We start from the raw sequence: 72,089 nt of genomic DNA, 5'->3' as shown, positions 1-72,089 counted from the left end.
AGCTTCTCTGCGCCCAATGCCTTCGTGAATATATCAGCTACCTGATCCTCTGTGCTGACATAAACTAGATCAATAAGACCTAGTAAAACCCTCTCTCGCACATAGTGATAATGCACCTCAATGTGCTTTGTTCTAGCATGATAGACTGGGTTATTTGCCAAGTGTATACTACTCATGTTGTCACAATAAATGACAACTGGCCCATCTGTAGACTGATGCATATCATAAAGTAGCTTATGCAACCAAGCTACCTCACATGCAGCCATTGCTGCACCCCTGTACTCAGCCTCTGTGCTCGACAAGGCAACTGTAGGCTGTTTCTTGCTGCTCCAAGTGACTGCAACACTCCCAAAAGAGAACACATATCCACTGGTAGATCGTCTATCAGAAATACTACCAGCCCAATCAGCATCAGTGTATCCATGCAACTGTATCTGAACCCCAGTCTCATAAAATAGTCCATACTGCAATGTGGACTTCACATACCTGAGTATGCGTCTAGCTGCATCCAAATGCGATTTCCTTGGAGCCTGCATAAACTAACTTACCAGTCCAACAACATAGCTCAAATCTCGCCTGGTAATAGTCATATAAATCAAGCTTCCTACTATGCGTCTGTACATAGTAGGGTCTTCCAGAAGCTCACCTACATCTACACTCAGCTTCACATTCTGCTCCAAAGGAACTGAAATAGGCTTACAGCCTGTCATCCCATATTTGGACAGCATGTCCAATCCATACTGCCTCTGCAAGAGCTGTATCCCACTTGGTGATCTAATCACCTCAATGCCCAAGAAATAACGCAGCTCTCCCAAATCCTTCATCTCAAACTTTTGCTTCAATAGCATTTTCACATGAAGGATATCTTCATCACTGTCACCTGTCATAATCAAATCATCAACATAAATGACAAGTAGCATAATACCTTTCTCTGTTTTTCTCACATAAAGTGAGAAATCTGCCTTGGAGATCTGAAAGCCAATAGTGACAAGATACTGTCCTATCTTGTCAGACCATGCTCTAGGTGCTTGCTTCAAGCCATACAAGGCTTTCTTCAACCTGCAAACAAACTCAGGATGAACAGCATGCACATAACCTGGTGGCTACTCCATATAGACCTCTTCTTGCAAATCACCATGCAAGAAGGCATTCTTTACATCCATCTGATGTAAAGACCATCCCTTTGATGTAGCCATAGCAATGACTGCTCTTACGGTTGCCATTCTTGCAATCGGACTGAATGTTTCTTCATAGTCAATGCCATATGTTTGTGCATACCCCTTGACTACTAATCTTGCCTTATATCTGTTCACAGAACCATCTGCATTGTGCTTCACCTTATAAACCCACTTACAGCCAATTGCATTTTTACCTTTAGGCAAAGGTACCAATTCCCATGTAGCATTTGCTTCCAAGGCATCCATTTCTTCATCCATGGCTTTCTCCCATTTTTCTTTTCCCGTGGCTTCCTCAAAAGAAGTGGGTTCTGGTTCCTGTATCACTTTAACCATATATGCATAGTGAATGGATGTAAATCCATCATATTTCAGCCTATCCACAGGATACCTAGCTCTCGTAGACCTGCGCAAAGTAGGTTCACTCCCAGGTGCTCTCAAAACATCCCTGGTCTTCCTTACTCGAGGTGTAACAATAGAAGGAATACCCAACTCATCATCAATGCTCTGTTCTGAGCCACTGGATTCACCATCCACATAAGAGTGACCTGCATTCACATCAAACATGGGCTGATCAACCTTCTCTTTTCCTTTTCGTGATACCTGCATACCACTATCTGCATTACTTTGAGAAGATTCTCCTGATCTCAATCTGCCTGTCCATGGCAAAGAATGTGAACCACTACTAGAGGACGCTCCAGGTCCACTAATATTTTGTGACTGCTGCTGTGAATTTTGTGCAGCATTACCATTTTGTGCATCTACATCATCAATCACATTTATTGGTTTATACCAGCTACTCATCTCATCAAAAACAACATCTCTGCTCACTGTAAACTTATGAGTAGAAGGGTTATAGCATCTATACCCTTTTTGCTGCAGAGAATAACCAATAAAGATGCACTTCTCAGCTTTTGGATCCAACTTGGATCTCAACTCATCTGGCACATGTACATAGGCAATGCAACAAAAAATTTTCAAATGAGAAATATCTGGTTTCCTACCAGTATACCTCTCCTCTGGAGTCATTCCATGTATTGCTGCAGTGGGAGTCCTGTTCATTATGTAGACTGCTGTAGCAACTGCTTCAGCCCAATAAAAATCTGGCAAGTCTTTTTCATTGAGCATGGCACGAGATACCTCTCCAATATGCCTGTTTTTTCTTTCTGCAATTCCATTTTGTTGTGGGGTATGACTGCATGAATATTGTTGCTTTATGCCATGCTCCTGCAGGAACCTTGCAAACTCATTTGAGAGGTACTCTCCCCCTCCATCTGACCTTAGGCATTTTATCTGCATGCCTATTTCTTTTTCAACCATCGCTTTAAGAGTTTTGAAATGCCCAAAAACTTCACTTTTCTTTTTCATAAAATACACCCAAATTTTCTGCTATAGTCATCAATAAAACTGACAAAATAATGACAGCCTCCAAGAGATGCAGCTTTAGTAGTCCACACATCAGAGTGGATTAATTCCAATGGCTTCTCACTCTCTTGAACATGTCTAGGAAATGGTTTCCTTGCCTGTTTTCCAAACTGACAGGCTTCACATACCTTATGCATTTCTGCAACCTTGAATTTGGGCAATCCTGCAACAATATTTTGGGCCTGCATTGATTTAAGTCGCTGTACATTAACATGACCAATGCGTTTATGCCAGATATCAATATCTGCAACTACACCGGTCCCATGTGCAAACATTGCTGCACTCAATTCAGACATGTCTACATCCAACGTAAACATTCTGCCCTTCTTCTTTCCTTTTGCTATCAAGCGACCTTTATTTTTCATATCCTCAACAAAGCATCCATGAGGATTAAATCTGACCTGCAAGCCCTGTTCAACCATTTGACCAACAGAAACCAGATTCTTGGTGATATTCGGGACATGAAATACATCGGATAGGTATTTCTTTTTCCCATCCTGCATAGACAAAGGAAATTTTCCAATATGCACAATAGGATGTGCAGTATCGTCACCAGTCTCCACAAATCCTGGTTTTCCCATTTTCCTTGCATCCTCCATCCATTCTGCATGACCTGTCATGTGGTTTGATGCACCTGAGTCAACATACCATACATCATTGCTTTCTTCTGCACTTGTCATAGAATTGTTCATGTGCTGCACCATAAACAAATGCTCATTTCTGTCATCACCCTGTCTACTAGAAGATGCATAATTCCCTTGTTGCAGTTTTCCATTCATAATGTCATTCTGCTTTTTATAGCAGTCTTTAGCCATATGACCCATTTTACCACAGTAGTAGCATTCAACATTACTGTTTGCATTTTGGCCTCTTTGCCATCCACCACGACCTCTTTGGCTCCCCCTGCCTCTAGAGTTACCACGTCCTCCTCCATAGGACTGATTTTCTTGAGTTTGTTGCATATTCTGATTTCTACCACGGCCTCCAAATCGGCCTTCTCTACCTCTGCCTCTACCTCTTCCAGCATTTGAGTAGAAGACAGCTTCTTTTGAAGTTCCTCCTGAAGAAGATGCACCACCATTTCTCTGCTCCTCAGAAATTAGAAGAGCAATCAACTCCTCAAAGTCAGGAAATCTTTCACGAACGGAAATGGATGTTCGAAACTGTGCATAATACTTTCCTAGACCATTCAAGGTCACGGAAACTAAATCATCATCTTCCACTGGCGACCCAATGGAAGCAAGTGCATCTGCAATCTTCTTCACCTTCATGTGGTAGTCATTGATGCTCATATTTTCTCTTTGCACATTATGCAACTCTTGCTTGAGCTGCATTTTCCTGGCTTGTGTATTTGTGCTATACATTTTTGACAGAGTATCCCATGCCTCCTTTGGCGTACTTGCATCCTGAATATGCACAATCATAGAGTCTGAAATGCTGATAGACAGCCAGTACATAACTTTCCTGGCTCTCTCATGCCATGCTTTGAATGCCTGCATTTGCTGTTGATTGGGAACATCAGGAAGAACTGGTTCTTCTTCATTTCCTGCAACAAATTCCTAATATCCTTTTCCCATAAGGAAATTCGTCATTCTAAACTTCCATGCCTGGAAGTTGTTCTTGTCAAGCTTTTCAGTGACAATCTGTGAAAGAGAATCAGACGCCATTACAGAATACTGCAAGAAATTCTGTCACTGCAAAAAACACAGCTTCACCCTCACAAGGGCAAATCTGAAAACTGGCGAAAGTGGTATTTGACTACACAGTCACTTCCTAGTGACGATTTTGCATAAACAGGAACCAAGGATGATTCTGAAACTCCCAATGTCTCTGCGCACAAGCATACGATGCAATTTCTACAGTAACTTTTCACCGACCTGTAGAACTGTGGCTGCACAGCATAAAACTGAGCCTTTTCCTGAGTGCGTGCAGAAAACTTCCGTCTGCAAAACAGGCCCCAAAATGGCCTCAAATCAAAAAAACAAGGTCGCCAAGGGCTAAAGCCCTTGCCCGTAACATATACTGCCCTCTTGCTTCACCGCGAAGGGCGTCTCAACCTGAGACAATGCACTCTTGCACTTTCCGGCTGTGCTACCTGCAGAGACTTGCTCCCAAAACAGAAAATGAAAGCAACACTGCTCCTCTTACCAGAACACCACGAGCTTGGCTTGCTTTCTTGAGCTCCTTACCACGAACAAGGCTCTGATACCATGTCAAGATTGTGGGAGAGAAGGAAGGAGTCTCACTTGTAGCTTTCTTGCTTGCACAATGGGGGAATACACATAAGGGTGGAGGCTGAAAACAGTTTTTCCTCTTCTTAGTTGTGTAAGCCAAAAGAACTCAAGTACAAAGAAATAGAAGAACCCTCTATATGGGTCTCAAACCAAACTCAACTAACTACGGGGGCATACTAACTGAGCCACGAACTAGAGTAGATAAGGATAGCTATCATGTAGCTATTATTCATGGGCGGTGTACCAACCGCGTCTGCAACTGACAAGTCGGTGACATAAATACACAACGGTCACCCTGGCGTATCACGAGTAGAGCTCGATATCTCAACAATCAAGGGCTTCCAATCGCTTACCATCTCACGCGAAGGTGAAGCTCCTGGAATGAATGGGCTCTACACTCAGCCTCGCGGCAATTCATCAATACCAGCGCATTCCTGGTGGTGAAGAACCCCTTACTATGCAATCGGATCGCGAAGGACAAGCCTCTACGGATGACCACCTGGGAGGATCCTTTGGAAGTCTCTTAGTAAAAGAGAGAAAAAATGAGAACTTTATTAAGTTTGAGAGTTTAAGCTGTAACAAAAGCTTAAAATAAGCCTAAGCTTTACCAATTTGATGGACGGCGGCGGCAGGATGTACTGAACATCAACGAATTCAATGCTCACGTCCTCTTGTCCTGTCGAATTGATTTAGATAAGGTAAGTTTCTTTTATTAAGGATTAAGATTTTTAAGCTTACTAAAGCTTAAAGCGTAAAGACTACTAACTTTAAAATTTTCTTCTTAGCTGGCATTCACACTAGTTAATCCTGAACCGGTTTTTAACCTCTCTGCAAGCCCCTGTTCATGCTTGCACTCTCACAGAGCCAAATTCCAGCAAGCAGAGAATCACACGTAGACTATACAAAAGATGGACTACTTTTTTTGCAAACTTAGGAATAAAGATTGATTTTTTATCTGCATTTCATCCTAAAACAAATGGATAAACACAAGCTACAAACAGTACAATCTTGGATCTTTTACATGCGTACATAATTTCAAAACCACAAACATGGGATACACACTTGCATTTGCTATAGTTTGCATACAATAATACTCCACATAGAGCTACATAAAAAGCACCTTTTGAAATCATTTATGGATATAGATTGCCTACACCTATTACTTCATTGTCAAACAAAGTTAAAGCTGCTGATGATATTGCAAATATGCATGCTACTATTTTTTATGAAGTTAAATATATGATTGCAAAAGCCCAGCAATCATATACTAAACAAGCTAACAAGAAAAGAAAGGCTATGAATTTCAGAGTTGATGATTATATTTGGTTATGAATTGAAAAGCAAAGACTACAAAGTGTTGAGAAGCATCCTGTTGTTAAGTTAGCTCCTAGATTTTATGGACCTTTCAAAATCATTCACAAAATCAATGACAATGCCTTCAAATTAGAACTACCCCAACACTAGAAAATCCACAATACTTTTCATATCAGTTTGTTACGACCTTTCAAAGGCCAATTACATGTCCACCCTCTCTATGAAAATCTGCCTTTGTTAGAAGAAGAAACTGAAATCATTGAACCTGAGACTATTTTAGATATCGACTTTATGACCACTAGAACTAGTCGTAGATATTCTAGATATTTAATAAAATTTAAAAATCATTCTGTTGAAGAGGCCCAATGGATGCACACTTCTGACCTTAGTGCTTACCCTTGACTACTTGCTCCACATTGAGCTAATAGCAATTGAGGACAATTCCCATCCCACCCCGAGGGTATGATGCTAGGAGACATATTCCACAATGGATTTCGTGAGGTTTTGCGGTGGATTCCGTAAAATTATATTTATTTGTCGGGGCTCGTAGTTAGACAATGTGGATTCCTTGTGCGAAAAGTTGATGGGGACGCCTATCCTTTTCGGGCGTCATGTTAATTTAATGTGCAAGTGGGTGATTCCATAACGGGTGATTTTACAATATACATATTTAAATTAATGGACGTTTATGAGCTTAGAGTGTGCACTCGTATTAAATTAAGATTAGGACAGAGTTCCAACCTATTTATTTATTTTGTAGTTGAAGATTGCTAGGTATTCACTTTTATCGGTTTAATTTTATTATTTTCTAACAATTGTGAATGCTTCAGTTGATGTGTAGAGCAGGCGACGGTGGCGCTAGGAAGCATTGGGTGATAGTGTGTATTCAAGTCATTTAGAAGAAATTATCATTTTTGATAGGCACGCGTCTTAGGCATGGCACCAATATTTATTTTGACGAGCTTATTCATTGAAGCGCTTGCCATAAACACCATAGTGGGGAATATGGGAATTTCCCATAAGTTTGGGACACGTGGTCAAATCTTTGGTTTTGTCATAACTTGAACACTATAACTCCAAATCGAGCGCTCTATAGCTCAATAGATTCCATTTTTCAAGTGCTTTCCAATGATAGGTCACATCATATGGTTTTGAGAAACTTATGGATATGTTATCTGGGTACCACCTTTTTAGTATTCAAAAAATGAGAATTGGGAGATTCCCAAACTCACTAATATTGTGTTCATATATTTATTATTTTGTATGCGCATGGGCGTACGATTTTAATATTCATTATTGGTCATTGTATTTGGGCACAGAAACCTGACTCTTAGGGCGCCCAATCGCTTTGTTCTTTATTTAGACAAAAGCATGCTTTGTGAATTTGGGCTAGTTTTTAGCTTGGAGATGAATAAAATATTATACATGCTTTGTGGAGTGCTCACACAAGGCATGGGGGGAGATTGTACCGGATTGGTCTTTTTACTTCATGTTGTGCAAGTCTATTCTCTTGGATTTTGAGCAAAAAGTAGAGTTCTTTGTTCTTGGGGACCTTCTAGCGCTCGTTAGGTATGCATATAGCATCCGATTTACCCATTAAGTTTGCTAACTAGACTCCCTTGAGTCTATCCTGCATTGGAAGTTCTAGCCACTCCCATGATGATCGACTTGAGTTTTTTTGGTAAAAATTATTACTAGTGTCTAATTAATATTAGCAGATTCTAAAGTGATGTGAGTTAGTCTTTCTGGTTTCTAATGGTCCATCAAGTGCGATTTTTATTCCTTCTAAGGAATGCTCTTGGCTTACCGAGACCACCCAGCCATAGGTTTGGATCCGTCGGGGTCCATTCTCCCACTTCCCTCAAGAGAGTAGTTTTAGGTATTTAATTACCTACCACTTTAGGTTCAACACATAAAATCAGCTTCCTTGAATTATCTCCTTATATAAATTATTTACACACCCTTAGTTCAAGACACAAAAATAGAATAAATCAATTCCTTTTTAATAGTTCCTTTATAAAAAATGACATTTACAATGTTTTCTGTTCGAAGTATTATTCTCTCCAAGTTCCATTACTCAACTAGTATTGGAACTTCTAGAACACAATATGGAAATCAAAGAATAGTTGGTAGTTCGTAAGAGCCTAAGGAGGGTTGACTAGAGCCTGTTGGTATCCTTACCTCCTCTTGCCAAATAGAGTTCCCTACGACAAGACCTTTCACATCATGATTGGTTTAAACTCAGTAATGCAAAACAAAAAAAGAAAAACCCTTTCGAGTAGGTTTTATTTACACTGGTCTTGGGGAGGTCACCATCAAGAACATTGCCTTAGTTGGCATTCTATGTTCACCAGAATAGTGTCTCAGTTCGTAATATGTACTTACTCATCCATCTTTTAGTTTGATGATTTAAGGAAAGATTAGTACCTAGCTTACAATCACAAATATCTTATTTTGAATGCATTATACATAAACTTTTAACAAGTTTATTTTCAAGATAAAACTTTTCTTTCTGAAAAATAATAACATTAAAGAAAATTAGCATAAGTGGCAAAATAACTATAAGTGAATATTCGAGACAAATCAGCCTCAATGGCAAACTAACTTTGAGACAAATCAGCGTAAGCGGCAAAATAACTTCAAGACAAATCAACATAAGTGGAATACCTTCCAATAGTCTTCCTGGATTCCCTCTTCCTTGGGGATTAGTTTGGATTGAATTTAAGCAAGAATTTCATACTTGAGGATAACTCCCTTGGAGTTTTGTGGGTCTTTGCTCGCAATAAAAGAAAATCTTGATTAGTTTAATTACAAATAGTATCATTTGGCAATTGCAACTCAAGGTCTTTTATATATTGAGGATTAGCATTTGTGATTCAAAGGTTCTATTTAATCAACACAAAAATCAGAAATATTAAATCTTCTAAAGACCCAAGTTACCCCTTAAAATTAAAGTTTGAAATATTTTAAATTTTAAGGGGTAACTTGGGTCTTTACAAGATGGATCTTCTCGTGTCTCTTTGCTTGAGATCTTCTCTATTTAATGATTTTAGAGTTCTTAAAGTCCATTTTGTGAGAAGTTTGAAATATTTTAAATTAAAGTCATGGAGCTTATATCCCTCATCCTCTTCGAAGAACTTGTCATCGAATTCCATAGAGAAGGCTTGAGGTACAGCTTTAAGCCCCTTGCATACATTGAATTTTCTGCCATCAAGTCACTTATGAAGGTGGCTTGAGTTGAGCTTTAAGTCTCTTGCCTACTTTGAAGGTCGTCATCAAGTTCCATGGAGTGGCTTTTGAGTCGAAGGTATGAGCTCCTTGCCCTCTTCAAAGTTCTCATCGTCAAATTCTACGAGAGTGGCTTGAGTTTGAGCTTGGTGCTCCTCGCCTTCCTTGAAAATCTTTCCTCAAAATCTGACATTCCACCTTCTTCTCTTCTCTCTCAGTTTGAGATTTCGACCTTGTCTTCCCTAATTTGAAAGTGCTTGGAAAATGGAATCTATTGAGGTATAAAGTGTTTGATTTGGAGTTATAGTGTTCAAGTTATGACAGATCCAAAGATTTGACCACGTATCCCAAACTTATGGGGAATTTCCAAATTTCCCAATATGGTGTTATTATACATAAACTTTTAACAAGTTTATTTTCAAGACAAATCTTTTCTTTCGAAAAATAATAACATCAAGGCAAATTAGCCTATAAGTGACAAAATAACTTCAAGACAAATTAGCCTAAGTGGCAAAATAACTTCAAGACAAATTAGCATAAGTGGCAAAATAACTTTGAGATAAATCAGCATAAGTGGCAATACCTTCCAATAGTCTTCTTGGATTCCCTCTTCCTTGGGGATTAGTTTTTGGACTGGATTTAAGCAAGAATTTCATGCTTGAGGATAACTCCCTTGAAGTTTCGTGGATCTTTGTCCATAATAAAAGAAAATCTTGATTAGTTTAATTACAAACAGTATCATTTGTCAATTGCATCTCAATGTCTCTTATATACTGAGGATTAGTATTTGTGATTTAGAGATTTTATTTGATCAACAAAAAAATAAGAAGTATTAAATATTTTAGGGACATAGTACCTTCCTTATACTCGCATAGGTTCATCTTGTACAGACCCAAGTTACCCCTTCAAGTTCTTTCATAGCTTTATTATTCTTGGCCATGGTATTTAATCCTCGGGTAAGTTACTCATGAATATATGTATGCATCACATGGGTTCAAAATAATGTATTTTTAAAATACCATATTTATACATTTTTTATATATAGAAGGGTGTAATATAAAGGGGTTATTTACAGATTGAATGGAAAAGGGTTATGTTTTATTCAAAAAAATCACAGATAAGAATATTTATAAATAGGCCTTGAATGCACTTTGATGTAGAGGATATACATATAGTAACTTCACCGAGCTTTAATCACGAGACTACAAAAATGAAAATTTGGCGAAGGATCTTGGGGGTAATTAGATCGATCGAATTTTGATTGATGGGGAGGGGGAAAGAGATTACCAAGAATGTGAGAAATCGAAAAGGGTCTTGATTCCATAGGGGGAACAAGATAGAAGGGATGGAGGAATTGAATTTGAGAGCTCGCGGAGTATCCTTCTTATCTTCTTGATGAGAAATTCTCATGCTCACACTTCTCTTGCCTCACTCCCTCTTGTTCTATACTCCTAAGAAGACCCTCTCCCCTCTTACTCTAACTACTCTCAATTGCTCCCCATGCCTTTGATTTATAGCTAAACTAGAGAGGAAGGGCTGTGGCTAAGAAGAAGAGTTCTTTATGGAGGGGGTCTTGTCAAAATCAATAATTTGATGCTCAAACCACAAATAATATCTTGTTCTACATGACACCCTATTCTACATGACACCGTGTTCTAGAATTTTTTATAGCTTTTTAGAATATTTATAATAAATAATATCCAAAATATAAATAATATGCTAATTTTGTTTAAAAATCTAGTATTTTTGGATCATTAATGACTAATATGACCCATAACTCTCGTTCAAACACGGTAACTTCTTTAATGGATGGCTACAGTCCTTGTCAATCCAAAAAATATTGAATTACGATCCTCGGGTCTTTTTACTCAAGATATTCTCTATTTAATGATTTGAGAGTTCTTAAAGTCCATTTCGCGAGAAGTTGGAAATATTTTAAATTAAAGTTAGGATATCACATCATGTCGCACGGAATTTGCATGCGGTTTCGTGAAAGTCACTCGGCGCAGGGACGCTTTGTAGTGGGAGTACTCAATGTTAAATAATTTTCTAGAAGAATTTTAGATTCATGACTAATAAGAAAATGAATTCTTTGAATAAAGATATAGACAAGATACAAGTTTAAAAGAGTTTCGGATATGATCAAAAGATCTTGGGGAAGAGAAGGTCGAAATCTCAAACTCAGAGAGAAGAGAAGAAGGTGGAATATCAGGTTTTGAGGAAAGGTTTTCAAGGAAAGCAAGGAGCACCAAGCTCCAAATCAAGCCACTCTCATAGAATTTGATGATGAGAACTTTGAAGAGGGCAAGGAGCTCATAGCTTGACTCAAAATCTACTCCATGAAACTTGATGACAACCCTCAAAGTAGGCGAGAAGCTTAAAGCTCAACTCAAGCCACCTTCATAAGTGACTCGATGGTAGAAACTTCAATATAGGTGAGGAGCTTAAATCTTGACCTGAGACCTTCTCTCCTGAATTTGATGGCAAGTTCTTCGAAGAGGGCGAGGGATACAAGCTCCACCTCTAGCCTCTCTTACTTGATTTTGATGGCCAACCTCCTAAGCTCTCCTAGTCCTCCTTTTATAGTTTTTCCTCCACTTCCTCTCACGTTATGCTTTTTCTTTATCCACAAAAGCCCAAGGCTTTTTATCTTTTTAAAAAAGCATTAAGACTTATGTTTCTTTACACTGAACGCATCGTTTCTTCTCTTCGTTCAAAGCTTACGTGATAAGCTTTTTCACCAGCCCTCCTCAACCATGTCTGCGTAATGCTTTTCCACAGCCTTCTTATGAATGTAACGTTCCAAATATTCTCTAATTGCTTGGTTAACATTGAGCATAAGTTCTTGCCACTCTAAAGCTGAATTTTCTCAACAACCGTAACCCTTGAAGCACTCCTTCAACTGACTCAAACTCACAGAATCCAAATCCTTTAGGAGTTCCAATACTTGAGGCACGTTTCCAGCTGTTTAGAGGCCCGCAGAGTTCTAAATAGACCTTAGAAACTTATCATCCATGGTTGGAGCTATCTTCCCAACATATACTGTTGTCTCTAGCTTATCAAGTAGAATAAGAGGGCCGACACTCTTAGCACCCATTCACTCTAATTTCCTCCTTGACTGATGCTCATAGCTCCTCAATCTCAATCTTCAATTGCTTTGGAGGATAAATCTTCTCAAGGATAGCAGCAGCCTTCTCTCTTTTATCCTTTCTAAACAGCTAGTGTAGAGACTCTAATAAGAATAATATGAGGAAGCATAAGAGTATGGTAGGTACTGCTGCAATCCCAAGCATCCACCTCCAAGTGCCATGTACATTTGTAAAAGCCAAAATGATGCCATAAGAGCCCCCTATACTTGGCGAGGAAAGCCTCAACTATATAAAGAGGAGAGAGAGGAGTAGTCATTCATGCTGTCCCTACTCCGAGCCCCACAAAGACACAACCGACAATTAACATGTCAGGGTTGTGGGCAATCCCCCATGAGGGCTCACATTAAATCTCGGCCTACCTGGTGATGTGGCATCCGGTCACAGCCGATGACAATGCAAAGCCCTCTCTTTGGACCAAAAGGGTACGATTTTGTTTCTGCTAGGAGTTGAACACGCACCACCCACCTAATAGACAGTCTCCTTACCATCTCACGTGCGCGCGCAGTTGAAACACAATGGATTTCTTAAATTCATATATCATTAAAAAATATGTGACCCCTAAAAAGTGCCGAGTCACCAACACGTGGCTTGTCTATGGGCGATAGCCCATAGCAGGCCGATATATAACATCAGCCCCCCATGAGAATGATCCAAGTATAAACAGTAGGTCTGCAAATAGAATTGCACGTCTACGCCCAAACATGTCATTGATCCATCCACCAATAGCTGCTCCGACTATAGCATCTGCAATTGCCATGCTGACAATGGTCTCCTGCAAGAAGATTAGAGGATAACAATCTTGGAACCTTTTTAGATATTGTACTCTTTTTAGGTGATGTAGAAGTTTGAACTATTATCTTATGTAGTGATTATTTAATATTGTTGCTTCATCTATCTGAATAGTATATGTTTTGTTGGGAGCTCCCAAATGGTGATGCATTGGTAACATATCATATATCGTCATGTTAAAAAAGAGCAATAATATGTGGCATGACCTAAATTATGTAGTGAACTATAATAATGATATCATTTGTAAAAAAAATCTGAGGTTATTTCAAAAAGGTTGAAAAATGAGTCTTAATTACAAAAGCACAAAACCAAAATCTCACAAAAATAACACACTCAAGAGATTGTCAAGGTTTGCAGTTGCGACTAGCTTCAAAACAAATAGGCATGCCTTAGTGGTAATAGTGGAAGCCAACTCTATGACCCTGTCAGAGAGAGGATTGGGGAGAGAGAAAGAGAAGAGAGAAGACTGTAGAAGAGAGAGAAAGAGAGTGACGAGGAGAGAGAAATACTAGAAGAAGAGAGAGAAATACATAAAAGGAAGAAAGGAAGCCATGAAAGTTGGAGAGAGGGAGAGAAGATGAAGGGGACTTGTTCTTATAATCTGACTAAAAAATGTCAAGTCCCTCTTATATACCTGCCAGTGTAGCAGGTATTTTTGCTCCATTATGTATTCCCATATTTTGAATTGTATTCACCATCTCTTACATTCCATCCACACAAAGGTTTTTTCCCTAAAAAACAAAATGGATACTTATTATAAAATAGGGCAGTACTACTTTGCTGCATGATTACAAGGGGTTATTCAATAAATCATGTGGAGGTTATCTATGTATGTTAGGTTATGGATGATGTATGGGCATGATTGGGGATAAGAAAATTCCAATTTTGACCCTGATTTAGTGAAGAATTGAGTGATGCAGATAGTGGACAATATGCTATCTACTACATGACCTTGTTGTAGTAAATCTGTAATGACTTTTAATAGGTAACTTCAATTGGGGTGTTTGATACATAGAAACATAGCTTACTTTGAATACTTTTCAATCCACATATGACATTAAATGCTATCCTTAATTCATAATTAAATTTGGTTGAAAATAAAGAGTTGTTAGTAAAAGGTGTCTCAACTGGGACATTTTAGCCACTTTTAGCAAAACCAATTACCCTTCTTGGAACTCAATAACTTATCTTTTCTCATCAGCATAAAGCTTCATTTGATTTTGGGCTCTCTTTAAGTTTAGCTTACATTGCTGAACTAGGGTCTGCATCCTGTCCAATTCTTCCTTGCTTTGAGAGTTGATCTTGTCATTGAAGATGATCATGGGGAGAGGAACCTTATACCCATATAAAGCCTCAAAAGGTGAAACTCCAATACTAGCATGGGTGGAGTTATTGTAGGCAAACTTAGCCAAATGTAACCATGCATCCCAAGCATGCTGAACATCATGACAAAAGTGTCTTGGATAAGTTTCGAGCCATTTGTTGACTCTCTCTATTTGACCATCAATTGGGGGGTGGTAAGCTATAGAGGGAACCAACTTAATGCCCATAGAACCGAATACTACTTGCCAAAAATTACTCGTAAATTTTGTATCTCGATCATCCACGATGACCTACTATTAACCATGTAATTTGAACACATGTTCAATAAATTGGCTGGCTACTTGTGATGCAATAAATTGGGCCAAGCATTTCTTGATCATAAACATTCATTAAAATCTCATTTTTAGCAAGTTTTCGGCTTTCAAAAGCTATTATTCCATGTTCTGCAACAATATTGCACCAATACCTCACCCAACTGGCATCACACTAAATGGTAAATTCCTTGGAGAAACCAAGGCAAACTGAGGGGCCAAAGCAAGCAAACATTTTAGCTAATTAAAGCTTCTATATGAAACGGCATTCCAAAAAAATGATTCTTTCTTCAACTTATTAGTGAGAGGAGCTACAATAGTGGCATAATGTCGAATAAATCTATGGTAGAATGAAGAGAGACCCAAGAATCCTCTCAAAGAGGTGGTATTTGCAAATGTAGGCCAATCTCTAACACATTGCACTTTCTTTGGATAAGCTCTAATGCTTGCCTCACTAACAATGTGGCCCAAATACTCTACCTTAGTTTGCATGAATGAACATTTTGACTCAGCAAAGAGTCTATGCTATCTAAGTACATCAAATACTTGCCTCATGTGCAATAGATGAGCTTCCATTGACCACATATAGACGAGAATGTCATTAAAAAATACCAACAAAAATCTGAATAAAAATGACTGAAGTATTTTATTCATTAGGTTTTGAAAAGTGGCATATGCATTTGTCAAAGGAAAGGGCATAACCAAGATGTGATAAAGCCCATGATTAGTCCTGAATGGTATTTTAATCTCATCCCCTTCACATATGCATATCTGATGGAAGCCGGATCTCAAATCAATCTTTGTGAAATATTTAGCCCCTTTTAGCCCATCCAACAAGTCATCCACCCTGGGGATAGAGTATTTGTTCTTCATAGTGATCTTATTCAAATCTCTGTAGTCTATTGTCCCGAGACCCAACCACCCATGATCAAAATCATGCACATTTTAAATGAGCCATGATGCATAGGGAGATGAGCTACCTCTATGAAACCCATGTCCAATAAATCCTTGACCTGCTTGGCCACTTCTTCTCTTTCACATTTGGAGAACTTGTAAGGAGGCTTTTTAACCGACTTTGAGTGTGGTTCCAAATCAATCTTGAGCTATCAAGCCATGCTACTCTAAGTTGTACCACTGTCAGGAAAGCTTCTCTTTCTCTACGGGAGACACAAAAACTTGAACCATAAGTGCTTTAAATGCATCCAAGTATCAACTTGCTAATTTTCCCTCTTAATATACCGCCACCATGTATGAGCAAATCCTTCCAAGTGGATCATGGAAAAGTGGATCTTTTGGTCATCATTTCTTGGCAAAATATCAAAGTAGTTTTTAAGCTTTGAAAGCCATTCTTTCAATTCAGCCAAGGAAGAGGATTGACCATTCGATTTGGAGAAGATAATCTTATCTCTTAGATCTCCTTCATGAGAAGTGGCCTGTCCAACTTGTCCCAACTGAAATTGATCGTTTTGACTCCTAGAAATGGTACTATTGTGAGAGATATTCCTACCCAAAGACTATTGAAACCTTGCTAAAGGCATGGGGGCTGATAGAAGAAGCTGATAATTGTTGTGATGAATTTCCCAATGGGTCCTCTTACCTTTGACAAGGCAAGCCAAGCTCAAAGCTATTACTGGGAATGGCCATTCTTCCTAAAATGCCCTGAGAATTTGCATTAACTAATGGAAAGGTGCTTCTTTCAGCATGTACATATGACCCGATCTTCTTGCTCTTTTCCCTTCATTTGAACCTCCAACCACTTAGAGAATTTGGCATTAAGAATTTCCATGGTGGCTCTCATTTCCATTCGACGCATTTCCTTCATTGTCTCAACATGATTTTCTGTGTTTGTTACTATGCCTGCAAGTACAGCCTCTTGTCTTTCCAAAATAGCCTCATGTCTTTGATTATGCCTTGTCTCATGCCTACGTAGAGTGTCATTAAGAACACTGAGGCTTCCCATGTCATGAAGATTCTCCTTGTAAACTATTTTAGGGTTTTTTTTTTTAGTCCTTGGTTCTCGTGCATCCTTGATTTGTTGCTAAACATCTTCGTTGGCCTTGGTTTTTCCCTTATTCCTCTCTACCATGGTTAGGCATAGTCCCATTAGACCACCTATCACTGTTTTGCCCATAACTTGAGCTAGGAAGATCTGATTGACCTGCTTTTTTATTCATGTTGAAGCCAAGGATGCCTTCTTTAAATTGAGCATAAGCATGTGTGTTCCCAAGTTTTATACCAAAAAATTTGTAATAGGAAAAGTATTGCTACACTATGCAGTCCATACCACCCTATCTACACATGTAGGAGGCCTATTTTGACTTGTAAGTAACATGTAGGGTTCAACTAGAGCTCCAAAAATGATCAAGGCCCTTAGTAGGACATGTGGGCGCTTCATAAGACCAGCACCTCACTTCTTGGGAGTAGGTATACTTCTTTAAATGCAAGCAACAAATTGCTTACAACACCTTGCAGGTTAAGAAAGGGATTGCAAGGGATCAACTTATCAATGCTGTGAAATATGCAGGATATAGAGCATGGCTATGGCAGATGGAAGATGAAGATTAAGATCATGATAACATAGACTACGGACTTGACCAACTGTTACTCAAGTGAATTAGGTTCCAAGATGAAAGCTTGGACTCATTAATACAATCTTGAGTATGAGACTGCAATGACCAAGACACTAACTGAAATGGAAAAGCATCATGATATTATATTCATCATATATGAAGAAGTGGTAGTCAAGTACAATGCTTTATAGTTGTTGGATGGGTGGCATTTTTTCCTCCCTATTCATATGGGATTCTTGCAGCCTACATGTCTTCAACCCAAACTGCCTCATACAAAGAGGCCACAGTGGGTGTAATTGCAAATATCTCAACATCCCTCCTCAATTACAACTACAAAGTACAAAGTGTGTAGAGGCTTTAGTGAGAGCAACACCTATAAAGTGTGGGCACACCATAAACATGACAAAACACCAGAGGTTGTCGTAGAAAAGGCTAAGTGTGGGTACCACAAACATGATGGTCATCCAGAGGCTATAACAAGGGCCTCACAAAGTGTACAGAGGCTGTAGTATAAGGCTACATGAGGAGTTTAGTAGCTTATGTCAGAAGAATTTTGGGCTAGGCAATACAAGGCTAAAAAGTCAGTAAAAATTTGGGTCAAGGACCATGAGGTCCTTGCGGTTTTCAGTGTTTTTTTTTACATAGATCTTCAATTCATTGTAGGTCTTCTTGTTGGTGTAGTCTAGCTTGCTCTTTTTGATCTTGTACTTGTTCTTCACTTTGCTTGCAACTTCAATGTCCATCCCTTTGATCTTTTGGTCCTCTTCTTCTAGGTTCTCCTGGTCTCCTACTTTATTGACTTTGCTTGCATTAGTTGTATTAGTCTTCATATTCATGTCCCCCTCAAGAAAAGGTATCATCTTTAAAGAGTTTGCATGATGACCAAGGTAGTAGGAGTGTCTTCAAAATATTTATATGGGATCATTGATTGCACTTGAGTGCGAGCAACTCCATTTCCTCTTGTAGGTAGAGTAAAAACATATTCTATGTAATTGAAATGAGCAACAAGAGTAATGTTACTCTTCATTGGAAGTAGCCATATAAAAGTCTTCTAACATGACATTCCCATGATAGGGTATCAGCTCCAAATGGCTAGCAAGGAGTTGATCTTGAATGGCTTCAAATATATCTTCAATTGATTGAAGATGACCAACAACCAAGTTGACTTGCAGTGTGTTTAAAAAACACAAGCACTGATAGAATGAAATCTCACTATTCTTGATGCTTGTCCTTTAGATGAGTGCTTCAAATATTCAAGGTCTTCCAAATCTTCCTGATTAAATGCTCAAATATTTGTTGGCACTAAGTAGGACTTAGATCAGAGTGGTAGGCATATGATTTGAGTGGCTAGAGAGAGAAATTGAAGAATTTCAAGAGCCTGATGTTGAAGATGGCTATGGATTTAGGGTTTCATGAACAGGCTGAGTGTTTTTTCAATTTTTGTAGCTTGTAGACAAAGTCATTTGATAATCCCTTTGGTGAGAAATAAGATTATATAGCAAGCTTACTTTGGCTGAAGCCCACAGGTCAAATCATGGACTGTAGTGATGGCGGAAACAATACGACCTCTCACAAGTGCAATTTTGGTAGCGATGACAAAATCATGCAATGATGTCTTGAATGATCACCAATATCTAACTATGACGTACCATGGAGGAGTGCCTTGGGTTGAGGAAGATATCTCCAGAAGGATCCTTGCAAAGATATGGCTTCCATTAAGAGATCCAAGAGCTCAAAGGAGGCCCAGTGTGCACTGGCTATGGCTGCCACAAGGTGCAAGATGAAAATAAAGTTAAAAACAAAGTCACACACTTATCCTCAGTTTATTTGAGACTGTGAGGAGTTGGAGGAGCAGAGAGGAGAGTTGAGACATGCTAAGCCATGCTCAGCTGCACTCTAATACCATGTGAATGATGCAGGATCTAGAGCATGGCTATGGCAAATGGAAGATGAAGATTAAGATCATGATAACATAGACCGAGGACTTGACCAATTGTTACTCAAGTGAATTAGGATCCAAGATGAAAGCTTGGACTCATTAACACAATCTTGAGTATGAGACTAACAATGACCAAGACATTAACTAAAATGGAAAAGCATCATGATATTGTATTCATCATATATGAAGAAGTTGTAGTCAAGTACAATGCTTCATAGTTGTTGGATGGGTGCTCGGGTAAGTTACTATGTATAAAAATGTGCATCACGTGAGTTCAAAAGAAGGGATTTTTTAAAAAGATCGGCTTACAAATATACATTCACAGAAGGAAAAAATTTAAAACACATAAATTTATTCATAAAATGAGTATATATATTCCATGTGTGTATTTTGTACATAAGGGTATCATTAATTCATAAAACCCACCAAGATTTTCTTACAAAAAAGGGGGTCTCAAATAATGACTTCCACTTATGAGCATTCATGTGGTGATGGACTTGTCAGTTTTGTAGACTCTTTGTCGACAATAGAACTACTTAGATGTGATAGGAGCCAAGATTTTTAGGTAGGGGCCATTTGAGCTCTTGGAATGTTTGTGGAGGTTGCATAAGCAAGACATCCAAAAGCCTTGGGTGAGCCTTGGGTATGGACATGCTTAATGGCATGAGTATTGTAGTTGTGTAGCCAAATGGTGACCACATGAGACCACATGCTCTTCACTCACTCTTCAACACTCCAACATCTCCACAAGTTGATTTGACATGTGTATGAGATGGCTCCTAAGAGTTGCACCACCCCTAAATACATGACTTGAGCTAAGAATGCAAAACAACTACATGTAGGTAGAGTTGATAGTGGACGAGTAGTGGACCCGGAGCTTGATGTGCTACACAGATGAGAGAGAAACCACAATCGAAGGAGAGAGAGACAATCCAATGCTCAACAAACTTCCATGTTTGGAGAGTTAATAGAGTAAACCCACTAGATGAGGTTCCTTATTTTGTGGGGTTGAGGTGGGGTTAAAGTTTAGAGAGGTATTGGACACATGCAGGTCAATCGCTCATCAACGGCCACTTTTGCAACCTATGCATGTCAATTGACCTACGTGTGTCGAGTGTGTGTCTTGGCCCTAATACATTTTCCATTATTTTATCATTACAACATACTTTCTCAGAGCTTTCTCCTAATTAAAGTGATATTGAAACACGTGTATTTTCATGCTCATCTCTCTCTCAAACAGGAGTGTGTGCATGTGCACACACATACACATAGTCTCTCTCCCTCCTGTCATACTTGAAGCCTGAAGGAGGCCTGAACTCACCACTCGGGCAAGCTACTATGTACTCACTATGTATAAATCCTAGGCATTACGTGCATTCAAGGCATCTCTATCACTCTCCCACTAAACATGCACCAAACTACCTAAAGTTTCAGACCTCTATAAATAACGAAGCTTCAAGTTGCACACTATGGTCATACCCTTCAGCCATTCTCTCTCTCTCTCTCTCTCTCTCTCTCTCTCTCTCTCTCTCTCTCTCTCTCTCTCTCTCTCTCTCTCTCTCTCAAACGTGCATATCCTCCCTCCTCTGCATGGAGAAACCCTGAACATATTGTGCTTCATAAAATAGGTGAAATTCTTTCTTATGTTGATGCAAGTGCCTCAAAGTTTAGATAAAATTTTACCAGTTCTAAACTATTCTAAAGTTCTTTTTGTTAATTTCAGGTCTAGTTATTTACAGCAGAAGATGCTCCCTGGTAGACTGGCACAAAATTCCAATTGGATCTTTTACAGGAAATCTTTACAGCAAAAGGCCATGTCAGTGCAGACGACTCACCTCCAGGATTTGAAGGGATTATTGTTAAACATGCCAAAGTTAATGTACTTGCCTCTCACTTGCCTATGCACTAACAAAAACACACAAGCAACACACATACGAGAGACACATACCTTGGCATTGTATTGACAAGGTCATCTAATGAAGTAAGCTTAGATTTGGTTAAAAGCATTCACTTCTTTATTCTGTAATTCTTCTGCAGATAGCATCTTGACTATGCATATTCAATAAAACCAGTATCTTTGTCACATGACTGCATTGATAAAAATCTACATTTATGGATATTTTAGATTATTTATGACTCTCCCCACAAGTTGTTGTTGAATGTGAAAGTACTAAAGTGTCTAGTAGTAGCAGACAGAAGCGAGAGTATTGGAAGATATACTCAAGCTATACATCTATAGATTTCTATAATCTCTCATCAATCCCTCAAAGGCTCCTCAATGGTGTTCTTTCTTGTCACCTATGAAATTGCATGTGAAACATTAAATGTGATGTAGTGATACTGTGTTGTGCAGTCTTCCAGAACCCAAGGAAGTGCTAACAAATGTTGACGATAACTTGGTTCCTTTTATAGCTTTGATACATGTTGAAGATGATGATGGAGTTGAGGAAGAAAGTGTGCCAGATAAAGTGTGGCAATGCATCTTGGTATGAGATCTCTATGAGATATTGTATACTTTTTAGTGTGTATTTTTTATTGTCTTAATTGTTTTTCAGTAATAGAAAGTACAATTCTCGGTACACCTCTTCAGAGATTTAGTAGTGAAGTCAATGTTCAGTCAATGGACAAGTCTACACTCCTCTTAATCAATGCAACACAAAGGAAAATACAAGACAATCTACTTTGCTAAGCTGTCATGCATCCTCCTTGCATCTCCAATTATCTTCAATGCAAATGCCATTTGTTCAATGGATTCTTTAAGAATGTTTGGAGATCCAAAGATTGTAGTAGCATATGCAGGGATGAGGCAGTGCGAGGGCAATGCTTGAGGCAAGAGAGGGATGGATTTGATGCCCACAGCATGTCATGCAATTTTGGTGTAAGTGCATGATTAGATGATTTGAAAATCTAATGACTTGAAATGAAATGAAGAGGAGAGGCCTTTATCTCAAGCATTTTAGTGACTCATTAAATGTACTTGGATGGTTTAAGAAAAAAGTAGCTAAGATGAATAAGAGGTCATTCAACTAGCATAACAAGAGATCATTCTGGTATGCCTAGGTGCTAAAGAGGTGCTAAACAAGCTGAAGGCTAAGTGTGAGCATTGCCATTGATATCTCTCTTTGGAAATTTGAAACAATGGAGTACTATTGTGATGTTATTGATTCCCTTGGTTTACATGACTTCATCAAGCACATGATTATTGGGACCTCTCAGGTTGAGTGTGTAGGCCTTATCATCGACTCAAGTTCTAGGTTTTGAATCTTGTATTCTCCTTGTATTTCTAAAGATGGAAAGACTTGTGAGCATGCCCTCATTTCATTTACCTTGCATGTGAAGCAAATAATTGGCCATTATAATAAGATGGATGCAACAACTTTGAAACACTTAAAATCTCGATTACTTGTTTACACATTTCAAACACTATCTGCATATGGTGGAATGTGAGTTTCCTTACAAACCCAAGGCCATCCAAACTGATAATGGAGGCGAGTATGTCTCCAATGAGTTTATAGATTTTTGCCACACTGTGTGCATCATTCATCAGTTTACTATCTCTCATGCACCTCAAAAAAATGGTGTGTCCAAATGAAAGAACTGCACCGTAATGAACTCCGCTCATGCTATGCTTCGAGTTGCTAGTGTCCCCCTCTCTTATTGGGAAGAAGCTCTTGCTACGACATGCTATACAAAACTCCTTACCTAGTCACACCCTTCCCAATGTCACAGCCTCCTACGAGTGATGGTATGGTTTTAAACCTAATCTCTTTGACTTGAGGATTTATGACACCCCAAGCTACTCACTAATTCTATCTGAAAAGTGAAATAAAATCTCTTCATAAGTCGAAAGTGTACGTTTGTTGGTTACGGGGATTTCTTTGGTGTAAAAGGTTTTTGGTTATATAATCATGGCACTCTCACTTTTACCTTTTGTTGTCATTGTTATTTGCAATAATTGGGAGTTTGGAGACTGGGAAAATGTCACTAGTAGGAGGATGTGAAGGTGGGGCCAGGGTCACAGCCATTGGGGAAGCCCACCACTCAACACTTTAATAATTTGGAGGCTGATCTAGAATGGGTGCCTCAAGTAAAGAAGAGTTTTCTTGGGAAGGAGTGAGGTTTAATCCTCAGTGATTGCAAATTTTAGTGGTAGTACCACAGTACCTCAGCTCTCTTGTGCAACAGTCTCGTGAATGCTACCATTCCATGATGCAAACGTGTTCACCAATCTCCCTCTTCCTTTACGTGTCGAAGACTCATTTTCTGCTGATTTTGAGCACATGAGGCACAGTCTCATTCTTCACTGTTTACGAGTCGCTTCCTCTCCTAAGGTGCTTCCTCCTGATCAAGTGGCTCTACCTCTGATGAAGCCGTTGACTCATTTCTATCTCTTTCTCTCACCAAGGCGCCACCTCCATTGCACCAGAGAGGAAGTGCTTCCTTTGACCAAGTCGCTCTCCCTCTGACAAAGGAGTTGACTCATTTTTGTATCTTTCTCTCACCAAGGCGCCTCCTCCATTTCACCCCTTTCTCCATTGAAGCATCTCTGTATGCGACTAGATCAGCTGCTCATCAGATCAATGCTCATCAAATGCTCACTAGACCAGATGCTCATCAGATAAACGCTCATCAGATCAACGCTGAACTTCTACCAACCTTCGCCAAGTCCACTACTCCTTTGCCAATCCACTACTCTGGTCTACTATCTATCAGTAGTAGTGTTGGCTCTCCTACGGCCTCATCGGATGAGCCCACTTGTGCTTCTCCTACGGCCTCATCAGACAAGCCCACTCCTGTTGCAGAATCTCCTACGGCTCCTCTTCATTAACAAACTCCTTGCATCCACAGCATGAAAATAATCATGGCCCATAAATGGTACCCTCTTTTCCATCGTTTCTCCATCAAGTTGGCCGCCATCATTTCTCCATCAAGTTGGCCACTTGCCACCATCTCCTTCTTTGCATGTCTTTAGAATCCCCCCCCTTTAAAGAGATAGTACTTAGTGCTCCTTTCCTTTGTTTTTGCTAATCCTCACTAGTAATTGATCCTTAAACTTTGTTTGGAGGAAGATAATAGCTCGATAATAGGCATCACAATATTGGTTGATAAACTAATCATTTGGTTTTTGCATATTAGCTGATAGAACTCTTCATCATGCAAGGAGTTTCATTTTATTGTTGAATAGAACATGTTAAATGGAGCACTACAAACTTAGAACAATATTTACAACACTTGATTAGAAAACCTTTTGATGTTGTTGAACTTGATTATATTGCAAGGAAATGCAAGTAGATGAGGCACATTGTTTGGATACATAAAGAAGCTTATAGTGCATTGAGAAGAAGTTGCTGCAAATATAAGGGCATTCTATTCAATAGGTAAGCTTTCTCAATGCTTTAGCTCTGAAGTACTAACATTTTAAGAAAAAGGAGTGTACTTATGAGTTGAAGTAATACATTTTTTTAGCTTGTCTTTCTATAAGTTTTTGACTACATGCAAAAATTGTAAGGTTCTCCCAATATATGATTTTAGGATGGGGAGACCTAGAAAAGACAAATACCAATTATTGCTAGAGCAATGTAAAACCACCATCCCAACCTTGCATCATGCTAAAACTGAAATTGGAGATAATTGTGTTCTCAATGGAAAAAAACAACATATATGCCTAGCTATGTCTCCTCCTAGAAGCTACTATATCCATGATCATACTCTATTATTGTCTTCTATTTCATTATCTTCTCTTTAGAACAATGTTATTTAGGAACCTATGTTTGTGTGGCTCATAATAATTTGAAAAGGAAATGCCAATTATATAATAGAGGGCATATTCAAAATGTGGTTAACTAAAGGATTCTAGATTGAAAGGGTTTCTTGTTACCACACATTTTCTCCCCATGGCAGGTGCTGATTTACTCTCCATAAATATGTGTCCCCTCAAGCAATCAAGATTTGTGTGATGTTTAAAATCATTTTCCTTTCTTTAAGAATTGGTGTTGGTTCTTGAAGTAACGAAAGCAACTACGAATTGTGTTTTAGAGCATGGCAAAGCCGTAAAGACCCATCCACAAATTATATTAGTAGCTAGTGACTTAAATAAGCTTGTAGATAAAATAACATTTCTATATTATGACTAGTCCCATCTTTGTTATCTATGTATTTTGATATGCATGTTACTTATGTGTTTTGTATGGTTGATTCTATCTTTGTTATTGCAAGTTATCTACAAAAAGTATAAACTGTTATAGTTCAAAATGTGCATGGGAGTTTTCATGAGTGCGTGTATATGTATACCCTTCATGCATATATGCATGGTAAGGAAGAGGTTTTTGATTGGCATATATTATGTGTGTCATGAGGTGCTTCTTCCTTGTCGTTCTTTATTTGTATATTTGAGTTTTGCCGTACATGCAAGTTGTCTTGTTACTTGTGGGACACGTGGATTGGCATGTGTCGTGAACTCAACATATACATGTCATGATACCTCTGTCATCTTGTGATAAGTGTATGTAGGGCTGAAAGGTGCTTGCCAAATAGGCACTTAGCCGTGAATTCGGCAAGTGAGTATCTTTTGGTGGGCATGTCACAATTGACTTGGCACTGTGTCGTGAACTCGACACAGAGGTGTCATTTTAATTGTGACACCCTCCCTTCTCCCTTGGATATGTATGGGCACTTGGTCGTGAATTCGGCTAAATAGTGCCTTGGCATACATATGATAAATAAGTGATGGGCATTTGGTCGTATATTTGGCTGCACAATATCCTGACACGCTAGTTATCTGGTATTGTTTGATGAAATGGGCATTTAGGCCGTATACTCGACCAAAAAATGTCCTCACATGTGTAGTTGTTTAAAAAAGTGGTAATGTTTTAGCATTTTTTATATTGTTGAACTAAAACTTAATGTAGTTTGTGTAACATTTTCAATGTCTAAATGGTATCATGCAATTCTATAGTTTAATCAAGGTTTACATAGAATACCAGTATAACTTGAGATTGATGTTACACATTTTTGTTTTCAATCAAAGATTACATGTCACACTAATTTATTTGAATCAATCATAGGTGGCAATTATGTTCTTAATTGAAGATCTAACACAATCTATGTTGCATTTTCAATGTTTTTCATATACTACAATTGTGTATTTCAATGTTTTTCTTATACTGTAATCGTATATTTCTTTTAATTGTATAGTTTAATCAAGGTTTACATAGAATACCAGTATAACTTGAGATTGATGTTACACATTTTTGTTTTCAATCAAAGATTACATGTCACACTAACATATTTGAATCAATCATAGGTGGCAATTATGTTTTTAATTGAAGATCGAATCCAATCTATGTTCATTTTCAATGTTTTTCATATACTACAATCGTGTATCTCAATGTTTTTCATATACTGTAATCATATATTTATTTTAATTGTATAGTTTAATCAAGGTTTACATAGAATACCAGTATAACTTGAGATTGATGTTACACAATTTTGTTTTCAATCAAAGATCATATGTCACACTAATTTATTTGAATCAATCATAGGTGGCAATTATGTTTTTAATTGAAGATCTAGTGCAATCTATGTTGCATTTCCAATGTTTTTCATATATTGCAGTCACGTATTTCCTTTTTAAGATCATACTACAATCGTGTATTTCAATGTTTTCATATACTATAATCGTGTATTTCTTTTAATTGTGATTATAAGTTTTGCTAGGTTTTTGTCATGTCCATATGCAAGTGCATGGTTTATGTAACGTTTCAAATTTCTTTTTTTTCACGTGAATTACCCTTATAGGAAAGGGGGATATCGATATGGCAATTTATTGAGGATAATGCAATTTTTTTAAATTCCCCCCCAGCCGACAGTCGTGCTAGAAGGGGAGGGGAATAGAAACCATGGGGAAGCTCCTTGGTGGGAGCTCGCGGGAGTGTGAGTGCCATGCATATTGACACGATGGAGAGGGAGGATCCCCCCTCCCCTCCCCTATTTAACCAGAGAGAGTGCGCTGCCGTGAGGGTGGACGGAGGAGGAGTTCGGGTTGACGAGTACTGGCTGCCGTGACGCTGGGAAAATGAGAGGAGACCAGGAGCTGCTGTGGCAGCGTAGATAGGCGCCACCAAAGGTGTTCGCCCTGCCGTCGAGGTTCTATGCCAGCTCTAAGGGCTAGCTATTGGCTGTACCCCCCCTGCCACGTGAAGCATAGAAGCTTCTTAAAAGAAGCTTCTTAAGGGGGGGCTAATTAAGCCCCCTTTCTCCCCCCCTTGTATTCCCTTTTAACACTTCACCCCCCGCATTGTTTCTTAAATCCTCCTAAGGGCTTTTCACCCCCCCCCCCCCCTCTGTTAAAAATCATTAAGCCTTTTCCTTAGGCCTTAAAGACCCTTTTCCTCCCCGGATGTAACCCCCTATAAGCCGCTTTTATTTGGGCTTCAAAACTATTCACCCCCATTTTCCCCCCTTGTGTTGCCTTTCATCTTTTCCCCCCTGGGTTTTAAAACCCCTAAAGTCATTTTCACTCCCGTGTCTAAAGTTTTCCTAAGGCCTCTTCTTACGCCTTCTGGAACCACACACACACACACCCTTTTTCCTGTGTATATACCCCTATAGGGCCTTTTCGTTAGGCTTTGTAAACTTTTCCCTCCCAAAGAAACTAAGACCTTAAAGGTCTTATTACCCCTCCTCGTGGCTAGACCCTTAAATGTTCCGTGCCTTTCCAAAATACCCTTGGACTTGGTTTCTCCCCTACTAGAAAAAGAGAAGAAGAGTATTGACGTGCAAGGGAGCGCCGGTGGAATTCTGAAAAGGAGTGTAAAGCTGCTTCCATGTTCGAAGGACTACAACGGTGATGCCTCCTAAGAAAGTCCAAGGAGTAGCTGCGGGAGGGTCATCTCCCGGTATCCATGTGGATATCTCACCCCAAACCCAGGTTTTTCCTTCTTAATTTTATATCGGTTTTAATTCAATCGTGCAAGATGAATTGTTAGGAATAAGATGTATTTTGTCATAGTTATTTATGATGAAGTAATTTAGTTTAATTAAATATGCAAAATAAATAAAGTATAAACATAGTTTTCCTTCAAAAAGCATTATGCATTGAAACGAATTATGAGCAAGATTATTTACCCACTAAAGTAGTATACTTTGGTTAAGTCTAGAAGGTATAAAAATGCATCTTGCACTATTAATCCTCTATTCTTTTTACAACGAATCATCATGGAAGGTGCGAATCATGAAAGGTTTCTTACGATGCTTAAACTCTAGGAAGTTATCATTGCTAACTACATAACTTACCAAGGGAAAGATTGCTTATTTGGCATGAGTTTTGTTCGCAAGGAAAAAGGAAGATTAATTGAATTTGCCTAACCTCAAATCGATAAAGATTAGGATTGAAAAATCAATTGACACATAGATAACAAATCATGCGGAGGTGATCTCGATATTACCTTCTAAAAGTTAACCAAATTAATATAAACTTAGAAATACCTATGCTGCGAAATATTCATTGGGAATGATTTAAAATCCAAGAAACGTTTATACCTTAAATACTTGCCCACATTCCCTGATTTTAGGGTCAGTAAATCGTAAACGTAAAAGAACTAGGGTTTGTCCCTGAGTTTCTTAAAGAAAAATAATAAAAGCTAGGAAACCCTAGGTCTGACAAACGTCAACTTAAAGAAACTGAAACGGATTGTTTCGTAACTCCATTATCGCATAGTATGATGCAGGACCTGCGCGGCAAGTACGAAGTCATATGGTCTTGTGATGGATTGACAAGAAGAAAGGCTAAATTCCCGCAACAAGGATGGCGGATCCTTACGCAAGTTATCTTGCAATAGGATGTATACTTTGATATCCTTCTAAGTAAGGAAGGTTAAAAACCCAAAACTGAAGTATCCAATGAACTTTAGGGTTTGACCAAGTTGGGTTAATAGGGTATGCCCTAACCCAGAATATAAGGGATCTTGCCAAGTTGCAAGACACCCCGGATCAAGTGCTGGATGCATTCGAAAGGAAAGATTGCTTCCTTAGCAGTTTGCCAACATCCAAGATCGATCAATGGAAATGTTTGTGCTTGCTAGAGATTTTAGAGCACTGTTTGACTTGTTTGACCAATGAATTACAAAGTAAATAAGTATGTATACTTCAAGTTGAAGGCCTGAAGGGAGTGGCAGCTTCAGTTACCCCCGACTGCCTGCCTGACCCTAACCAAGGGGGTTGTTGACTGCACCGGGAACGTGGACCGAACCCGCCATGAGAGGTCTCTCCGTTGAGTGCTACTTGGAGTAGGAGGACGCTTGGGTGCCAGGGGGGCTTTGGCCGTAAATTCCTCGCCTTTCGGGTCGTGCACAAGAGGCTAACGTGACTCGGGATTGGATCTCAAGGCCCGCATACTAGTCTACGGGCGGAAACTTGGAATAGTGATCCTTGTGGATTGTTGGATAGTCTTCGGGCGAATTGTGGATAAGCCTACAGGCAGAACTTTTGTATTTCAAAGATAAATATGATGATATGTTAATAAAGAACTTGTCTGATATTGTTTTTCTATGTCACGTGATAAGATTATGTGAAGGAACCAGTGCTTAATGGATTAATTAAAGAAGCAAGTTGTTACATGTCCAACTAATGTGTTAGATAATTACATAACTAAAACAAACCGAGGAAAGTGCGGAGGATGGGCCATGGGTCCGTCCTACGGTTGGGTAGTCCCGGTTGGCCAGGAACTTTTCTCAAATCACGAAGAATAGCGGGATGATCGTCAAAGGATACGAACAACAAAAGCGTTGACCTAGAGTTATGTCTTACCCGATTTACGTTGTTTTAGGGGAACGGAACGGGACTATGCCTTATGGCAAAGAGGTTAAGCTTTGCATCCCTCTCGTTTCCCATTCTCCTTGAACCAAGTGCAGTGTGAATCCGCTTTGGACCTGGCATTTTTGCGTAAAGTAGTTCGCTCAGGTCTGACGCTAGTTGCCATTAGGAAATGACCAATCAGGAAAACCCTAAATTCCGGTCGATCCTAAGTGGGAACGGCCAGAATACTTCCACTACGTGGTGGACGCGGAAAGCCCTAGATTGCAAATCCCGTAACATTCCATGGGAGTGCCTGGTGGAGCTTTCTAGACATCCTTTCCAATGGACTGCTAAGACGTGTCCTGGATGATACTAATAGACACGTTACAGTTGGTATCAGAGCCGACCAACAATGGAATTGTTTTTATGAAATTATAATAAGATGAAGTAAAGCAAATGTTGTTGTCCAAACATTTCCTTACCTTCAATGCTGTCTTGCAGAATTACGAAGCGTGGAACAAGTTTTTGTTTTTTTGAGTCATGTTTATGACTGCAATGCATTCTCCGCTTTATAGACAAAGGATTGGGATGATGAACATCCTGGAGCAGATCCATAATCCATCACCTTTGTACATGGAACGAAGATGGACGGGTGCTTCAGGAATCTACTATATAGCCACCCACCGGTTTGCTTATCTACAGACCAACCTAAAGAGGATCAAGTGGTTGGAAGACCTGAAAGTCGTGAAGCTGTTCGTTTTTGTGGAAGCTCATGTAAATTCGACTTTACATATTCGAGGTTGGAGGGTTAAGATGAACTCATACGTATATGAGGAAGTAACCCATGTAATTCCCACTGACAGGATTAAAGTGTTGGGCCGCCATGAGAAGTATGGATTTCAACGGAAAGGATATCCTGAACTTCCAATGACTTATCAATTCCTGAAGATCCATGACCCAAAACCTTACTATTACACAGTTCCTGTAGATAAATGCAATACAACGCTGTTCTCCCCAAACTAAATGTAACAATTGGCTTATCATCGCATGAACCATTGTATTCAAAAGGGCTATGCCCATATAAATACAAATAAAGACTTCTTTTATCAATGTCTGACTGTGCATGAGAGTTAATAAAAAGTTAAGTAGCTACATTGTTTACGAGATAGATGAATTAAAATTATAATATAAGCTAATATCGATTATCGTATAATAACGTTAAGAAAACCTTTATTCAGGCACAACCCCAGATATAGGTTCCTAATTCGCCTCCTACATCAAGTACTGCTGTAATCGAGGAGAAGAAGTTCCTTCTCAAGCAGATTAAGCCACCCGAGTTTGACGGGAGAGGCAGATTCGTCCAAACTGATGCTGAAATTTGGATTGAATCCATGGAGGATTACTTCAAAGCAGTCGGTATTGCACCTGCGAAGCTAGACTTTGGTTAAAGCTCACCGGCGAAGCTAGACTTTGGTGGAAGCAATGGTGTAGGGATCAAGGGATCGCAGAAGGATCTGTTACCTGGGAGAAGCTGAAGAAAGCCGTGCAGGGAAGATACTTGCCACCTGCATAGCGCACTCAGAAGATGAATGAGTTCTATGAGCTAAAACATGTGGGACTCACTCTTGACGCATACTACTCTAACTTCGTCTCACTTTTAAAGTATGCGCCACAGATGGACATGACACAGCAGGTGTCCCAATTTTGTGCAGGTTTAAATCCACCAGTCAATACCCATCTTGAATCTATGCATCCATCAGATCTTCAGGATGCACTCATTCGAGCGGCACCTATAATTTAGGAGGTGCAGTCTAGACCAAGGGGTAACAAAGCTTGGTCTTACAATGACCTAAACAGAGGAGCATTCAGACCTCAAATTAAGAGAGTTCAAGGTCATAATCAGGGACAAAGAAAGAAAGCAAGGACGAATAATGTCAACAACTTTGTTCCTACTCAAAGTAATGGCCGAAACCTCCGTTGTTTCCACTGCAACGAACTCGGTCACTTCAAGAGGCAATGTCCCAAGCTTGGTGGAGGACATCGCCAAGCGCCTTTCCAAGGAACAAGTCGTGGTCAAGGAGCCGCTACCCGAAGAAGAGGAAGAACCGCCTACATTGCCAATAGGCAAATGTGCAAAGAAGGAGAAGAAGAAGATCCGACCATGGAAGCAGAATTCAAAAGAGCGACAAATCCATGCCGCTTTACACAAGAAAGGGCCGAATCGCCAATTCTCGATGATTCAGATACCGTCGGACCATCAAGATAAAAGTTTCAAGACCTTGATTGATTGTGGCAGTACACATTTCTTTATCTCACCGGCATGTGCAAAAAGATTAGAAAATAACCACAGTAGAAGCACCTACCCTGCTTGTGGAATTGGAAAATAGTCGTGAGGTTACTTGTATCAGGAAAACTGCTAAGGTGGAATTCTTTCTGGGAGGAAAGAAGACTTATGTCAAATTCAGAGTCATGAATTTAGGTATCCATGAGTGTCTACCCGGAATGGATTGGCTTAAGCCTAACGACGCCCACATTCACTATGGAAAGGGTCAAGTTTCCTTTCAAAACTCTGAAAGGGAATTAGTCACAACTCAAGGTGAGGCAGGAGTGCCAAGAATCCAATTGGCCAAAGTATCTCGAATCATAAAAGGAGTCAGGAAAGGATTACCTGTCTACTTGATCAAACTCAACAAATTAGATCAGAAGCAAGAATCTCATGGAGGACCTTCTTGGCTAAAGGAATACACCGATGTATTCCTTGAAGTGTTGACTGAACTTCCGCCTCAAAGAGAAGTGGATCATGAATTTAGGTTAGTACCAGGAGCTACGCCAATTGCAAAGAGACCTTATAGAATGTCCATACCAGAAGCAATTGAGCTGAAGGAACAACTCAAGCAATTGTTAGATCAGGGCTACATCCGGCCTAGCAATTCATCGTGGGGAGCTCCAGTACTATTCCAGAAAAAGAAAGATAGGACACTTCGACTATGTATTGATTACCGTGGATTGAATCAATCAACAGTCAAGAACAAGTATCCTATTCCTAGAATAGATGAGCTTCTTGATCGTCTTCAAGATGCGAAGATCTTCTCCAAGATTGATCTCAGGTCAGGTTACTATCAGATAAGGATCAAGGAAGAAGATATCCCAAAAACGGCCTTCAATACAAGATATGGGCACTTTGAGTTCCTAGTTATGTCATTTGGGCTTACGAATGCACCTGCCACCTTCAATAGGTTAATGCAGGACATCTTTAGGCCATATCTTGATGATTTCGTGCTTGTCTTCTTCGATGACACTTTAGTCTATTCTAAACAAGAAGAAGATCATGAACCTCAACTTTGGATTGTCCTTGAGACAATGAGGTCACATAAGCTGTATGCAAAAATGAAGAAATGTGCCTTCTTCAAGCGTTAGATTGAATATCTGGGATTCATAGTATTAGCAGAAGGAATCTCAGTGGACCCAGCCAAGGTCAGAGATGTACTTGAGTGACCAATACTAGTCTCCATCAAAGAGATACGTAGCTTTCTTGGATTGACAGGATGGTATAGGGTCTTCATCAAAAACTATGCTTTGATTGCAGCACCTCTGATGGACTTACTGAAGAAGCAAACTTCCATTGCATGGTCAACTCCCGAACAAAATAGTTTCGATATATTGAAGCAAAGTTTGGTATCAGCACGTATTCTAAAACTTCCAAACCTCAATAAGGAGTTCGAGGTAATAACTGATGCTAGCATTCTTGCCTTGGGGTGTGTACTTATGCAGGAAGGTCATCGAGTAGCGTACTCTTCAAGGAAATTGAAGAGTCATGAAAGGAATTATGCTACGCATGATTTGGAATTGCTAGCTATCATCCATGCTCTAAAGCTTTGGAGACATTACCTGTTGGGTAACAAGTTTACTCTAGTAACCAACCATAAGAGTCTCAAATGGATCTTTACCCAGAACAAGCTCAACATGAGGCAACGTCGGTGGATTGAAGTGTTGGAGGAATATGACTTTGAAATCAAGTACCGACCAGGGAAAGAGAATGCAATTGCTAATGCACTTAGTCGCAAGGCATTCCTAAATTCCCTAATCTTGCAGAATCCATCAACGGCCAGATCTCTAGCTACAAAAGTATCTATGCCAAACAACCCTATACTTGAGTTAGCTAGAGAGGAAGCATGCCATGATTTGGCCTACCGATCAATGCTAAAGGAGATCTCTATCAAGGAGCAGAATCAAAAGTTGCAGGCTAAGTATTAGGAATTTTCCATTAATAGTGGACTTATCTACTATAGAACAAGGCTGTGTATACCAGCAAGCCAGTCACTTAAGCAGAAGATAATGTGGGAAGCTCATGATTCTCCTTTCGCAGGATATCCTGGCTATGCTAAGACTCTTAATGCAGTTAGGAAGAGCTACCATTGGGAGAGGCTCAAAGGTGACGTTCTCAAATATGTCACTAAGTGTTTGTCTTGACAATGTATCAAAGCCGAACATGTCATGATGCCAGGGAAACTGCAACCGCTTGACATTCCCCAAATGAAATGGGAATTCATCAGTATGGATTTTGTTGTAGGCCTACCCCAAGTCAAGGGAGGATACAACTCCATCATGGTTGTGGTTGACATGCTTACTAAGGTTGCACACCTTATTCCAGTAAAGACAAGCTATAAAGCCTCAGACATTGCAAGATTGTTTATCAAGGAGATATTCAAGCTTTATGGGCTACCCAGAAGAATCATTAGTGATCGTGATTCTCTCTTCACATCACACTTCTGGAGAGCTATATTTGAAGCTATTGGGACTCAACTCTCTTTTAGCACCGCTTACCATCCCCAAACGGATGGCCAAACAGAACGAGTAAATCAAGTCATCGAGGATATACTTAGGGCATATTGCTGTCTTGAGCCGAGAAGGTGAATTCAATACTTGCCTTTGGTTGAATTTGCCTACAATGCTTCTTACCAGCAAAGCATTCAGATGACCCCTTTCCAAGCATTGTATGGACATGACTATCAAAGTCCCCTAAACTTTTCTAGAGAGAGTGCATTATCCTCTAGAGAAAAATTTCTTGAGGATAATGCAAATTTCTTGACGATGGAGAGGGAAGATCCCTCCCCTCCCCTATTTAACTAGAGAGAGTGCACTGCCATGAGGATGGATGGAGGAGGAGTTTGGGTTGACGAGTACTGGCTGCCGTGACGCCCGGCAAACGAGAGGAGACCTGGAGCTACTGTGCTAGCATAGATAGGCACCACCAAAGGTGTTCGCCCTGCCGTCGAGGTCCTACGCTAGCTCTCAGGGCGGGCTATCGACTGTACCCCCCCTACCACGTGAAGCATAGAAGCTTCTTAAAAGAATCTTCTTAAGGGGGGGATAATTAAGCCCCCCCTTTCACCCCCCCTTGTATTCCCTTTTAACACTTCACCCCCCGCGTTTTTTTTAAATCCTCCTAAGGCCTTTTCACCCCCCCCCCCCCTTGTGTTACGCTTCATCTTTCCCCCCGTGCTATAAGCCCCCTTTCACCCTTCACCTTTCCCCTTGGCTTGGAACTTACCCCCCCCCCCCCCCCCCATGTTAAAAATCATTAAGCCTTTTCCTTAGGCCTTAAAGACCCTTTTCTTCCCCGGATGTAACCCCTATAAGCCCCTTTTAATTGGGCTTCAAAACTATTCACCCCCTTTTTTCCCCCTTGTGTTGTCTTTCATCTTTTCCCCCCTGGGTTTTAAAACCCCTAAAGTCCTTTTCACTCTCGTGTCCAAAGTTTTCCCAAGGCCTCTTCTTACGCCTTCTGGAACCACACACACACTCCCTTTTTCCCGTGTATATATCCCTATAGGGCCTTTTCTTTAGGCTTTGTAAACCTTTCCCTCCCAAAGAAACTAAGACATTAAAGGTCTTATTACCCCTCCTCGTGGCTGGACCCTTAACTGTTCCGTGCCTTTCCAAAATACCCTTGGACTTGGTTTCTCCCCTACTCGAAAAAGAGAAGAAGAGTATTGACATGCAAGGGAGCGACGGTGGAATTCTGAAAAGGGTGTAAAGCTGCTTCCACGTTCGAAGGACTACAACGGCATTGCCTCCTAAGAAAGTCCAAGGAGTAGCTGCGGGAGGGTAATCTCCTGGTATCCATGTGGATATCTCACCCCAAACCCAGATTTTTCCTTCTTAATTTTATATTGGTATTAATTCAATCATGCAAGATGAATTGTTAGGGATAAGATATATTTTGTCCTAGTTATTTATGGCGAAGGAATTTAGTTTAATTAAACATGCAAAATAAATAAAGTATAAACATAGTTTTCCTTCAAAAAGCATTATGCATTGAAATGAATTATGAGCAAGATTATTTACCCACTAAAGTAGTATACTTCGGTTAAGTCTAGAAGGTATCAAATTGCATCTTGCACTATTAATCCTCTATTCTTTTTACAACGAATCATCATGGAAGGTGCGAATCATGAAAGGTTTCTTACGATGCTTAAACTCTAGGAAGTTATCATTGCTAACTACATAACTTAGCAAGGGAAAGATTTCTTATTTGGCATGAGTTTTGTTCGCAAGGAAAAATGAAGATTAATTGAATTTGCCTAACCTCAAATGAATAAAGTTTAGGATTGAAAAATCAATTGACACATAGATAACAAATCGTGCGGAGGTGATCTTGATATTACCTTCTAAAAGTTAACCAAATTAATATAAACTTAGAAATACCTTTGCTGCGAAATATTCATTGGGAATGATTTAAAATCCAAGAAACGTTTATACCTTAAATACTTGCCCACATTCCCTGATTTTAGGGTCAGTAAATCGTAAACGTAAAAGAACTAGGGTTTGTCCCTGAGTTTCTTAAAGAAAAATAATAAAAGCTAGGAAACCCTAGGTCTGACAAACGTCAGCTTAAAGAAACTAAAACGGATTGTTTCGTAACTCCATTATCACATAGTATGATGCAGGACCTGTGCGGCAAGTACGAAGTCATATGGTCTTGTGATTGATTCACAAGAAGAAAGGCTAAATTGCCGCAACAAGGATGGCGGATCCTTATGCAAGTTATCTTGCAAGAGGATGTATACTTTGATATCCTTCTAAGTAAGGAAGGTTAAAAACCCAAAACTGAAGTATCCAATGAACTTTAGGGTTTGACCAAGTTGGGTTAATAGGGTACGCCCTAACCCAGAATATAAGGGATCTTGCCAAGTTGCAAGACACCCCGGATCGAGTGCTGGATGCATTCGAAAGGAAAGATTCCTTCCTTAGCAGTTTGCCAACATTAAAGATCGATCAATGGAAATGTTTGTGCTTGCTAGAGATTTTAGAGCACTGTTTGACTTGTTTGACCAATGAATTACAAAGTAAATAAGTATGTATACTTCACGTTGAAGGCTTGAAGGGAGTGGCAGCTTCAGTTACCCCCGACTGCCTGCCTGACCCTAACCAAGGGGGTTGTTGACCACGCCGAGAACGTGGACCGAACCCACCATGAGAGTTCTCTCTGTTGAGTGCTACTTGGAGCACGAGGACGCTTGGGTGCTAGGGGGGCTCTCGCCGTAAATTCCTCGCCTTCCAGGTCCTTCACAGGAGGCTAACGTGACTCCGGATTGGATCTTGAGGCCCACATACTAGTCTACGGGCAGAAACTTGGAATATTGATCCTTGTGGTTTGCTGGATAGCCTTCGGGCGGATTGTGGATAAGCCTACGGGCAGAACTTTTGTATTTCAAAGATAAATGTGATGATATGTTAATAAATAACTTGTCTGATATTGTTTTTCTGTGTCACGTGATAAGATTACGTGAAGGAACCAGTGCTTAACGGATTAATTAAAGAAGCTGGTTGTTACATGTCCAACTAATGTGTTAGATAATTACATAACTAAAACAAACCAAGGAAAGTACGAAGGATGGGGCATGGGTCCATCCTACGGTTGGGTGGTCCCGGTTGGCCGAGGACTTTTCTCAAATCACGAAGAATAGCGGGATGATCGTCAAAGGACATGAACAACAAAAGCGTTGACCTAGAGTTATGTCTTACCCGATTTACGTTGTTTTAGGGGAACGGAATGGGACTATGCCTTATGGCAGAGAGGTTGAGCTTTGCATCCCTCTCTTTTCCCATTCTCCTTGAACCAAGTGCAACGTGAATCCGCTTCGGACCTGGCGTTTTTGCGTAAAGTAGTTCGCTTGGGTCTGACGCTAGTTGCCGTTAGGAAATGACTAATCACGAAAACCCTAAATTCTGGTCGATCCTAAGTGGGAATGGCCAGAATACTTCCGCTACGTGGCAGACGCGGAAAGCCCTAGATTGCAAATCCTATAACATTCCATGGGAGTGCTGGGCGGAGCTTTCTAGACATCCTTTCCGATGGACTGTTAAGACGTGTCCTGGATGATACTAGTGGACACGTTACAGTTTAAGCCTTTGTTATCATGCTTATATGCTTGCCTTTCTTTATTGTGCACAGTTTATGATTTACGATGGCCCTCAACATTGTCAAAGCTCTTCGTATTTGCTTGATAGAGGCCATATCATCTTTCACAGAACATCAACTATCCTTTGTTAATAGTAATGATGTTGCTTTTGTCATCTTTTGCAATCAGGCATGTGCAGCCATGCGTACAATGTTGCAACAACAAGGGCTTTCAAACTTAGTCACTGATGTGCTTTGGGATTTAGAGAAAATTTTACATCTTTGTTGCACACTACTTGGAAATGCAGCCAAGATTCTAGAAGATCTTAAAGAATTAGCACCAACGTCTGCATCAAAGGAGAAGCTAGCCTTATGGAACACAAAGTGGAGAGAGGAGGTAGTGCACTCAAAGAGGGCCAAGAACTTGTCTAGTGCAATTTCTTTGTCAAAGCGTCTTAAGACCACCATAGGTGCAAGTCCTAGTTTTGATCCCACCAGGCAACAAGGTGATTTGTTAGGGGCAAGAACTATATTGCGCACATTGAGGAATCACCAATGTGCACCAACAATTGGCATTCCCCTTGATGCTATCAAACCAGGGAGAGTTATTGGCCAAGGTGCCTTCGGAAGTGTGTTGAAGCTACCATAAACAATATTAGCCATTTTCCTTCAAATTTAGCATATTGCACTAAAATGTACAAGGGCTCCAACAACACTAAACTACAACAATTTCAAGTGGAGCGTGGGATGCAAGAAGTTAATGCATCAATTGTACGATGCATTGCCTTTACTTTTGAGCCCCCTTGGGTTACAGTCTTTCCCTTCTTCAATGGTGGTACATTGAATAATATATTGATGTGGGGTCATTTTCAAGAATGTAAATACAAAAGAATAACCAAGCATCTACACAAGCCGTCAATGGGATTCACACCTGGTCCTGACATGGTGCCTAGTGTAGAGGAGATGACCAGAATTGTGGGTGCCATAAAAAACATGCCAAATATTATTCATGCATTGGTAGATGGGATGAAGACCATGCATAATGCTGGTGTCATCCATTCAGATTTTCATGCTAACAATATGGTATTGGACTTTACTAGAGATAGCACCCCAAGAATTGGTATCATAGATTAGGGTCTAATGCTTATTTTTGGTGTGACAAGACCAGCCCTCAACTGGAAATGTGGGGGGGGGGGGGGGGGTAGATGATCCCATGCACATTATAGATGAGCATAGATGAAAATGAGCATTGGAGAGAAAAATAAGTCCATGGATTGCACCTGAGATCTATGGCCCACTATGCCAGTCTGCAGATGGTAAGGAATCAGATGTGTATGCAATTGGATGGCTCATCATCTACCTCATTGAGTTTTGGTGCTTAGGTCAATGCTTGCGGTTACATAGGGAGTCAAGAGATGCTCCAGATAAAGAGATCATGCACCTAATAGAGTTCAAGGCAAGGAACCACATGTTGGCAAATGATAGGGCCATGTGAGTATCATTGCAGATCTTGATGACTTTTTGAGGACAAAGTGTGGCACTGATCCTACAAAGGCACAAAGACTGCTCGTAGAGCTTGGCCCTATCCTAGCTCACCCTTACTAAATAATCCACATCTTGCAATCTCTGGCCATATTTTGTAAAACATCTAATCTAGTTTTACTAGTCTCTATGACTCATGGATCCAAAGATGGCTCGAAACAAATCATAATTTTTTGTAAAACTCTATGGAATACAATCTGTGATTTGTACTATATAATACCATCTCATGAGCATCATACTCCATCTCCATGCCATCACATAGAATGTAAATGCTTTAAATGCTTGAGTAATATTTGTATGGGTTTCTTCAAGATATTTGACTCATATATGAAGTTTAATATTATCAATCACATCTTGATAATAAGATTTTAGATCCACGATCTTTCCAGAATGATTTTCACTTTATAATCTATAAAGATAACACTTAAAAATATCGTATTTTCTTGTTCAATTAAGATATGCTTCAGGAAGAATATTTTAATGTTGAACACTAGCTTTACAATTGAATAAGTGATTTTTCATTTGGATTTCATGGGAGATTTTTACAAGATTCAAGTAATTTTCGATGATACTCAAGAAAATCTAGGTCTTGTGAGACTAAGAAAAGATGGATCCGAACCTACCTTTTCTCAAATTCGTGAAAAAATTGAAGGTGATGAGCTCATAGATGGGTCTTTTAACCTCAATGAGGACAATTATGTTATTAAGGAGCAATAAGAGGAGCGGTGGACTCTTAGTTATAATCTTCAAGTTTGCATCAAGAGGTGTGCTAGTGTGACGAATGAACCACATTCTCCAAATAAGCGACAATTTTTAGAACAAGCTCTAGAGGATCAAAATGAATCTTTAAGCAACCTCACTTCAAAGCTAGAAAGAAAATTGTTAAGTCCAAGCACTCTGGAGACTTGGAAACATGAATGCAATAGAATAAGGCTAAAGTTAAAACATTCAACAATCTCAAGGGATGATAGGTTTGAATTACGCAGCGAAGATATCAATGGAGAATCTCGAGTTCGTGTTTGGTGTAACGAATGTAACTTGTTGTATGGGAAGGGCTCGGTGGAAGAGAAGCATGTCGCATATACTTGTATTTCTAACTTCATGAGGACACACATCATGCAAAATAAATGTCATGAGAAAAAATATCTTATGTTTCGAGGGCTTACAAAAGTGGATATACAACATACTGTAGTTGATCAAGAACTAGATGATAAGAAAGAAATGGAGATGTCCATAGAGAAGTTACATTCTTACATGGAGAAACATAAAGGTATTATCTTTTTTCTTTGTTTGAGTTTATATATGCAATTTTTTTAATTGAAAAATAGGTTGTGCATTAGATTAGGCTTTTTAATATCAAACTCGTTATATAATATAAGGCTACATCATGTTGATTGGGATTTGAGGTCGTCGAAGCTACCTACATGACTTCAAAGACAAAAGCTTTGCTCGTGTAAGGTGCAAGTACGATGACACGTGGCTACATTTGTGTCCTTCAAGGTTTGACCTATATACAATTTTGATAGAGCATACAAAATCAATATTGCACACAAAGGAATTTTTGAAGGAGGAGGAAAAATCCAAGCCATTGCTCACAAGATTGCGTGGACGTCCTCGAAAGGGTATAGTGGATGATCCAAAACAAACATGTCTTAGCAAGTTCATGGTCTCTACAAAGTCTAGAAATTCAACTCAGGGTGATCCATTGGCCTCATCTCTAAATCACCATAAAGATTATGAAAATTCATTGGAAAGTTTAAACTTGTTATGTTGGGGTTTATGGAGTCACATAATTGAGGTCAGCAAGAAGAGCATCAATGTGAAATCTTTATTAGATGATCAATGTAGTGGCAAACTTTGGTTTTAATAGCCTTTTACTAGGGAAAATCTGAATTATGGAAATACATGCTTTCAAATAGATGGTTGTTTTCATCACGTTGATTGTCCACGTATTTCAAATAGTGGGCAACCATTCACAGACTTCTCTTGTGCTCATTGCAAAGGTATACCTAAGCTTTCTGACTTTAGGATGAGAGTATATAGGGAGAAGTTAGCCCAAGATAAGAGAGGGGATAGGGGAACTAGATTTGGAAGAAGATTAGATTATCTCACTAGACATGAGCTCAAACAAACAACACTTGTTTCCAAAAAGCATATAAGAGAACTCACTTTTAAACTATGCAAGTATAAGCTTCGGCTTGCAGCTGTTTCAATGAGAATAAGGAGCTTACATGAAGCCAACATGGAGTCTCTTAATAGAAGAGATGTAAAAAGATTCTGTAACAATATAATAGAAGCCCATAGATTGGGAAAGTTTGGTGGAAGGGACTTCTTGCAAGACATAGCTACAAATACGTTACGATCAAAGGGAGGCCAGTGATATAATGCAAATACCAAAGCTTTGTTTGAGGTTGCAAATATGTGGGGTGGACCAAGGTTGCATGATTCCCTCACTACTAACCTCAATGGCCCTTCACTCTCAACGACAAAGAGATCCCATAGACAAGCCACCTACTTCATACCTGGTATACATAGATATATTTTTGACGCCTTGCTGAAATATATCGGAAGGAGAAAGAAAAACATGGCATTGCAAGAAAGATTCCCTTTATTTTGGTGGAAGATGAGACTACCATAAAGAAGTCAATAAGGTAAACATATTGCAAAAATTGTTTTTTGGGATCATAAAAAATATTCTCGATCAACTTTTAAATTTTATGACATTTTTTGTTTTGATTGTAGGTGGAACCCTAAAGATGATATGCTTATTGGGTTTGATGGATACAAGTCTTTAGACCATGAGTGTGGGACTGCGTCCATGATTAAAGTTGGAGAAGGAAAAGTAGGCTATGATGTAGTTGTTGATGCTTTTGAGACTCGTATCATTGGTGGTTATGCAAGAGTCTTTGTTGCAAATCCACTTCATGAAGCACTTCCGCGCTTAGTTGTGGTTGCTCATTGCACATGCAATCGGTTTAATGCAAGTGTTGTCCAAAGGCAATGGAGTGAAATCTCAACATTGTGGGATGAGAAGCTTGCCTCGACAATAGGTCCTATTATTGGACATGCATCAGATGGAGATAGTCGAGAAAGAAAATTAATGTTAGCTGATTATGTTCACAAACATGACACCAGATACAAGATTGAATGGGATGGATTGCCTCTCTCAGCCAAATTATCAAATGGAGAGGTTTTCGGTCTACATGATCAAGATTTTATACATAATGGAAAAAAGCTTGTCAATATTCTTGACAAACCAAAGCATCAACTAGCTCCTGGTGATGTTTGGGTTACCTTGAATCATGTTGGCATTGTTTATGATTCCTTTTGAGTTGACAAGCATATGCTCAAGGAAGCTGATATTAGGCGAGATGATCGTCAAAATTGGGTTGCAACACAAAGAATGTGTAGTAGGCAAGTCCAATGGTGTTTGGGAGAGCTAGCAAATAATGGAAAACATAGAAAAGAGAGGAGCATGGTGGGAACACAACCTTATCTTGAAATTGTAGGAGAGTACATTGATATTTTCTTATCTCCACACTTCAGCTTAGTGGAGAGAGTCCATTTAGTAGCAAAAGTGGCATTTTTTTTCCAAGTTTGGAGATCTTGGATTATGAAACATGCAACATATACATCGTCAAAAAATTTTATTAGTAAGGAGGCATTCTTAGATGTACAACTCTCGTGTCGTGGACAAAGTAATGAAAGCTCTGTGGTAGGCCTCCATGGCTAAGCATATTGCTTACACGCTCTTGGATGGTTCTATTCATTCACTCAGCCAAACCATTCTGAGGGGGTGTAGGGGGCAGTCAACTGACGCTTAATACCCCTCTCATCACATAACTGCTCAAAAGAATGTGAGACATACTCACCCCCATTATCTGTCCTTAGGCATTTTAGCTTATACCCAGATTGGTTCTTAACCAATGCAAGCCATCTCTGAAACACAGCCAAGACATCAGATTTCAGCTTAATGGGATAAGCCCAAACTTTCTGTGAAAAATCATCTATGAAAGTAACAAAATACTTTGCACCACCCATAGACTGACAAGGCATGGGCCCACAGACATCCGAATGTACCAATGCCAAGGGCTCACTCATGCGTGGCCTACCAGACTTCCTATGCATAGACCTAATCTACGTGCCATAAAGACAATGCTCACATGAATCAAAACATGCATAATCAAGGGGTGGTAAGTACTGCAAACCAAAAAGCATTTTCATTCCCTTCAAAGACATATGGCCCAAACGGGCTCCAAAAGATACATGATAACCTGTGTCATCAAGCTATCAAGCTGACATGAGACTGTGTGTCAAAGAAGGTACATGACATTCATCCTACATAACAAAACTACTACCAAAACGAAGCTACACCCTAACATCACCAACGCCCACAATATCAAGAGATCTATCATCACCCAAGCGCACAGAACCTGAAATAGTACGGTATGAATGAAACCACTCTCGGCAAGGTGTGACATGAAAGGACGCACCTGAGTCCAAGAGCCAACACTATGCATACATAGAGTGTATTTCTGTCATTTGCGAAGCACTAGAAGAAGCTGCAAGGATATAATCATCATCAACATCCTTAACATTGATATCTTCAATTTTAACACTGGACTTTGTAGGCACTATGTTGCGATTAGAAGACTTATCCTGCATTTTGTCTTTCCCCTTATCTTTGCGCCCTTCTTTGTGCAGTTCATGGCATTGTGGCCTAATATGGCCCTTTTTTCCACAATGGTGACAAGTAACATCTGCATTCCTGCCATGGGATTCGCTACATGACTTCCCATGAGACTTGGACTGAGATTTCTGAGAATCCTGTCCACAGCCACTGCCACTGCCATGCTTTCCATATCCATCATTCCTGCCTCTAATTGTCATACCATGCGACACACGAGAGGCATCCAAATTTTTCCGATTAACCTCTTCCTGCAGAAGATTGCTCTCAACATCAGATAATTTCAAGGTAGCAGTAGAGGCACATAATGGAGTGCGGAATACATCCCATGACTCATTAAGAGTACCAAGCAAGAAAAGAGGAGTGACATCCTCTGTAAAAGTGATGTCCTGCGAAGTCAAGTTCTTGAGTATAGCATGGAAGTGGCTCAATTGAGCAGACATAGTCACATTCTCCTTCATGCGTAGATCCATAAGCTGCTTCAGCCAATACATCTGACTCGCTAAACTTTTCTTGTCATAGAGATTCTTGATTTTATCCCACAACTGCCATGCACTTTGTTCTTCCTCAAATACATTGTAATGAACCTGTTCTATGAGAGATAATACAATAGTGGACTTTCATAACTCATCAAGCTCAAGCCATTCTTCATCTGGCATAGTTGCAGGCGGATGCCTGCGCAACCTCAATGGTTTGATCTGTGATTTCTGCATCAACACCTGCCAAATCTGGATCTTTCAATAAGAGTAATTCGTACCATCAAGCTTAGAGATGTTGAAAATAGCATGATCAAATGCAGGCTGGAAGACTGCAGACGGTTCAAAAACTGGTTGCTGTTTACTGTAGAAAATGATAAAAAAATCACCAAAATTGAGAGAAAATGGCAAGAAAAGTGTAACCACATGTCAGTCTAGAGTTATATGCTTGTTGTAATAAATGACAGTAGGGTACTGTGAGAGTCAATTATTGACCAAATCACTGCACCAAGTTAATCAATGATAGCCAAGACATGACCAGCCATAAACGGGGATAAATCAGCACACCAAACAGTCATTAAGACCCTGAGCAAACACCCAAACATGTCACCAAAGCATCCATCAGTGAGAGTAGGCAAACCCCCTGGACAGTAGGGCAAAGTATACATAACACTAGCAAGACCTGACACCAGTAGGTGTATGCTCACAAGAGTGCAAAGCCCAAGCTCAGCTCAAAAGCAACTCCAAGATATCAGTGCATGAACCATGCAATATTTAAGTGTAAGAGATCCCAAAGTTTCAAGTATCTACAAAATGCTCAAATAGCATAAACCTCTTGCTCACCCACTAGCACAAAAGGCGGATAAACGAGCTCAACAGCTCAATCAAACCAAGTCAAAGTACCAAAGACAAGTAACCAAGACAATGCCTCAATAGCATCGCAAGAGCATGACGGCTACAAAGCAACTGTAGGTAGCATCCATGAGCAAGACATACATCCCAATAAAGATCTCTGACAACCAAAATGACATCCAATACAAAATTCCGGAATAGCAAATGAGAATTCAAGCCAAGTCTTTAGAGAGCACTAAAGCTCAACAAGTACATGGTACACTGTGCCAAGACAAATGCATCAAGCCGTAGGCGTCGGGTAAGCATGTACCCAAAGAGCATATAATTGTCAAAGCACTGACCACTGTCAAGCATAGACGGATGTCAGTGAGTGCAGGCTTAAATAAGCTCAAGCTTCCAAAAGCATCCGGATCCAATGACAAGCTCGAAGTCGTCCCTCGATGATCAATACATCATAGCATAACCGAATACATACACCCGGAACCAATAGGCATATGTCAAAGCATGAAAGATAGCTTCAGCCCAAGAGTATACAGCATGCATTTACTATTATAAACTATGTATTTTCAACCCCACAATCAGGCCAAAATCATAGCATGACATGTAGCTTCAATCCCCCAATCAATCGGGATGCAATATGCATAAACTGTGAATGTAGCATTAGCATCAAATGTCTGTAGACTGTTTATAATAATCCTAAAACACTGTTTTCAGCCACCAAACCAATGCCTAATCTCAAAGGATCAATGCCAAGTATCAATACATGTGCAAAAATCTTGAAATGGAGCCCAAACAAGTGCTTAATGCCAAGCTGGAGCTAGAGCTGAAGTGACTAGTGTGTGGCTGAATGAGATCTATCCAAAATCAAGCACAGATCAGTTGATGATGTTGCTGCTCCTACTGGTCCACGTGGTAGTTCTGGAGAGATTGGAGGGCTCAAACATGAGCCAAAGAGGCCTTGGAACAAGCCTCTAGTAGCCCACAACCCACTGCAAAGAGATATGAAGATTGGAAGCTTCAATGGTGGCTTCCTTGTTTACTTAGACATGTGGAGTGAAATAAATCTATGAAATAATGAAGCAATACCTCAATGTCAATGCCCTGATGGTGCTTCAATAGGCCAGGAAGAAGCTCGAGAAGCCAGGGAGTGACGGGAGCTCAAGAGAATGGGCTATGGCTGTCGGGAAGGAGACCCAATGCAAGTGGGGAGTCGATGGGAAGCTGAGAATGCCACCAGCCAAGCTCAAGAGTTGGGAAGCCAAGCTCTGATACCAGTTGAAAGGTAAGACAGATCGATGCTTACACGCAAGAGCTATGAAGGGAGAGCAAGAGTAAGAAAGAGAGAGACAAGAAATTGGAACTCCAACAGTCACAATGTGTGATCGGGCCTTCCTTTATTCAAACTGTCACTAAAAGAATAAAGAATAAAGTGACAGTGACGGGCATCTGCCACCTGTAGTGTGCAGTGGCGGTGACTATCAATGTAGTAATACACGGGCGCCTAGACGAGGGTGCCTTTACCCCCAATAAGTAAATCCACTAGTGGAGCTTGACAATAATAGGTTTCTTTTTAAATCAACATTGGTAAGTCAATTCAATGGCAATCCCACAGTGTCCAAAGATAGGCTTACAAGGGTGCGACAAGGAGTATACTATAGTAAGGAGGAGAAACATCATACTCAAACAAATGACAATCTATTTGGCATTGGTTCAAATTGTGCTGTGTTCTTCCAAGAAGAGCATACCAATGGGAAGATCACAAGGCTATTGATAAGAGCTTCAAAAAGTATTAAGAAAAAAAAAAGCCAAAGTCTGTGATACTTAGGTCAAGTTCAAAAGATGAGAAGAAAAGTTGGTGGCGCCTATGTGGAATACAAGAGAGGGTTTAGCCTCCTAGAGAGGCCCTTAGGAGTGGAGGTTCAACTTGGATGGTATCAAAAATCAAAGGGAACACGGACCTTTACATATGATTTGACAGACCTTGATATGATAGATATTGAAAGTGTCATTGCTCTTGCAAACCTCACATATGATTATAATAATAACAAATATTAGCTTGATGAAAATGATTGGAAGATCTTCAATGAATTCGTAAACGACCATTGAGGATAGGTAAATGAGCATTATTTTTCCTCTTTTTTAGTATTATCTCCTATGTAAATTGAGTGAAGGAAAAAAGTGTGATAGAGTGATTTTGAGATGACTTTTTGGCATTTTTCTTCATGTCAATGTTTTATATTTGTACGTTTGTGTTAGGAATGTGACTACTGGATCATGGTGATGCATCTAAGCATGTCGGAATCAACATGGACTCTAGCTTTGAAATGCCAAGGTATTGAGTAGAACACACTTATGGATTCGAGAAAAATTTTCTAAATCACATTTTTTGTATAGCTATATCTACTTTGTAAAGGAATACAAAATAAGTTTTGTATAAATGCAAAAATAAAAAAACCATATTTTTCATTGAATCATCATGTGTATTTTATATATTCACATTTTTTGTATAGCTACATCTACTTTATAAAGGAACACAAAATAAGTTTTCAAAAAATGGAAAAACTAATAATGTGGATTATTCTAGAATTTACTTTTGGGCTATAGAAATACAATATGTTTTTGCTTTTAATGTACCTACCTCCTTGAATTACAAATGAAGTGTGGCTTCATTGTGTTTCTTGAATTATGGATTGAGTAGCATTTATCTCTTGTCATCTCCGAGAGAGAGAGAGAGAGAGAGAGAGAGAGAGAGAGAGAGAGAGAGAGAGAGTGTGTGTGTGTGTGTGTGTGTGTGTGTGTGTGTGTGTGTGCACGTGTATGTATGTGTGATATATATGTCTTTGATCTAGAAAAGAGGAGTCATGGAGAGGATATTTTGAGATGAACTAGATACAACCGATATAATGATATACCTTGCTAGAGCCCTACTACCACCATAATAGTGCAACATCAAGATCAATATTGCAATGTAAGCGAGCCCAGAGATAGTAATAGGATGGTCAAAGTATTTAGTTTTGTATTTTTTTATTAAAGACCTCTGAGACTAACTTTGGGCTAGTCTAGCTTCCTAGTCATTGTGTATCATAGCTTTAGGCAATGGTAGCCGTAAAGATACTGATGCGAATGCCTTTTACTAGCTAGTTCTGAGTTGAGAATTGCATGCTTTAGTTATATACCTGATGTCTCTATCTAGAAATCATTTTAAAGTCTTACTTTTATTGATAAAAATTTGACATGTATCTTTGTATGTCCTATATTACAATGATATTTTCATACTCACTAGAACTACTAAGAGATTTTATGAACCATTGGGAGTTGCTTTGTGGTCAATTCTATATTGTAGTATCTTGTATCTATACTGTTACATAGGGATCTATCAAATTCTTTACTAAAAAAAATAAAATCATAGTAAGGGATTTATAAATATTGCTAAAACGTCACATAAGGGCCAATAAAATTTTACAAAATAGGTTACATAGGGATATATAAAACATGCCTTGAACACACATGATGCCTAGGATTTATACATAGTAACTCACTCGAGGATGGGTGGCAGTTTTCCCTCTCTATGCATATGGGATTCCTACAGCCTACATGTCTTTAACCCAAACTGCCTCATACAAAGAGGCCACAGTGGGTGTGATTGCAAATATCTCAACAAATGCATGACTAAAATATCATCCCATAAGGCATAATACATTGCCTAATCATCCAAAATCATTATTTGCAACCTTATTCTTGAACTAAACATATCATAAGTATCTCTTATCATAATTTTCCCATGCATAGGCATCTCCCATACATTCCAAGCATTGTATTCACTAGCATTGACTGCATATGTATTCTCATGTTTGCAAATACATAATTAGTAGTATTTTTCCATACATTTGCAGCCAATAATACATACATACATTAGTGCCAAGTCAACATCTTAGTTCTTCAAGTGGATATTTGCACATGCAAGCAATTTTGGGCTCTAGATCATTGGGAGAAGGGAAAAGTTCCCCCCAATTTGGGTTGTGCACCCCTTCAGGGCTTTGATGGAAAGGGGGGTTCACCCCTCTTTTGTCTTGCCACCTCACCTAGCATCGGGATTTTTCCTCACACGGAATATACATGGCAAGCATTTATTGATTAAACACCCATCATGAGATGCATTTGGAAGTAGGAATTGAACCTTTTCATGAAATGCATGGAATGGAAAATTGAGATCAAGGGTAGGGGTTTACCAAGTGGTGACTCACTACTAACTTACCCTTATACAATCGATTTTTTAATGATTTAAGTGGCTCGGTCAAGAAATAACAACTTAATTGGTTAAAGTGAGTAGAAGCAGTAATCCTAAATGAGTTTTAGCATGAATTTATCGACTCCAATGCAATGAGAGTGAGGCAAAATGACTGTGAAGAATTCGACAGTAGACAAGAATCAATTCTATCTCCTAATGCCTACTTGAGCTCTTGCATTCTCTCAAGCAATTGGTTATGGCTCAACAAGAGGATGAATTTGAGAGAATAAGAGTTTAAGAACCAAGTACCTTATGATGCTTGATGAACATAGCAATCAATCAATGATTGAACCACCCTTCTTGAGTGCTCCAAGATGCTCCATTATGCTCCAATAAGCTCCATGATTGCAATGCTTAGCCAAGAGAGGAATCTTTGAGCTTGAAGAAGAGTATTCTTCAATTGGGATGGAAGGATTGAGCTCTCAATAACTCACAGATTGCATAGATGGGCATAGAAGGGAGATCTTCCATAAATGTATCCCATAATGCCTTCCAAGCATCAAAGGCTCTTCCAAACTTTTAAGCAAGCTCCAATGGTTGTGTAGACTCCAATCGTGAAGCCTCGAAACCAAAATTTGAAGGTAACTTGAAGAATCTTAAGGTTCTTGCACTATGGATTTGGCTTCCCCAATGCTTCCTCCTTCAAGCTGTGCTTCTTGATTCTCTAATCTTCAAATGTACCTGTAGCCACAAGCTCTTGGGACCAAAAGAAGAAAAGCCTCAGAACCAAAATTTGAAGCTAACTTGAAGAATCTTAAGGTTCTTGCGCTATGGATATGGCTTCCCCAATTCTTCCTCCTTCAAGCTGTGCTTCTTGATGCTATAATCTTCAAATGTACATGTAGCCACAAGCTCTTGGGACCAAAAGAAGAAAAAGACCTCAAGATTCAAAGAGCTTGGAGAGAAATCTCATGTCTATTCTGGCTTGCAACTTTCTAGGTTTTTAAAGATTCAAGAGAGTCAAATAATAATGCAATGAAGCTTCCAATTGTTCACAACTCACTAGAGAAGGTAGGAATGGCCATTTTTGACAAGTTGAGCTGAGGAATGCTGGGATTTTGATAATTAAGGCAGTGTGAACTGCATCTTGATTTTCGGGCTGCCTCATGTAGGCCACGGAAGAGTGGAAATGACCAATTGGCTACTTGAAATGAAGCTCAGGGTCCGTGTGAAGCTCTAGTAGAAGCCTTTTGATCAATGGAGATGGGAGGGAAAGGATCTGGACTAGTTTTCCTCCATGGAAGCTTGACAGGAGCTTGAGATTGAAGAGAGAGAAAACACTTTTTGAAAAGTAACCAAGACTATACCCTCTTCTACTCCATTTACCACTATTTTTAGGAAAATACCTTCAAAATTGGCCAAAAATGACGTGAGCTTCTAAATTTGGTCTTTTAGCCTTGAAACTTGGTGCATGCCGCCATTAATGCTCATGACTTGCAGACCTTATGGTCAAGAGATCCTTGATAACTCCACTGCTGCTCCACGTCATGTATGTACCTATGTACCTCTGCATCTTAGATTTGTGTGACTAAAAAGGAAAACTGAATGCAATGTTGGCCAATTTTATCAAGAACCTATTGCTCTAATACCAATTGTCAAAGAGAGGACTAGGCAGAGAGAAAGAGAGTGAGGAGGAGAGAGAAAGACTAGAATAAGAGAGAGAAAGATAGAAAAGGAAGCAAGGAAGCCATGAAAATTGGAGGGAGAGAAGATGAAGGAGACTTGTTATTATACTCTGATTAAAAAAATATCAAGTCCCTTACATCTAATATACCCCCCAATGTAGCAGGTATTTTTTCTTTTTTCTTGAATTTCCCCTTGTATTCCCCGTCTCTTACTGGCCCTCATTCCATTAGCTCTAACTCATCCACCAAAATCTATGAGTTGCCAACCAAAGTATTTGGGTAGCATATCTCATTAGCAATCTTGTACTCTTGAGGCTTCACATCTCTCCCATACACAATGTAGCTTTACACTTAGGACTCACTCATGCCATCATGTTCCAATTGAATGGGCTATAGGATGGTAGGGTAGTGGACCCTAGCACCTAGGGCAAACTCCCAAAGCTACTTGTAGTTGGACCCATTGTTCCTCCTTGAAGGCGGTAGAATCTCTCCCACGTTTTGGTAGATCGCTACCCCATATGAACTCCTTGGCACCCAAAACTCTAGACCTTTGCAAGAGGCCACAAAGCCATACAATTTGCTCTTGGTTGTAGCCAAATGGGCCTGCATCAACCTAACTTCCTCCTTATGTTGTCAAAATATTAAGATCTCCTTCTACACACTGTATATTGAGTCTACAACCATGTTCTCTATCACAACCTTGCTTACTTCATTTGCATGCCGTCTAGCACTTTATAATTGTGCTCATAACTTGACTTGCACCCCTCACTGCTATGACATTGGAGACTGCATGTCTCACAACCACCTACAATATGGCAGCATTGGTCATAGTACTTAGTCTAGAGTGTGTAGTAGCCATTGCAATTGTGGGCGTCACTCCTCCACCATGATTGTCTTATGTCTCATTGTACCTTAAAACTATACCGCTAAGATATTCTAAAGATGGGAGCTCTTATAAAACCCCAAGGATCATCATTCCACTCCTACATTGATGCCAGGAGGCATATTCCACGGTGGATTCCATGAGGTTTTATGGTGGATTCCGTAAACTTAGATGACCGGGGCTCATACGCAAAGAGGATTCTTTGTGCGAGAAGTTGATGGGGACGCCTGTCCTTTTCGGGCGTTTCATTAATTTAGTGTGTACATGGGTGATTCCATAGCGGGTGATTCCGCAAAATGCATATTAAATTAATAAACGTTTATGAGTTTAGAGTGCGCACTCGTAATAAATTAAGGTTAGGATTTATTTCTAACCAGTTGATTTATTTATGTAGCTGAAGACTGCTAGGTATTCACTTTTGTCGGTTTAATTGTGTTATTTTACTAACGATTGTGAATGCTTCAGTTGATGTGTAGAGATAGCAGTAGTGGCGGAGGAAAGCATTGGAGTCTAGCGGGTTTTCGACCTTTGGACTATATTTTGATAGGCACCACGCCTATATTTTGATTATGTCTATAGAGACATCGATTATATATTATTATTTTGTATGTGCTTATGCGCCTGGATATGTTATTTTTATTTGGACATTGAGATTGGGCGTGCCAGACTCTTTGGGCACCGTCCATTAGCTTTATTTTCCTATTTTTGGTAGAAAGCAAACTCAAAAGCTAAAAGCTTGTCATATTTTTGTAATTGGGCTATTTTTGAGCATAAAGATTGGAAATATACATTAAATACATGCTTTGTGAAGCGCTCACACAAGGCATGGGGGAGATTCAACCCAATTTGTCTCTTGTCTCATGTCGTGCTTGTTTTTACATTGGTTTTTGTGCTAAAAAGTAGAGTGCTTTGTTCTTGGGGACCTTTGGGAATTCACTATGTGAGCTACCTGCGTCCGATCTGCGCACCAGTGGTATCAGAGCGGAGCAGAGATCAAGGGCTTCCAATCGCTACCAATCTCGGGCGAAGGCGGAGCTCCAGGAACAAACGGCCTCTACAGTCAATCTCGTCGCGAACCGTCGATACAGGCAGACTTCTGGCGATCAAGAACCCCTGTTTCCACTCTCAGATCGCGAAGGACCACTCTCTGTCGGCGGAGGACCACTCCCTCAACTCCATGAACAAGTCGTGATAAAACAGTGAGAAATCTCTAATCTTCTTCATTAAAAAGCTTAGTCTTAAGCTTAAGAAGCTTATAAGCTTCATAATCTTCAAATCGTTGCCAACAAGAGAAGCCCCGAAAATCGCGCGAAGAAAAAACGCCCCCCCCCCCCCCCCACGATCAGAAAAACGATGGCCTCTGTCCACTTTCTTAAGCTTATTAAGCTTTAAGCTTAACTAATTAAGCTTAAGCCATACTATACTCTGCAAGTTCTACTGGGCAGACAAGTCTGCAAACTCTCGGTCACGCACTCTAGAAGTCAAGTTCAGCAAGTCACTTGGAATCAAGTACTGCAAGTCCTGCAAATCGGCTAAGTCCAGCAAGTCTACAACCCTGCAAGTCTGCTAAGTCTGCAACTCTGCAAGTCAGGCTAAATCAGAACTGACTAACGCTCGAAACTCCTAGAAGACTTGTTCGTTTGCAAAAACTCACAACTGGAAAGTTGTTCGCAGCAAGCTGTTTTACCTATCTACAAGTTCGTTGAAGTACTTTCAGCAAACGGAGACAGAAATATTTTAGAATTTCTGAAAATTGAAGAAGAAAATACCCAAAAATACATAGCCTTGTAACCCCAAATTTGAGCTACGCTCATCCCGCTAACTGATTTTGAGTGAGAAAGGTTTGTTGAGTTTTACAGGATGACTACCCCACATATGGATGATCCTATGGCTGAAGACGACCTACCCGAGCCTACCATGGAACAAAAGATAGATCTTATCATGTTACAATTGGACGAAGAGCGAAGAGCTAGGCAAGCCTTGCAAGCGCAATTGACAAAGCTACAAGGAGCGTCCACTGACAAAGAACCTCAAGCTGAAGATCTGATTCGCCGTACCATCGACGCCACTCTTGAAGCACAAACCATTCGCAAGGAATCCAAGATAAGTAAACGAAGTTTCAAGTTTCGCACTTTCAATGGAATAAGAGAAGGAAAGACTGTTTTATCATTCATTAGCCAGTTTGATGACTATTTCCATGAGGAAACTTATCCTGAGAAAGATAAAATCAAGTGTGTTACTAATCATCTGATAGATAGAGCATCACTTTGGTGGACTGTCGTCCGCAAGAGCATAGAATGTCCTGCTACATGGGAAGATTTCAAGAAGAAGTTCATGCAAAATTTCCTTCCACCGCAATTTCATGAGAAGGCTATCAAGCAATGGGATTTACTTCAACAACGCGATCGTGAGCCTAATCCACAGTATACAGAGCATTTTTGGAATGCACTCTTACAGCTACGCATGCTTGAAGACGTACCAGAGACGACACATAAGCGGAAGTACATGTCTGGACTTCTTGGACATTACTACGCTGAGGTGAATATGTTCAAGCCTGCTACCCTTGAAGATGCCATCTCCTTAGCTCACGACACTGAAGATAAGTTACGTGGAAGAGATCGACGACCACAGCCATTCCAAGCAAACGGTAATTATGGATCTAAACAATTCAATTCAAATTTCAGAAGGTTTAATCCAGGTCGTTTCTCATCACCATCTTTCCGCAAGAATTGGCCTAAACCACCTGCATTACCATCCACTGTCAATCCAAATCCTAAGCCTATCCAACAAGCAAATCCAAATATACCCAGACTCCCAGCCATTGCAAATAATGTGACCAAAGCCAAGCCCATCGTATGCTACAAGTGCCACCAGCCAGGCCATCTCGCAGCAAATTGTCATTCAAAGAAGCCGTCAGCACATATCAACTACCTTGGAGCTATGGACGAAGACGAGCATGAGGATATGCCAGATTTCACTGAAGAAGAAGATGATCCTACTACTACTTCCGACACTTTACCAGGTATGCCTACATCACATTAATTGTTGACTATGAAATGTATGGTGCATGGAAAAGAAAGAATTATATTGCATGATGACGGTAGTACCCATGACTTTATTTCAGCAAAATTGGTAAAAGAATTGAAATTGCATATAGTACCTACGCACTATCGCATAAAAGCTGCATTTTTAGGCACTAGGTACAATGGCACACAAGAAGTTCAAAATTTAGAAATTCAAATTGGTCCATATATTGAAAGAAGAAATTTCTTAGTTGTCCCATTACAATCTAGTGACATTATCCTAGGAATGCCATGGAGACACCAACATAATCCCAATATAGATTATTCCACACACACAATGAATATTAATTTTCAAGGAAAATCTATTACATTATTTGGTATGCATGCATCTCATATGTTTCCACTGCTTTCGCATACTCAAGCAAAACGTGCACTACGCAAGAATACTAAATCATATCTCATTTGGGTGAATGAATTGCATGCAAAAGAAACTCATATGCACCCTAGGTATAAGGAATTTCTTGCATATTTTAAGGACTGTTTCGCAGAAGACCTACCACCAGGTTTACCTCCATCACGACCAGAAGACCATAAGATTGACCTAATACCTGGCACACAACCACCTTGCAAAGCCCCATATAGGCACAATCAAATAGAGCAAAAAGAAATCCAGACTCAAGTAGAAGAATTACTAAATAGAGGTTTAATTCGACCTAGCAGTTCCCCATTCGGTGCACCTGTGCTCTTAGTCAAGAAAAAGAATAATACTTATCGGATGTGTATTGACTACCGAGCATTAAACAAGATCACTGTAAAGAATAGGTATCCTATACCTAGAGTTGATGACCTTATGGACAAACTGCAAGGATCTTCTATATTTAGTAAAATTGACCTTAAATCTGGATATCATCAAGTGAGGTTAGATAGATCCGACATATTTAAGACTGCATTCAGGACACAGTTTGGCCATTACGAATTCTTAGTTATGCCATTCGGATTAACTAATGCACCTGCTACTTTCAGTAGAATGATGAACCGTATTTTTCTAAAATATCAATATTGTGTGATTGTTTTCTTTGATGATATTTTAGTGTTCAGTCAAAGTGAAAAAGAGCATTATGAGCATTTATCATTAGTTTTTCAATTACTGAAAGAAAATCAATTGTTTGCAAATCCTGACAAGAGTGAATTCTTTAAGACAGAAATAGAATATCTAGGTCATATTGTATCAAAAGAAGGAATAAAAGTTGATCCTAAGAAAATTGACGCAATATTGCATTGGCCTATTCCTACAAATGTACATGAATTACGCTCATTCCTTGGTCTTGCTAGTTTTTATAGGAAGTTTGTACGTAATTTCTCATTACTTGCTTTACCACTGACCAAACTTCTTAAGAAAGGCATTGTTTATCAATGGACTGAAAACCAGCAGAAATCCTTTGATTTACTCAAACGTGCATTGACCAATGCCCCTGTCCTACAATTGCCTGACTTTAATAGACCATTCTTTTTAGTTGTGACTGATGCTAGCGGATCAGGAATAGGAGCTGTGCTAATGCAAGATAACCATCCAATAGCATATTCTAGTTCTAAGCTGAAACCCTCTGAGCTCAAATATTCCACTTATGACAAGGAACTCTTAGCAGTTGTTCAAGCATTGAAACAATGGAAGCATTATTTAATGGGTTCAGAATTCATGATAAAGACCGACCAGCAAAGCATTAGACATCTACTTAGCCAACCCCAAATTTCTGACCGTCATATCAAATGGGCTTCATTCATTCAAAGTTTCCATCCTATCATTCAATACCAACCTGGAAAAGAAAATGTAGTTGCCGATGCATTAAGTAGAAGACCTGCAATTCATAACATTTCTATCATATCTTTTGACTCTTTGATTGCTATGAAAGACACATATCACCAGGATATTACTTTTCATTCTGATTGGCAAAAATTAGTTCAAAATAATTTCATTCCTGTTGATTCATTGTCATATAATGATGGATTTATGTTCTTTGAAAAAAGACTGTGTGTTACTATTCCATTCCGATCATTTGTTTTGAATGAAATTCATTGTCCCCCATATCAAGGTCATAGAGGTATCATTTCTACATTACGCATGTTAACTGAAGATTTTTATTGGCCGCATATGGATGCAGATGTGTCTAATTTTGTTTCTGAATGTCTGATTTGTCAAAGAATAAAAAGACATCATGGTAAACAGTATGGGTTATTAATGCCTTTATCTATTCCATCTAAACCTTGGGAACATATATCTATGGATTTCATTACTGGCTTACCAAATACTAAATCTAACCATGACATGATTTGGACAATTGTAGATAGATTTAGTAAGCAAGCATATTTCATTGCATGTAAGAAAACTTTAACAGCATCACAAGCAGCACAGTTATTTTTGAAAACTGTTTTTACTAACCATGGATTGCCGAAAGTGATTATTTCAGATAGAGATTCTAGATTTTGTAATAACTTTTGGATTACACTGTTTGCAAATCTAGGCACAAAGATTGATTTTTCATCTGCATTTCATCCAGAAACAAATGGACAAACAGAAGCCACAAATAGCACTATTTTAGATCTTTTACGTGCATACACTATCTCTAAACCTCAGACATGGGATACTCACTTACATTTATTACAGTTTGCTTATAATAATACACCGCACACATCTACAAAGAAAGCACCTTTTGAAGTTATTTATGGACATAGATTATCTACACCTGTTGCCTCTTTGTCTAATAAAATACAAAGTGCCGATGATATTGCTGTTATGCATAACACTATTTTTGATGAAGTAAAGGATATGATTGCTAAAGCCCAACAATCATATACCAAACAAGCCAACAAGAAAAGACAAGCCATGAATTTCAAAGTAGGTGATTATGTTTGGCTTAGAATAGAGAAGCGTAGATTGCAAAGTGTAGATAGACATCCAGTTGTCAAATTAGCCCCTAGATTCTACGGACCATTTAGAATCATTCATAAGATTAATGACAATGCATTCAAGTTAGAACTGCCATCACATTGGAAAATTCATAATACCTTTCATATTAGTTTATTGAGACCATTTAGAGGACAATTACCTATCCACCCTGTCTATGAAAACCCACCTTTACTAGAAGAAGAGACTGAAATCCTTGAGCCAGAAGCCATCATAGACACTCATTACATGACCACTAGAACTGGCCGAAGGTACTCTAGATATCTCGTGAAATTTAAGAACCATCCTGTAGAGGAAGCACAATGGATGCACGCTAGAGACCTAAATGTTTTCCCCACTCTGTTAGCTCCACATTGAGCTAATAGCAATTGAGGTCAATTGCTATCCCACCCCGGGGGTATGATGCCAGGAGGCATATTCCACGGTGGATTCCGTGAGGTTTTACGGTGGATTCCGTAAACTTAGATGACCGGGGCTCATACGCAAAGAGGATTCTTTGTGCGAGAAGTTGATGGGGACGCCTGTCCTTTTCGGGCATTTCATTAATTTAGTGTGTACATGGGTGATTCCATAGCGGGTGATTCCGCAAAATGCATATTAAATTAATAAACGTTTATGAGTTTAGAGTGCGCACTCGTAATAAATTAAGGTTAGGATTTATTTCTAACCAGTTGATTTATTTATGTAGCTGAAGACTGCTAGGTATTCACTTTTGTCGGTTTAATTGTGTTATTTTACTAACGATTGTGAATGCTTCAGTTGATGTGTAGAGATAGCAGTAGTGGCGGAGGAAAGCATTGGAGTCTAGCGGGTTTTCGACCTTTGGACTATATTTTGATAGGCGCCACGCCTATATTTTGATTATGTCTATAGAGACATCGATTATTTATTATTATTTTGTATGCGCTTATGCGCCTGGATATGTTATTTTTATTTGGACATTGAGATTGGGCGTGCCAGACTCTTTGGGCACCGTCCATTAGCTTTATTTTCCTATTTTTGGTAGAAAGCAAACTCAAAAGCTAAAAGCTTGTCATATTTTTGTAATTGGGCTATTTTTGAGCATAAAGATTGGAAATATACATTAAATACATGCTTTGTGAAGCGCTCACACAAGGCATGGGGGAGATTGAACCCAATTTGTCTCTTGTCTCATGTCGTGCTTGTTTTTACATTGGTTTTTGTGCTAAAAAGTAGAGTGCTTTGTTCTTGGGGACCTTTGGGAATTCACTACGTGAGCTACCTGCGTCCGATCTGCGCACCATACATTGTCAATGACATAATGCTTGTACATCATCATCATTGCCATCTACATTATGCACATGAATAGATGGTTGTGGGAATACAAAGCACACCATCATTAACATCATCATCATTAACATCATCATCATCACCATCTACATTATGCACATGAATAGATGGTCTTGGGAATACAAGGCACACCATCATTAATATTGTATCATGTCATGAGTATCAGAACACATATGCAAGCTATTATATTATTGGACCATTGCAGCCATGGTCACAATTCATAGATAGTCAATGTTTTAAGAAGCCTAAGTCATCACAGACATGAGCGACTGGATAAGGAAGAATTTGGGCTACTTATGAGCACACTATGTCCTCTGCATGCTTATTTTGACAACCTTGGGATGCTTGCTACGTTGTCATCTAGCTTGGTTGAGTTTGGTTGAGATCTTATGGATGCAACTGACATACCAGCTCCATTGAAATGTTCAACATAAAATCCAAGTCCATACTTTTTCAATGCACTCTCTGAAACATGTGAGAGTCTTTATGAATACACAATAAAAAAGAGAGAGACACACACATTAGTCTCCTCTCCATGCACAATGCTCATAGTTGTCCACCAACCATAGCCTCCTTTTACACCCAACTTATCTTATACTTGGATTTAATTTTCATCCCCACTACTAACTGTGATCATAATTATACGAGACTCCAACAATGAAGTGGTTGCCATTTTGATTTCATCATGTTCGTCTCACAAGTCATGCCCTTTGACATGGTAGTAAGGGAGCACATGGAGAGGAGCGCCAATGAAATCTTATTTGAGAGCAAAACACTAATGGAGAGCAAGACAAAGGATGCGCATTGATGAGGGAATATTGAGAACTTACAGAAGCATGCTTTTTTACTTTTTACACGCATGCTTCTTTACACGCATGCTTCTTTACTTTCCACATGTTTTGCTTTTATGTTCACATGTTACCTTCAATTTTTGTGTTCACAGATTAACTTCAATTTTTGTAAAGTGAATTTCCAAAGATGGCGATGAAAAAATAGAAAAATCAAACTAACAATTGTAAAAATTTAATATAATGAGAAAATAAATAAATAAATAACCTCATTTAGCTGGATGTGTAAATATATCAATATATTTGTACATTAACATTAACATAAAAAATACTGTAATCTTACATTAAATACACATAACATTAATATATTGATGTATTTAATGTTTTTTTTAGAATCTATATAGTGCAAATATTTGTTTAATGTGTAATCTTTAGCATTTGTGCAAATTGTTGTTTATGTTAATGTGCAAATATAATTATCTATATGGTATTTGATTGATTTTTGTAATTTATATGGAACACTATTATTGGTTTGATATATTTCCTTTTATTATATTTTTTCAATCTAATCAAAATAAGGGTTTAAAATATCTATACAATATAGGGTTGGATAGAGTTACATATTTATTATGATGAATATTTCAAAATATACATTCATGCCATAGTGATATCTAAATACATGACACAATTTTTTGAATATCTAATATTGAGTAGATTAATTTTTTAAATATAGGTTAATACTTAGAAGTACATCATGATCTAGGTTTGGTACTATTGAATTGAACCATGACTTTTATGTTGCTATATTGTTTCATATGAAAATTTTTAATTCTAATAATTTTTAAATATATATTATATTTATATATGAAATCAAATATAATGTAGGAGAACTACTATAAGCACCATGTTTAGCTATAGAAGTAAGTAGTTTCTTGTTTTCTTTAATAATCTTAATATTATTTCATTGGTGATGCTAGTAACTTCTTAACCTTATGACTAATTGAAATTTCTCTTCTTTTGCTAAGGGAATGTTGTTAAGCCCTTACTTTGATGCTAGAATATCTCATGGGTTAGTGAAAATTTAAGTGAACAAATACCCCTAGTTAACTAACACTTTGTACTCCTTTCTAAAATGAGGGCTTGATTCATTTCCTTAGTGATAGATAAAATTACTTCACAGTTTTTTTTGTAATGAAGTACATTTAGATATGATATTTTTTAAAAATATTTGATAAATACTTAGTGCTACACTAGCCCAAGTATAATATATGTAAGAGACTCATTTGAATTCATGTTTATCGTCACAAGTAGTACAAGATTTATCTCTTCATCTTTTCACCTTCTTATTAAGCTTTCATAACCTTTTCTCTTTTTCTCTATTTTCTATCTTGTTCTCATATTTATTTTTGGTGTCTCTTACACTCTTATTGTGTGTGTGTGTGTGTGTGTGTGTGTGTGTGTGTGTGTGTGTGTGTGTGTGTGTGCGCGTGTGCGTGCGCGCGCGCGTGTGTGTGTGTGTGTGTGCGCGTGCATGTGTGCGTGCACGTGTGTGGGTGTGTGGGTGTGCGGGTGTGTGTGCGTGTCCAAGATCCTCTTAAAAGTGCAATTATTGTATGGATTTTAATCTATTTATTTCCCATCTCTTTCATCTCCATAGCTCATTTCCAGCAATAATCTAAGAAAATCCAAACTAGTGTTGTTGTCAAGCCATTGGATGACTAGAAGATATTCCATAGATATCAAGGGATGAGTTTGGACTTCTTGGAACTAGAGATGGATAAATATGGTTTCAATGAAGGAGAATCTAGCAATTCATAATTGATTTTGAGTCATTCTTAGTAGTCATTTTGGCAAAAGGAGGCTTAGTAGATATAGAGGAGACTTTAACTACAGTACTACTTTTCAAATAGTCTTCCTCTTTAGCCGCCCCCCCCCCCAACCCCCCCCCCCCCCCCCCCCCCCTCCTTAAGTTTCAATGGATTATTCAACCTTATATCTCACCAATGTTCACTTCCAAGCACAAATGGTTTATTGTAAAGAAATCTAGCCATCATATGCAACAAGTTGATAACAATTGTTTAGATGTTTGAAACAATAGGTAGATTAGGTCAAGTACCATGATTTTTGGTGCATTTTATGTTGAGTAAAATGGTAGCTATCCCCCATAGTATGCATGCATGGATTTTGACCAAATATTATCTCAAAAAATAGAGACATGGTAAAATTTTTGCAATGAACTCAAAACTTGTAAGAGATTGTATTTTTAGAACCTACTCTTCAAGATTTTTCCATGGATTTATGGGTTGTTAGGGTTTGTAAGTGGGATAATGAAGCTATACTAAAGATTCCCTAGGCAAAAAGAAATCTTTAGTATAACTTTATTTTCCCACTTCCAAACCCTAATAACCCATATATTATTGAAAAACTCTTCAAAATCAGGTTTTAAAAACACAATCTTCAACAAGTTTTAAGTTCATTTTGAAAATTTTAATGTGCTCCCATTTTTTGAGAGAACATTTTGGTTAAACTCCCTTAGGGGGCCATTTTTTGACTTCAAATATTCCCTAATGCTTAAGAACCAAGCTACTTTTCATGCTAGACCTTTCATTCTCCCAAGGGACCTCACGATGTAATAATAGCTAATTTGGGAGATTCATATTATAGAAATTGGAAATCACTTGATGTCTCTCACATTCAAAGAATTTCACAATTGTAAGAGTTGAAAGAAGAAGTAGCTGGGATCCTCTAGAGGATGCCAGGGATCAATTTTGGCATTTTTTGTACCATACCAAATTCATTTTAATGAAGCTTGGGATCTCTGTCGTCAAAGTTTTAATATGAAACCTAGCAAGGGATACCAAAGCCATATATCAATTGTGGGATATCATGACATGCAAGCTTGGATTGGTATGTCATGATGGTTAATGACATCAGAAGGAGGTGAATAATAATGATTCAACTATGTGTGCTACAAATTAGGATTAGGGTGTTGTGCGTTTGGGTGCATTTGGGTATTGAGAAGGATGGCCCATCTCTTCTTCCTTCACTCTTTGGTGATGGACTGAAGCAATGCTTTACTAGAAAATCAATGCATAAAGAGGTAGTATGGGAGATTATATATTTGGATACCAATAAATATGGAATTATTTTGTTGGTGAGGAAGAAAGGAAGATAGGATCTCTTATTTGTATAAGTCCAAGTGGCATGTTTTGTAGGCAAGCAAGCAAGATTTTGTATGGGAGAGTACATGTTATGTTTGGAGTGTAGAACCAAGATTTGATTGCTAGCAACAAAGATTGCAAAGTTTGCAATCCTTTGACTACTAGGAACAAATATTGCAAAGTTTGTCATCTTTAGTCATTGTTTGGGTACCTATATCAATGTGAGCATGCAAACCAAGTTGTAGCCAAATGAGTACCATTGTTATTTTCTTGATCATGTTGTAAAATATCATCTTTTCTACAGTACGTGCATGACCTAGGAAGACCATCACTATGACTCACAAACAAAGGAGAGAAAGTTTGCAAGCACTAGCATTAGTAGAAGTAAAGCATGCTTGCAGTGGTTGCAATTCACTTTGGATGTAACAAAGAGCAAATAAGATCATATTATGTCTTTGAGAAAGATTGAAGAATAAGAAAAATAGCCATAATAAAAATTATAGGTTTGAGTAGAAGAACAATAATGCTAGAAAAAGGAGAGGTTTATGAGGTAAAGTAAATTGAGGTCTTGTAGAAACTACAAGATATTTCTATCTTATAAGCCACTATTGTCTACCGCGTCTAATTTTACTAACATTTAACGCAAAAGTATATTAGGGAAAATGAGAGTGTATATGATGAAAAATATTACATGCCACATATGCCATATACATATGGAATATTCTCCTTGTAGAATAAGAGACAAGGGGACCTATCAATGTATCCACATTATTTCTACAAGGTGAAATACAACTAAATGGATGGCCTTAGTGTTTCCATGGTGAGTTTTTAGTTAGTCATTGAGTATTGTCCTAGGTTAATGTATTTAGTTATTTTCCTAAGTTTGACTCAATATTGTACTAAGTCAATGTGTTTAGTCACTTCTCAAGTTTGAGTAGGTATTGTTCTAGTGTGATAATGATTGCAAATCTATCTCAAGCTTTATGCTAGCATGAGTGTGTGTACATTTGAAAATATTAAGTAGTTATTTGATAATACTTAGCACATTATTAATCCGCATTTCATGTTTGAGATGGTTTGGACTATATATGTGCACATTATGAGGCTTAGAAGTCAAAGTATTTTATAAAAACATATGCAAAAATTGTAGATAGTTGGGTAAAAAGAGTTGAATTCAAGGTTCCTACTCTAATAATTAGAGAGATATTTTTCCTTAAGAGCCCAACAATTGATTCATCTACCATGGATTTGAAAGTTATAGAGAAGAACAAAAATACCTTTCATGTTGGACCTTTCCTTCTCTCAAAGGACTTGGCCATGCAACAATACCTAACTTGAAGGCTTTGTAATCAAAAATTGGATATCATGAAGCCTTTTCAAACCCAAATCTTTGCATAGTTGTAAGAGATGAAAGAAGAAGTAGTTGAGATCATCAAGGGGATGCCATAGATAAAACATGGCATGCAACATGCCAATCAAGTTAGAGTTGAGGTTGGGACATCTATTATCACAAGTTTTGATGGGAAACTGGGTGTGCGGCAGTCAAACCAAGGAAATAGCCATCCACTTGAGAAAAATGCCATTGATTATGACCCTAACTTATTAGATGCAGTTTCTAGCATTGATAGACTAAAATTTTTGCATAACTTTTGGGACACAAGTCAAATGCGAAGACTTTCTTTAGGAAATTCAGAGCTTGAAAGTATGCTACAACTCTCTAAATAAACCTCTACCTAATTTTGAGAGTAGGTACCTTAAATTCTCCTCTATGTAGGCTATTTTCTAAAATTTTTACATGTTGTTGTGTATAATAGTTTGACTTTTAAGGGCTTCATAATTTGCACATGCATGGTCCAAATGGTACCAAACTTGAAAGGAATATTGATAGGGTGCGAGGGATTGTCAAAAATTTGTTAACATGCTCAAATGAACATATAGAAACACCACCAAGAAGCTTTGGATGGATCTACAATCATTGTCATTGACCTCTTTCTTTAGTAGTGGATGGTTGTATGTACCGCAAATTTTGCTCTATTTACACTACTATCCACATTTATGCATGTCATTTTGTATAGTTTTGCTTCTCAGCTTCATAACTTGCATGTCCATAGTCCAAATGGTAAAAAAATTGAAATGGGAAATGATAAATGCCAATTGAATCATTATTTAAGGTAATAGTCATTGGCATCTTTCTCAAGTGGATGGCTATTTCCTTGGCTTCACTACCCCATGGCTTCCCTACCCCACACCAAGTTTCCCATCAAAACTTGTGATGATAGATGTCCCAACCTCCACTCTAACTTGGTTGGCATATTGCATGCCATGTTTTATCCATGGCATCCTCTTGATGATCTTGACTACTTATTCTTTCATCTCTTAAAACTATGCAAAGCTTTGAGTTTGAAAAGGCTTCATATGATCTCGAATTTCTGATTACAAAGCTCTCAAGTTAGGTATTGTTGCATGGCCAAGTCCCTTGGGAGAAGGAATGGTCCAATATGAAAGGTAGCTTTGTTCTTCTCTATAACTTTCAAGTCCATGGTAGAGGAATCAATTGTTGGGCTTTGAAGGGAACAAACTCTCTAATGATGAGAGTAAGTACCTAAAATTCAACTCTTTTCACCCAACTATTTTTCATGTCGTTTTTAATAATAGTTTGAATTCTAAGCCTCATAATGTGCACATATATTCCAAACCATCTAAAACTTGAAATGGGGATTCATAATGTGCTAACTATTATCGAATAACTATTTACTATGTTCAAATGTACACACATTAATGCCAACATGAAGCTTTAGATGGATTTTCAATCATTATCACACTAGGCCAATACCTACTCAAACTTAGGAGAATGGCTAAATACATTAACCTAAGAGAATACTCACGGACTAACTAAACACTCACCATGGAAACACTAAGGCCATTCATTTAGTTGCAATTCACCTTGTAGAAGTAATGCAGATACTTTGATAGGTCCATGTTTCTCTTATTCTACAAGGAGAATATTCGATATGATATGGCATATGTGGCATGGAATATTTTTCATCATATACACTCTCATTTTCCCTAATAGACTTTTGCATGAAATGATAATGAAATTAAACTTGGTAGACAATAATGGATTATAACATAGAAATATCTCATAGTTTCTACAAGACCTTGATCTCCATTACCTCACAAACCTCTCCTTTTTCTAGCATTATTGTTCTTCTACTCAAACCTATAAATTTTACTATGGCTATTATTCTTATTCTTTAATCTTCCTCAAAGACGTAATATGATCTTATTTTCTCTTTGTTACATCCAAAGTGAATTGCAACCACTGCAAACATGCTTACTTCTACTAATGATGTTACTTGCAAACTTGCTCTCCTTTGTTTGTGAGCCACAGTGATGGTCTTCCCAGATCATGCACGTGCTATAGAAAAGATGATATTTTACAGCATGATCAAGAAATTTAGAATAATGGTAGTGGTTTGGCTACAACTTGTTTTACATGCATACATTAATATAGGTACCAAACAAGGACTAATGATTACAAACTTTGCAATATTTGCTCCTAATAGTCAAAGGATTGAAAGCTTTGCAATCTTTGTTGCTAGTGGTGGAATCTTGGTTCTACACTCAAAACATAACATGTATTCTCCCATATAGAATCTTGCTTGCTTGCCTACAAAACATGCCACTTGGACTTATACAAATCAGAGATCCTAACTTCCTTTCTTCTTCACCAATAAAATAATTCCATATTTCTTGGTATCCAAAGATACAATCGCCCATACTACCTCTTTATGCATTGATTTTCTAGTAAAGTATTGCTTTAGTCCATCAACAAAGAGTGAAGGAAGAAGAGATGGACAATCCTTCTCAATACCCAAATGCACCTAAATGCACAACACCATACTCCTAATTTGTAGCACACATAGTTGAATCATTATTATTAGCCTCCTTTTGATGTCATTGACCATCATGACATATCGATCCATGCTTTCATGTCATGATATCTCACAATTGATATATGGATTTGGTATCCCTTGCTAGGTTTCATATTAAAACTGTGATGATAGAGATCCCAAGCTTCATTATAATGCATTTGGCATGCTACACAAAAATGCCAAAATTGATCCATGGCTTCAATCTAATGGGGTGGTCATTAGATTGAGCATCTAATAGGTTAGGGTCATGATATTGTGTATGCTTTAAGTTGTTTGCAAGACCTAGGATCCTTGGCTTTATCCTATGATGTTGGCTTGGGGGTCGATAGAGACTAGCCATTCATTGATCTACAATAAATTTGGAAGTGAGAGAGGAGAACCAAGCTACCGTTCTTGTTGGACTTTCCTTTTCCCAAAAGGCCTCACAATGCAACAATAGCCAATATGAGAGATTTCTATTGTCATAAATTGGAAATTAAGTGAAGCCTTTTCACACTTGAAGCCTTTCATAGTTCTAAGAGTTGAAAGAAGTAGATGAAATCCTCAAGAGGAATTCATGGATCAAACTTGGCATTTCTATGCAACACGCCATTCAAGCTATTGTGAAGATTGGGACGTCTATTGTCACTAGTTTTGATGGAGGACCTATTATGGGGTATTGAAGTGGAGGCAACATCCATCCATTAGAGAAAGAGGATAGTGATTAGTAGTTCAAAGAATTACTTAGCCATCCTTGGAACCTTATCAATTTGGATTTCAAGGTTGGCATTGTTTGGACCATGTATATGCAAGTTATGAAGGTTAGAAGAGGAAATGCCATAGAAAAAGGCATGCAAGGATTTTAGATAAAAATCCAAATAAAGTAATATTTAAGGTACTTATAGCCATCCACTAGAGAAAGAGGTCAAGGATAACGATCATAGATCCATCTAAGTCTTGTTGTTAGTATTTGCAAATGTACATTTGACTTGCATGTTAAATTGTTATTTAGCAATCATTGGCACCTTCTCAATCCTTATTTCAAGTTTGTCAAGGTTTAGACAATGTACATGTAAGTTATGAAGGTTAGAAGTGGAATTTCTATACAAATGAGCATCCAAGAATTCTAGATATCAATGTAAATAGTGCAGAGTTCAAGGCATCTACTCTTAGAATTAAGCAAATATTTCTTCTAGAAAGTTTTAGTATACCTTGTAGGCTCCAAGTTTGTTGAAGAAAGTTTTTCAATTTGACTTTTTCAACAACCATCCACGAAAGAAAAGCTACTAGTAAACTAAATTTGATGTTGCAACAAGGAGCCAAAAAACTACATTGACATATAGAGATAAGTTGAAGGGTGGATTGGCTAATTGAAAAATGTAGACATGGTGGCATATGAATACCTCTAAATAGTAGACACAAGTGTTGGATTAAAATGAAAGCCTATAAATAATGTTGAAACACTTGGACAGGCTCGAATGGTGTGGAAGAGGATAGCATGAAGAGAAGAAGGGATCTACATTAGTCGATAGCAAGCTAGAATCGGAAGAGAGAGGTGTTAGTGTATTAGACAAGGGGGAGAGTGGCCATTTCTTTAGGGAAGCTAGAAGTAGTGTAGCTGTAGTAAATGCCACAATCACAATCCTCAAAGCCCAGCACGTCAATACTAAAGTAATTGTTGAAAATATCATCTTAGGACATGAGAAATGAGTAGGTAGAGTAGTGGATATGCTAGTTTTAAATCCTTATTATATAGCCACACTAGAATATGAGCTTGTTCTAAATGGGATAACCTTTCTTTGGCCTTAGGGAGATAGAGAAAGGGGTGCCATGGTTACAATCCAATTTTCTACTAAGGTTAAGGCCTATTATTTTGTTAGCTTCTCTACTTGCTTGTATTACTCAAAAGTTTGCTATTTTGTAATATTGATCTAGAATCATCCTTTATAGCAACTTCCTTTTGTGAGCATTGCCAAAAGATTCATAGTTGGACATGATCAAAAGGCATCTCAAGTAGTAGGTACCTTCAAGGAAATTGAGAAATGCATCTCTTCATGTCAACCATTGCGTGTGTGTTTCTTTTCTATACTTGCATAGTCTCCCTCTATTCACAATGATGCAACTAAAGTGAGTAATGATGGAGTAGGGAACCTACCTATACATAGGCATAGATAATACAAATGTGACTACCACTCACTCAAGCCGAAAAGAGGGTGCTAAGTAGATGGGTCTTGAGAATTGACACCCATAACTTAGGTAGCCAACCTCAATCTTTGCTTTTGCAAGCAAGGAAATGCCTACTAAAGCACAAACTATAACCCATGAGATGTAGAATCTACTAACACCCCCTTTTAGATCTTGGATATTGTAGGTCAAAGGTCGCTTATTCTGAGTTGCCTACATTTACTTTGTACGTAATGCCATTATGGGAGTTTTGAGGTCTCAAAAAAATGTCTTTTAAGATAGAGAGAGAGAGTGCTCTAGACCAATAGGAGAAGAGCCTCCATAACTGAAGTTATATTTTAAAAATGTAAAAATTTAATTATACAAAAATATATATGTATAATAATATTACGACTTTGTGTTATGAAGATCTATTTTTAGCCTCTTATATTCATGATTATGACATTCTTTGTATTAATGAAATACAATCTCGGCCACTTTTATTTAATGATATGTCTTGATTAATGATAATGACATGTTTAATTTAAATTCAAACTAGTAAAGGGCTTGGGAGTTAGTTTTCCCCCCCTTTCTTTTATCCCTCACATGTTTTTCCCTCCTTTGTGGTAGCTTAGTCGTGTGTGTGTGTGTGTGTGTGTGCACCATGGATATAGAAATTTGACCTTCAACAAGGTGTCTAAGCTCCCAAATCATATCCATATCAGTGTTTAACTCATTCCAAAAAGATGAAAGATGGATTCCTACAATCATTAGCAAAGGTAGTTGGATCACCATGCAAAACATGGGAAATGATGAAGATATGAGAGATCATTCATCTTTACTTGGAAGGGTTTAATCTGGGATTTCCATCTTGGAGTAAATAAGAATAGCATAAAAGAGATACTGGTGCAACATGTGTTTATGCATAGAGAGCTATATTTGGAACCTGGAACTTCAAATCTTCCAATTCATAGACTAAATTGTAAGGATTTGATTCTTAAATTCTTTCTTTTCTTGAACTTATTTTAAGATTTTCCATTACAATATTTGTTTATTTTTCTTGTAGATGTCTAGCCCTCTAATCTTGAGCAATGACAACTGGTTGAGTCTATTGTCGATGTTATTGATGTGATGCATGGTTCAATTGGAGAAGAGATGCACAAAGGTAGAAAGAAGATAGATCTTGCATAGAATGGAATATTCTTCTATGACCATTCTTATATTGTCCCCATGTAGCGTAGCCAATGGGGATCAATATCCCTCCTTCCTTCGCCCAATTTTTCAAGTTTTGAGTACTACTAAGGGCTATAGATGTAAAATGTTTCTAAGATATAAAGAACATTAAAACCTAATATCTCAAGTAGGCTGAGCAAATTTACTTTGTTCATGCCTATTAATATATTTATTGACTTCTTTTTTTATGATGAGATAAGAAGATAAAAGGTCATACTTTCAATGAAGAGGCTAACATATTATCATATCATAGAATTTATTGATGAGGGATGTACCACTAGGATAGAAGGAAAAATTATATGTTGGTTGTATACAATTGATCATTATGTACTTCATGACCTTTGCTCTGATATACCAAATATGCTCACTTATATAGAAATCTGTTGTAAATTGTCATACATTTGTAAGAAAAGATTTTTAGCTGATTGTTATTTTTTACAATGGACTATATTATTATCATCAATGGACTATTTTACAATAAATCTGTATCTTAGAGTTTAGTAAAAAACAAAGTATACTATACCTT

The 72,089-nt window shown here is 38.6% G+C and overlaps 1 pseudogene; it reads left to right on the top strand.

Moving 5' to 3' along the window:
• Positions 1-38,722: 38,722 nt before the first annotated feature.
• On the top strand, positions 38,723-45,737 carry LOC148038246 (uncharacterized; annotated as a pseudogene).
• Positions 45,738-72,089: the final 26,352 nt, after the last annotated feature.

This window comes from Lygodium microphyllum, chromosome 3, assembly GCF_053477565.2.
Source record: "Lygodium microphyllum isolate KBCC chromosome 3, Lygodium_microphyllum_v1.1.10, whole genome shotgun sequence".
NCBI classification, from domain to species: domain Eukaryota; kingdom Viridiplantae; phylum Streptophyta; class Polypodiopsida; order Schizaeales; family Lygodiaceae; genus Lygodium; species Lygodium microphyllum.
The sequence above is the reverse complement of the archived record's forward strand: the minus strand, read 5'-3'. Positions and strand labels throughout refer to the sequence as shown.